Source organism: Pituophis catenifer, unplaced genomic scaffold (assembly GCF_029215685.1).
Source record: "Pituophis catenifer annectens isolate HBS135680 unplaced genomic scaffold, rPitCat1.0.hap2 SCAF_9, whole genome shotgun sequence".
Taxonomy (NCBI): Eukaryota; Metazoa; Chordata; class Lepidosauria; order Squamata; family Colubridae; genus Pituophis; species Pituophis catenifer.
The window spans coordinates 9831535-9903623 of record NW_027256889.1 but is presented as its reverse complement, the minus strand read 5'-3'; the positions used below and the strand labels follow the sequence as shown (position 1 = coordinate 9903623).

At 43.8% G+C, this 72089-nt stretch overlaps 1 protein-coding gene across 1 annotated transcript; it reads right to left on the bottom strand.

Moving 5' to 3' along the window:
* Nucleotides 1-33019: 33019 nt before the first annotated feature.
* On the bottom strand, nucleotides 33020-44789 carry TYROBP (transmembrane immune signaling adaptor TYROBP). The gene is given in 6 exon segments (XM_070949696.1): nucleotides 33020-34878; nucleotides 36337-36365; nucleotides 38012-38149; nucleotides 42224-42244; nucleotides 44616-44697; nucleotides 44700-44789. Coding segments are annotated over 6 exon segments (432 nt in total). The 3' UTR covers nucleotides 33020-34806.
* Nucleotides 44790-72089: the final 27300 nt, after the last annotated feature.

The following is a 72089-nucleotide window of genomic DNA, read 5'->3' as shown; positions in this document are numbered from 1 at the left end:
CTGTGAACCATTTCATGGATAATGTGTGAGCAGCGCTCTAGAGGGTCTGCTGAGATAAATTGGTTCACCCTCTTTTGCACTCTTATTGATCGTGACTCTTTTACAGTTTGAGTTACTGGACTGTTTGAATTTCTGATTTGTTTTTTTTTCTCTCTCTCTCTCTAACCAGTGAACTACATGTTGTATCTGGCTCGGGAGTGGCTGCTCTTAATTAAATCAGCTTCAGATCTCATCATAGATACTTTGGAAAAAAGAAATATCCTCAGTTTAGAATCTCTGGACCAAAACTTCAGTTCTGTCCTATAGCGTAAGATGGTGCAGTTATCCAAGACGATCCTGGACTACTAATACATCTTCTTTATTCACAGGCAGGGCTGCCAGTTGACCAGAAATAAAATCCGCTGGCTTTGCTTCTTTGCCTTCTCTAGCAACTTAAATATCCCACAAAGCAAAAGGCAAACTCACTCCACTGCAGCACGGAATAAATACCATAACTTGCTGACATGTGCAAATCTAGCTGCAGTGAAAAACAACAACACAGGTCCTGAGTTGGTGGGGCCCCACTGGCAAGCGCAGCCTTCTTCGCAATGTTTTCTCAGTGTATTGCAGAGTAGACATCGTTCTACGTTCAAATGCATGGAAACTAACAGGAAGTAGGGCTCCAGGGTTTTGGGGAAGTTCAATGGGATGCAGCTTTGGAGGTTAGCCTTCTCAATTTGGTCCAGATGACATATGACTCCAGATACCATCCCACATCCTGCTGAGGGAGTGGGAGTGGAAGGAAGCAAGGTTTTTTTGAAGGTTCTTATATTGGTTTGCTTAGTTGAGAAGCCTGACTAAGGGAAAAAACCATGTGGAGCTTTGCTGTGTCCATATTCTGCCTCTTGACTGGTGAGTGTATTTTTAATGGTTTTCTCAAGAGCCGGTGAGTAAATCTGGGGATTCTAATGTTTTGGATTTAGATTTTTTTAGCTCTATTATTTTTAGAGATAATTCAAGGCAGCAAACAGAGCTAATATTCCTTCCTCCTCCTCCTGTTGTCCCCATGATGGCAACCCCTGTGAGGTGGGTTTGGCTGAGAGAGAGAGAGAGTGACTGGTCCAAAGTCACCCAACTGGCTTTCATGCCTAAAGTGGGACTAGAACTCATGGTTCCTTGGTGATTGGCCCAGACACCCAGTCGACTTCCATGCTTAAGATGGTACTAAAACTCACAAACTCTTGATTTCTAGTCTGGTGTCTTCTCCACGAGACCAAATGGGCTTTCTCTTCAGTCCAGGGTGCCATCCACATGACTAAGGAAGAGCCACTTCAATCTAGGATCTTCTAGATGAGTTGGGCCTATGATCTTTCCAATCTCTCTCCCTCCAAATTGGAGGGAGGGTATTATAGATCTTTCCAGCTGAATCCTCTTTCCACTTACATGGGCTTTGTTTGAGGGGTGTGGAGGAAGGACTGGTTCTCCAGTGTCAGCCTCAACCACATAATGTGAAATAGAGGGACTCATTTAACTGGGGTGCCGTGGCAGCTCTTTGGTTGGCTATATCTTTTTATTCCAAATCTTTCACACTGGATCACAAGCAGCTCTGCATTGGCTCCCCATATTGAGTCTCCAAATGTTGGGCTACAAATCGCATCACTCAAGCCCAGTGGTGGGTTGCTCCTGGTTCGGTCCGGTTCTTGCAAACCGGTAGTAAAAGCGGTGGGAGGCTCAGCCCACCCGCCCGGACGTCATCATGGATGATCTGCGCATGCACAGAAGTGCACGCGCACTCCCGTTGCGAACCGGTAGTAAAGGTAACCCATTCCTGCTCAAGCCTACTACCCAAACCAGTTGATGATTTTAGGGAAAGTAGACTAGCAATTTCTGGGAATCACATCCAATGAATTAGAAAGCTCCGGGGGGGAACAGAATCTGAAAAGATTTTAATTAGTGCTTTAGAGATTGGTCTATCTAGTCTATGGAGGCTAAATTTGACTTGCTGGAGTAATGCCATTTCTTTTGGAGATTCTTTGTTAGTTACAGTCACTGTATTCACCCAAAGTGCTGAATCAGATCAGTTGCAAACACAATGTACCAAGCTTGGCTAGCTCTTATGTGGGGTTGTGTTGAATGTATAAGGGCTATTTGATTAGTTATGGGTTCAATGTATTGTGCAAACCCAAAGCATGGGTTCAGCAGTAACTAGGTGAAGTGTGTAGTTGCGAAACCAACTTTTATGCCAAAGAAGATTCAGCAGAAATCTTATCTGTCTAGAGTGCTCCAGTGAGGTTAGTCCAAGTCATACGTTGATCTCCATACAAAGACCATAGGAAGGTTATCATTAGTTCCCTGGGTAACTATTGTCTTCACTGATGTAGAGTGGCTGTCAGCGTTCCAGCGCTGACATATGAAAGGACAGGAGAAGCTTGAACTTTTGCCTACTTAATTCCTTTGAAGATTCTGTTTCCTCGGAGATGGGAGGAGGGGGGACATTCCTGTGATCTGACGGAGATGGGATGAGGAGAGTGGCTTGGAAGATAGCCAATGAGACGCAGAGAATTGGGGATCGGAAAGGGAGGGCTTGGGGGGCAAAGGTCAGTGCTGACCGCGAAAGAGCCAGGGACAGATCACTATGCTCAATAAAGAGAAAATTTCCTCAAAGATCGGCAGTTTGGAAATTCATTTATTTTGAGATAGCATCGAAACCTGACAGTGGCTACTGCTTCTACCAGATAATGGCTAGGTTCATATCACAGACTACGTACATACAAAATAAGCCAACCATTGTATGTTTCCATGCAGAACATCAGTCCTCTAAAATGATAAATGAATTTGTGTGACCCTTCATAAATAAAACAAGTCCTTTTCTTGGGATTCTGTTCAGGCAAAAGCTAAAGATACTACTTCCTATTAATCATATTTTTTTTTTATCTGTATCAGAAATGTTTCACTATGACAGGTGTCCTCTGGGACTTTGAAAGACAAAGGGAGGAGGCAGTTTTGATAGTGTACTCATTCTGCCTGTGCAAACTGATTCATTCTTCTTTTTTTTAAAAAAATAATAATAAAAAAATTGACTTCCCCCCTCTAATTTGGTCATGACCCTTTCTGAAACTCATAATTTCGGAACACTTGACTTAATAGGATGGCCTGAACACCACAACACTGAGGGACGCCACAACATTTCAATGTATCCATTGTGATGCACGAACCTTAGGATATCTTGGTTTCCTACCTCTGGAAGACAACCCTACTGAACATAAGACTGAAAGCTGAGTTGCTTTAGAGCAGGGGTCGGCAACTTTAAACACTCAAAGAGCCACAAAGGTCCTAACCGGAAGCCCCCCATTCAATTCTGGAGCCGACTGGAAGTCCAGCTCCCCCACCATAGAGTCTCCTCCTAGAGCGGTGTCCTTTTTCCTCTACCTGCCCTAACTGGAAGCCCTGTCAATTGTGGAGCCGACCAGCGACAGGGAGCCGCAGCAGAGGGATGAAAGAGCCACATGTGGCTCCAGAGCCTCAGGTTGCTGACCCCTGCTTTAGAGTTACAATCAAATAAAAAGAGGGGGAACAGAGGGGGAATCTTGGTGGCCACGGTTATAAAAAACTGAGTTTCCAGCAGCCACCCAGAGTTACTGATATGATTTTTGTGTCTTCCTGCTGCTAATCATAGAACAATTTATTTATTTTCAATAGGACCCCTTTGAATAATGAGTACAATCTGGTTCGGTGTAATGTAAGAGAGCTGCTTTTGATGCTAGCGATCCAACCTGTCTTCAGAATGAACATTTTTTGTTATAATCTAGAATGATAGAAGACAGAATAATCTTCAGCCATATGCTCCTTTCAAACATTACAGCAAACGCCTAGCATACGGTCAACCTAATAAACGTATACATGTTTCTATTTATGTACGTTATTAACTTCTCGGTGTAACACCGAGCTGTTAATTCCTGTGCATTCGATGTAAGATGTCAATATTCAGCAAAAGAATTAGCTCTGATGTGGAGAGAAGGGCTGCTTCCCATCTATTTAGGATATTGGTGAGAAGCTGCTTAATTAGATGGGATCTCAATGGTGAGGAAGCTAAAAGCGTAGGAAAATCCACTTGCTCAAATCTCAACCCTATCTTTTATTGCTTGTGATGTGGCACCACCTGGAAAGGGTTTTTAGGCAGAGGATCACAGTTCAGTAAAGGAGAATATCTAAGGGGCTGCCCCAAAGAAGAGGGGGCCAACCTATTCTCCAAAGCACCTGAAGGCAGGACAAGAAGAAATAGAAGGAAACTAATCAAGGAGAGAAGCAACCTAGAACTAAGGATGAATTTCCTGACAGTGAGAACAATTAATCAGTGGAACGACTTGCCTCCAGAAGTTGTAAATGTTCCAACACTGGAAGTTTTGAAGAAGAGATTGGACAACCATTTGTCTGAAATGGCATAGGGTTTCCTCCCTGAGCAGGGGGTTGGACTAGAAGACCTCCAAGGTCCCTTCCAACTCTCCTATGCTATTAAGAGGGGTCATCTACACCTTAGGATTGGCTTCCCCATTTTGAGGTGAGCAAAGTCACGCATCCTAAGATCAAGAGTGGTCGATTTTGTAATCGCCTAAGTCAGCTTTCCGCTCAGTGCTCTACAGATGAGTGGATATCATCTCGCAGAATTCTTAGTAATATTCGCGCTGGCTGGGGAATGCTGGGACTTCAAGTTCACGCATCATCTGGGTCAGCAAGTCCCAGGTGGACCATTATCTTCTGAGCTGACTCCAACCAATTTGCTGTTCTTTCAAGCTTTCTTCGTGTCCCTTTCTCCCCTTTGGCTCTCTGTAATCCGGAAGCATTTTTAATAATTGCATCCTACGTGGTCTTCAGGGACCTCACAATGCTCCCTCATTTATCCGAGCGCCAACCTCGTGTGGGAGGCTCAGCAGAGGGAGCCTGGCCAGATCACGGTGCCCAGATGGGTTTTACACGAGCGAGTAAGTGGGTATTCAAAGCCTGATTGGCTCTTTTCTGAGCATTTCACTTGCTCTTAATTCCTTTACTCCTAATTACCGCTAATTTTCTCCAGCCAGTGCATGCAAACACCCTCTGAACCCTCTAGAATGCTATTCTACGTGGAAGCGATGTTGAGGTGATTGTAGGCACGGCTTGTGCAAACCCCTCATTTAGCTTGAAAGAAGAGGGAGAAGGGAGGAGGGGGGGTATCTTCTGTTATTTCAGAGGACAGAAAGTTTTATGTTTTCTCCAGCGCACGAGAGGGCTTGAATGAAGCTCAGAGGAACCGAAAATGCTGGCAGGCATATTCATGTATCTGGGGGCAGGAAAAGCAGTGAGAGGCGTGCAAGAGGAACTAGTAGTATGAATTTATCTGCAGGGGTGTATACCATAACCACAAACCTCTCTCTCCCCCCCCACCCCTCTCCAGTCTTAGCAAAGTTCAGTAGAGACATAGGCAGCTCCTCCTCTTATTTCAAAGTTTTAGCATGCTTTTGCCAGCCATAAACCCTCATCTCGGTACTTCGCATTAAAGTTTTCCCGTTCATCAAATGGCAATAAAAATGGGCAAGATAAGTTGAACTCGCAGTGACTGCATGGATGCAGCCATGCATTTCTCTGAACCACTGCATGAAATTGGGTTCAGAATGCCTTTTCTGAGATTTTTTTTGTTTTAATTTCCTGATCTAATTTAAGCCTGACTATGTAATGGTAGGTGGGAATGGCCTTGGGAGATAGGAGGGAAGGCTGTAGACTAGGCCACTGTGGTGCAAAATATGTCCAAAGAAGAACAGAGGGCATGGGATTTTTTTTTTCAGAAGGGACCCTCCCTAGTTTTCCAGAGAGTATAAAGGGGGAAAAAAGAGGGTGGGGGTTTGAAATACTTTCAAGTTTCAATCATGCAAGATTCCATTAATGTATCCAGTGGTGGGATTCAGCCGGTTCGAGCTGGTTTGGGTGAACTGGTAGTTAAATTGCTGGCTGGCTCTGCCCCTTCTTGCCCCGTCCCTTCCAGGAGTCCCCATGTGCTCCATTTTGGCTCCCAGGTAAGTGCAGGGAGGCCTCCTAGGCCTAAAACATGGCATTGGGGTTGCGGCGCATTTACCAGCCGGATGCCCTTCCTAATGCCACACAAAGTTTGCAGCAGATATTTTTTTCTTTGCATCCTAGGAGAGAAACATCTGCCTAGGATTGAACTCTCAACCTTCCAAATGGGAGGCGAGCGTTTTCTCCACTGGGCCACCATGCCGCTCAGTTTGTCCTCTAATTGAAAGCATTGATAAAGAAAACTGCGATAGCCACTTACAATATGGCCCACACTTTTTGCAACTCCCAGAATTCTCAGGACAAAAAAAATGCTCATAGTCTGAGAAATCTGCTCAATACATTGGGAGGGTTGTACAATAGTAGTTTTTTTTTTGTTTTGTTTTTTGAGAGGGAGAAAATCCATAATGAGACTTTGGACTCCTAGAGATTATATCACAATTTGTAATAATAAACGTGAATTTCTAAATGATTTTTTTTTTTGTTCTAAAGCCTCGCGTGTGATTCAGAGCATCGCAGAGCAGCTTGGCATGTGTCCATTAGTAATTCTATTTCTTTCAGTTCCCGTATTCACTTTAAAAGAAGCACTTCAATATTTTTGGGGCATCTTTCCAACCAAAATTATCACATTATCACTTTTAAACGAAGTTGCTCTCTAATAATGACGCCTCCTCTAAAATATGCATTCCCGAAAATTATTTTTGCCTTTTAAAAAGTTCGTTTTTTTTGTATTTTCTAATCATCGCCTGTGTCAATGGTGGTATTCAGCTGGTTTTATCCGGTTCGGGTGAAACAGTAGCGGCGGCTGCGGGTACTGTAATCACATCCCATTTAGCCATGCTTTTGACGCTCTGCGCGAGCACACTCACATTTGCAAACCGGTAGCAAAGGTAAATGAATACCACCCCTGGCCTGCGTTATATATTACAAAATGCTGCACAGCGAGAAACCCGAAGCGAACACTCCACAGCAGAAAGCGTGTGCTGATTCAGTCAGTTGACTTCAACCTGCGGGGGTCCCCCCCCACCCATAATCCCACTTCCCCAAATGCCTAACTTACGAACTCAACCATCTAACCTTTGCCCTCCAAACAACGTGGACTACAATTCCCACGCCTGGTAGTTTCTCCAGTCTTGCAGCTGGGAAACATTGCGAGGGAAGCTACCGTACTAGATTGAAGAAAGCTGATTTTTTTATGCAGACAAAAACACTGAGCTGTTTTTTAACTGAGCTGTTATTTCCTTCCTTTGCAGGATTCACTGTTGCTGAGGGACCAGGTGAGGCGTGCAAATGGAACTGATTGGTTTTTTTTTAAAAAAAAATGATTTTTTTTTTTTTTAAAGCAAATGATTCATGAGTATTGAAAGATCTGCCTGTTTAACCATGCATATGAAACAGTCCTATTTATTTCTGGCTTCGCTCTCCAAAACCCATGTATTTCCCCACTCAGTAACACCCAAGGCTTCCCAGCAACGACGCATTCGTGTCTACCACTTCTGAATGGGGAAGAGTCATCATCTCAATTTGCATTTAAGCAAATATTCCAGGGTCGATTGATACCATGTACAACATGAGCAAGAGCCTTTGGATTTTACATACGAGCCAGCTTTCGTTTTTCATTTTCAAATATTTAAATCTGCCGCATGATTCAGAAAATCTTGCGAGCAAAATAATAATAATAATAAAAAAAAAATTAAAATAAATAATTTTTTTTTTTTTAAAATCAGTGAAATGGCTCGCTCCAGCTCTGCTTTGTCTGGATGGGACCAGAGGTGGGTTTCAACAGGTTCTGACCAGTTCTGGAGAACCGGTAGTGGAAATTTTGAGTAGTTCGGAAAACTGGTAGTAAAAATTCTGACTGCCCCGCCCCCATCTATTCTCTGCCTCCCAAGTCCCAGCTGATCGGGAGGAAATGGGGATTTTGCAGTAACCTTCCCTTGGGGTAGGGAGGGAATGGAGATTTTACAGTATCCTTCCCCTGGAGTGGGGTGGGAATGGGGATTTTACAGTATCCTTCCCCTGCCATGCCCACCAAGCCACGCCCACCAAGCCACATCCACAGAACCGGTAGTAAAAAAATTTGAAACCCGCCACTGGATGGGACCCTCTTTCACTTAAAAATTAAATTTGTTTCAGCTGTGTTTTGTTGAATTATCCCTCAGTTGGATGGTTTTGCATGGTGGGCTAAGCCTCATATCTAGGACTTAACAAGCTTTGGGGCCTGATGGCTACATATGGGAAATATTTGCCATGATAGGCCTGGCTATTGACAAGGCCCAGTTATACAAAGCAAGCTGACAAAACTGCTCACCACCACAACTTCTCTAGCCTTCCTGGAAGGAAGTTGTGGCATCCATCCAGTGTTGAGCAGGCGGGCCTGGCTTGCATGCCCAAAGCTTGGCGCCAGAGCACATTCTGGTTGTCCTGGATAAGCTGTTGGTTGCCTGTCCAGGCAGAACAAGACTCTTTTCTCAGGGCAGCCTGATAATTTTGTGTATTTAGAATAACAGAGTTGGATGGCACCTCGGAGGTCTTCTAGTCCAACCCCCTGCTTAGGCAGGAGACCCTACCCCACTTCAGACAAATGGTTGTCCAATCTCTTCTTAAAAACCTCCAGTGTTGGAGCATTCACAACTTCTGGAGACAAGTTGTTCCACCGATTAATTGTTTTCACTGTCAGGAAATTTCTCCTTAGTTCTAAGTTGCTTCTCTCCTTGATTAGTTTCCACCCATTGCTTCTTGTCCTGCCCTCAGGGGCTTTGGAGAATAGCTTGACTCCCTCTTCTTTGTGGCAGCCCCTGAGATATTGGAACACTGCTATCATGTCTCCTCTAGTCCTTCTTTTCATTAAACTAGACATATCCAGTTCAGTGGTGGGTTGCCCCTGGTTCGCACCGGTTCTATAGAACCGGTAGTCAAACTGCCGGGAGGCCCCACCCACTGACCCTGACATCATGTATACGCTTCTGCGCTTGTGCAGAAAAGCGTGCGCTTCACTCGTGCGCGCACGCAACCCCATTGCGAACCGGTAGTAAAGGTAAGTAGAACCCACCCCTGACCCAGTTCCTGCAACTGTTCTTCATATGTTTTAGCCTCCAGTCTCCTAACCATCTTGGTTGCTCTTCTCTGCACTCTTTCTAGAGTCTCAACATTTTTTTTTTACATCCTGGCGACCAAACTGGATGCAATGTTCCAAGTGTGGCTTTACCAAGGCCTTATAAAGTGGTATTAACACTTCATGTGACCTTGATTCTATCCCTCTGTTTATGCAGCCTAGAGCTGTGTTGGCTTTTTTGGCAGTTGCAGCACATTCCTGGCTCAGAACTGGCCACTGTTCCACCACTGTATATGTGCAGCTGTGACTGCAGCCGTTGTAGAAATGTTACTTCTTATTGTGCATTTTTGCACTGGATGCCTAAGCAACAACTGACGTTTCATATCAAATTAGTAGACAACCTCAAGTGAGGTTCCTGCGCAGGCTGCTCGTACTGTCATTGCTGTTTCCCAAAACGTTCTTTTTGTTTGAACTCCGGAAGTCTCAAATTTGTTAATGGTTGGTGAAATTGGGAGCAGGGCCTTTTACTGAATTTTCTTCGGTGGGAGGTGAATTGGACAAAACCGTTTGCGGTGGGGGCTGCACTTCTCTTCTTCTTTGTTGAGGCATTTTGTTGTTTCGTTCTTTGTTGACATGGCCCATGTTTGTGAATACCAATTCAAGGTGCAATGGAAGAGATTCTGAGATGGGAGCCCAGCTCTCTATTTTACAGTTCACACAATGCCTTGGATAAAATAAATTCTCCGCAAGCTTTCTCCTGGTGACATTGACAGGAGGTTGAAATGTTCCTGTGATTTCTCTAATTGTCCTAAATAAATGTCTTGTCCTTTCCACTTTGTTATTTTCTCCTAGTTGTTTACACACCCATTGATGCTTGCCTCCTTAATCTCAATTTTACCATTGGAAGACCACACAAAGCTTTCTAGCTTTAAGATTTCCTCAGCTTTTTCCAATCTTCTTCTCATAATTCTTTCTATTGCTTTGTTGATAGTCAGTATGCCATACATTTCTTTCAGGCCTAGTAGTTATATACATACATACATACATACATACATACATACATACATATTTCTCTCTAGCCAGGTTTCACCTACGTAAACCAAGATATTATGCAGTCTTAGTTCAGTGAAATCACAATTCACTAGTTTCTGGGCTTTTTTTTTTTCTTCCTCTTCTGGCAGCCAGCAGACCCTTTGCTACCCATTGGGAGACTAAGAAAGATCTATTTCAGCCTTACAAGGCTTCATCAGTTAGCCATACCCTCATCTCATGTATCCTCCCTGTAAAGGCAGCAAAGAGAAAAAAAAAAAGCTTGTCGATCAAAAGGTTGGCAGTTCAGCAGTTCGAATCCCTAGTGCCGCATAACGGGGTGAGCTCCCGTACTTGTCTCAGCTTCTACCAACCTAACAGTTTGAAAGCACGTAAAAAATGCAAGTAGGAAAATAGGGACCACCTTTGGTGGGAAGGTAACAGCATTCCGTGCGCCTTTGGCGTTTAGTCATGCCGGCCACATGACCACGGAGACGTCTTTGGATAGCGTTGGCTCTTCGGCTTTGAAACGGAGATGAGCATTGCCCCCTAGAGTTGGGAACGACTAGCACATATGTACCAGAGGAACCTTTACCTAAAAATGTTTATCCAACTCTTCTTAGGTAATATAGCGGGCCAGGGTAAGCAACCTTATTTTCCCCTCATTGCTACTCTTAACAGACCCTAATCTTAAATCAGCATTTATCTATCCAGTTAGTTAGAAATTCTGGAATTGCAATCTAAAGGCCTCTAGAGGGTATCAATTTGGAGAAGGCTGATCTGTTTTGGGTATAAGCACTCGAAGTGTGGGGATACGCATTTAAAAACCCATCTGGGAGAGGCCGTGTAAAGCTTCAGTTTAGAGTTTCAAATGAAATCTGTTTCACTTTCTGAATCCAGCAATCGGATCAGAAGCCTCCAAATTGGAAGCCCTTTTTACAGGGTTGCAAAATGTTGGAAACTGGTTCAGATTGTCAGGTAGGATCCCATCAGTGATTCAGATCAGTTCAGCAATTGAATATGTTCTGAGGGGTGAACCAAGCTGCAACTGGACTAGAACTGAATATGGGATCAGGGTATTTCTTCAGATGCCTTCTACTCTCTGTTCCAAGCAGAGAGAGATGCAGGAAAGGAATAGGGAGGCCTGGACTGATATTCTGCAAAATTGTGTTGTCATTGTGGCAGTTTGTGTGGATTTAATCCTAGGTTGCAGATCCGCTGCTGAAGGCTCCTGTCCAGTGGTGGGATTCAAATAATTTAACTATCGGTTCTCTGCCCTAATGACTGGGTGGGTGGGCATGGCCATGGTGGGCGTGACCAGAGGGTGTAACAGGCAGAATGTCAGGTTTCGGTGTCGTCTCAAATAAATTGCATTTCCAAACAAATAGTCTTTGATGAAATCTTTCATTTATTAAGCACGACAATCTGTTCCCGACTACGTCGTAGCCAACACTGACTTCCTGACCCCAAACCTTCCCTTTCCGTTCCCCAATTCTCTGCGTCTCATTGGCCATCTTCCAAATCACTCTCTCTATATCTACTACTTCATCTCCCAGGAATGTCCCCCCTCCCAACCCATCTCCTAGGGGATATTATCTTCAGGGAAAATAAGTAGGTGAAAAGTCAAGCGTCCTCTTGCCAGCTGCCCCCTCTTCTCCTCCTTATGTCAGCACTGGAATGAATGTAGTTTGGAGTGCTGACACAGCACTTGGCCTCCTGCACCCCCCTGGGAGTGAAAATGGGCTGTGGGGGGAGCATTGCACCCCCCTGTGCCCTGTTTTGGGCCTAGGAGGCCTCCCTGAAGCCTCCTGGGAGCGAAAACAGGCTGCGGGGAGGGGGCACCTCCCCCATGCCCCATTTTGGGCCTAGGAGGCCTCCCCGCACTTACCAGGGAGCCAAAATGGGGCGCATGGGGACTCTTGGAAGGGGCAGGGAGGGGAGGGGCAGAGTCAGCTAGCAATTTAACTACCAGTTTTCCCAAACCGGCCCGAACCAGCTGAATCCCACCACTGCTCCTGTCACTTTGGCAAGAAATGATAAAAAGGTGTCTTCTCTATATTTCATATTACCTCAAACCAAGGAAACCAACTGACTTTATGTCTCTTCTACAGGGAATTATGGAGACTGTTACCATATTAATACAGGCATCATGATTGGGATTGTAGCTGGAGATCTTCTTCTCACCCTCCTCCTCCTCCTCCCTGTTTATTGCTGCATCCATAAAAAAAGTATGAAGAAGAAGAAGAAGAAGAAGAAGGGTAAGTGAACCATGCTTGGCAATGAGTTTATTTTGGGGCCAGCAAAAAGGGAAATGAAGAAGAAGTGATGGGGAGAATGGCCAACTGGACTCATCAAATATGCCACATTATAAATCACAACAACTACAGTGATGATCTGTAGAGATTCTCATCCAGGTCTTGGTTGTCCCAAAGCAGAGGTGGGTTTCAGCAGATTCTGACCAGTTCTGGAGAACTGGTAGCAGAAATTTTGAGTAGTTTGGAGTACGGGTAAATTCCATTTCTGGCCCTTCCCCCATCTATTCTCTGCCTCCCGAGTCCCAGCTGATCGGGAGGAAATGGGGATTTTGTAGTAACCTTCCCCTGAAGTGGGGAGGGAATGGAGTTTTTACAGTATCCTTCCCCTGCCACACCCACAAGCCATGCCACGCCCACCAAGCCACGCCCACAGAACCGGTAGTAAAAAAAATTAAATCCCACCACTGTCCCAAAGATGCTTTTTCAGGAGGCAATTGGACTTCCTTGTTTTTTCTTTTGAAGACGTTCCACTTCTCCTCCAAGAACCTTCTTCAGCTCTGACAGGATAGTGGGGAATGGAAGGATTTATATTCCTTGCAGACAGCTGGTCATTTGCGTCCTTTTAGAGGGTGGTTGAACCAGGAGCACCACTCAGGTGACCCTGAGGACACAGATAAACCTCCAAGTGTTTCAATGACCCTCCAAAAGTCAAGTTGCCTCCTGAAAAAGCACCTTTGGAATCTCCAGCAATGCTTTCTTCTTTTAAGTGATCTTAAAGAACACCCATTATTTGATAATTCACATAGATGAGAGGTCCATGGTGCTCTTTCCAGCTTCGTAGTTTTCTGGCAGGCCGTTCGTTAACCAAACTAGGTAACATCATCAGTGCTAGTAAGGAGTGGGGTTTGCTCTCAGTTTATATTCTAGTGGCACATAAATTCTTAGGTTCCCCTCAAACATACGTGCTAGTCATTCATGACTCTAGGGGGCGGTGCTCATCTCTGTTTCAAAGCCAAAGAGCCAGCGCTGTCCGAAGACGTCTCCGTGGTCATGTGACCGGCATGGCTAAATGCCAAAGGCGCACGGAACGCACTTCCCTTCCCACCAAAGGTGGTCCCTATTTTTCTACTTGCATTTTTTACCTGCTTTCGAACTGCTAGGTTGGCAGAAGCTGGGACAAGTAACAACAGCTCACCCCGTTATGCAGCCCTAGGGAGTCAAACCGCTGAACTGCCAACCTTTCGATCGACAAGCTCAGACTCTTAGCCACTGAGCCACCGCATCCCTTTTAAATTCTTAATCCTAACTTAATTCACATAAAGTGTGATAAGGCAAGTCATATCCTAATTATCCCAGTTACTAATAACAGGTCAGGTGTCAGGGTTCCAAGTAGTAATCCCATATCAAGCAAAACTCTGAGGCAGGTGAAATCCTCAAAGAATAGCTTTATTGGAAATAGCGTATTGGCATAGATCGGGTGAAAACCGACTCTAAAAAGTTCCCGCAGTTTTCACTTCATTAAAAGTCAAAGTTCGTCACTTTCCCCCCAAACCCTCAGCCACATGGTCCAATCAGCATACAGTCCAGCTGCTAGATGACCTCAGTCTGCTCCTTCTGAACACCTGCAGGAATGTCCTTGGTTCCCAAGAGAAAGCGTTTCGTTTTGGCTACAGCACCCCAGCTATCTCTATTCCCCGCTTCCCTATCCCTCAGCTCTGGTATGTGTCAGCACTGAAGCGGAAAAATAAAAATGGCCTCCGTTCAGCCAACTTCAGGGTTGACATCAGGAGTGTGTAAGGCAGGGGTGGGATTCAAATTTTTTTACTACCGGTTCTGTGGGTGTGGTTTGGTGGGCGTGGCATGGCATGGCATGGCTTGGTGGGCGTGGCAGGGGAAGGATACTGTAAAATCTCCATTCCCACCCCACTCCAGGGGAAGGATACTATAAAATCTCCATTCCCACTCCACTCCAGGGGAAGGATACTATAAAATCTCCATTCCCTCCCGACTCCAGGGGAAGGATACTATAAAATCTCCATTCCCTCCCGACTCCAGGGGAAGGATACTATAAAATCTCCATTCCCTCCTGACTCCAGGGGAAGGATACTATAAAATCTCCATTCCCACCCCACTCCAGGGGAAGGATACTATATAATCGCCATTCCCTCCTGACTCCAGGGGAACGATACTGCAAAATCCCCATTTCCTCCCAATTGGCTGGGACTCGGGAGGCCGAGAATAGATGGGGGCAGGGCTGGTCAGGGCTGGTATTTACCGCTTCTCCGAACTACTCAAAATTTCTGCTACCGGTTCTCCAGAACTGGTCAGAACCTGCTGAAACCCGTCTCTGGTGTAAGGGAGATCAGAATATTGTCTGCGGCCACCAGATCGAAGCCCCCACTTCTTTTTAGGCGCATGGGAAAAAGGGCGGCCCTTCAATTGCATTGTAGCCGCTATTTGAACATTACTTCATCCCATTGAGAGTGTCCTCTCTTTCATTGCATATTCAGTGAGCATATGTGGGCCTTTCCAGAGCCTCTGACCTTAACTCTCTATCTGTGAAATTGGCCTAGCAGCTATTGCTTTTACCACAAATATGAACAGGCTGGCAAGTTTTTATTATAATTCCTCTCCTAAACTCTAACCCCTGCCTATCATACAGTTACGTGTTCTTAGGCGAGAAAATGCCAACCCTTGTTGTTTCGTTTTAAAATTATTTTCAATTCATTTAAGTGCAGGCCATTACGACGCTGTCCTTTGCATAGAGGTGTTTTTTTTCCCTCTAATTAAAGCCAGAATATTAAAAATAAAAAAAAAAACCTATCAAAACTAATTGAAACACCCCTCCCCCCCTTCATTCTTTCTACAGACGAACCAAGGAATTACGTGAACATGATTGGAATAGAGAAACAATAAGCCCTTCCGGTTGGAACTGCATTTGTGCCATCTGCATCAGATATAATCAGACCTGTGCTTCTGCAGAATTAAATATCGGGAGGCAGAAACTGGTCCCGAGGATCGAGGATCGAAGCCTGGAATTGCCTCTGCAATGAACTCCCTGAGTCTTCCTAAGTCTCTTGATCGCCTTGCCCGTCAGAAATAGTTTGCAATCTGTCTAGTGTAATATTTTCTTCCTTTCTGCCTTTCTTTCCCATTGGCAGAACCAGGGGTGGGCTTCAAAAATTTTAGCAAGGGGTTCTCTGCCTGGTTGTTTGGTGGACGTGGCCAAATCGGCCTCCTGCACCACAGTGGGGGGGGGGAGGTGTTTTTGCCCTCCCCAGGCTCCAGAGGCTTTCCTCAATCCTCTGGGAGCGTGAAAACGGCCTCCCCAGGCTCCGGAGGCCCTCTGGAGTTCTTCTCTGGAGGTTCTTCCCAAACATCCGGTAGGCCTGTTTTTCGCCTTCCCCGAGCCTCCACGCGTGCCCTGCACTTACTTTCATCCAAAACAGGCCACGTAGGGACTCTTGGGAGGGGTGGGGTGGGTAGAGCCAGCCAGGAGTGGGATTTGGGTTTTTTTCAAACTCCACACAATCTCCACAGGTTCTCGCTTTGTTTTTTTTTTTAAATTTATTTCTATTGCTTTTAAAATAATAATGGAAAAAGAGAAACAAAGAAACAAAACACAAAGATAATTATAATGCAAATACATACGTACTTACAAAGAAACATAAAAGTGTTTTAAAAATGAAACAAAATTTAGAAAAGGAAACAAAAGGAAACAAAGCATAATATATTGTTACGACCATGAACTGATAAAATTCTATATATATGTATCTAATGTAAATATTATTCAAATGCTTATGTGTTAATTTTTTTTTAGATAACTTCATTCTTTTTAACCTACTGTTCTTTGTATAAATGAGTTCTACATTTCATTATACTTGTCCGTACAAAATCTATGTCAATGAACCACTTTTGGAAAATTTGGAATTGGCCTGTTTTGACATCTGAACATTCCACAATGGGACATTTTCAGCTCTGTTTCCGAACTGTGGGACGATTGAAGGATTTAGATGGTTAGAAAGTATGGTTTCTATTTTAAAAGGGGGTCCCTGGGTGTTGCTTGAGAGAGAAACAGAATAACTGGGGGGGGGGAAGAAATTGTCCCCCTCAGAACGGGTTCACAATTTGGGTGTCCTCCTAGACTCACAGCTAAGATTAGAGCAACATCTGACTGCTGTAGCTAGGGGGACCTTTGCACAGGTTCGCCTGGTGCACCAATTGCGACCCTACTTGGATCGGGAGGCTCTCCTCACAGTCACTCATGCCCTTGTCACCTCATGGTTAGATTATTGCAATGCGCTCTACATGGGGCTACCCTTGAAAAGTGTTTGAAGACTACAGTTGGTCCAGAATGCAGCCGCGCGAGCTGTCGTGGGTGCACCTAGGTACACCCACATTACACCAATTCTCCGCGAGCTGCACTGGCTTCCTATTGGTCTCCGATCACAATTCAAGGTGTTGGTTATCACCTTTAAGGCCCTACATGGCTCAGGGCCAGGTTATCTTCGAGACCGCCTTCTGCCACATAGCTCCCAGCGACCGGTAAGATCCCACAGAGTTGGTCTCCTCAGGGTCCCATCAGCTAAACAATGCCGGCTGGCGGGCCTGTGGAGGAGGGACTTCTCTGTGGCTGCCCCAGCTCTCTGGAACCAATTACCTCCTGAGGTCCAGACCATCCCCACCCTATTGGCCTTCCGAAAAGTGGTGAAGACCTGGCTCTTCCGGCAGACCTGGGGCCGTTGATCTCGCTCTTGTGATCTGGCAAGATCTGGCCATGAATGGTGTGAATGAGTTTTTAATGTTTTTAATGTGTTTAATTTTTCAATGTATTTTTATAATGATTTTTTAAATGTATTGTGAGCCACCTTGAATCTTCGGAGAGGGGCGGCATATAAATTTAATTAATTAAATTAAATTAATTAAATTAAATAACAGAGTTGGAAGGGACCTTGGAGGTCTTAAAAACCTCCATTGTTGGAGCATTCAAAACTTCTGGAGGCAAATCATTCCACTGATTGATTGTTCTGACTGTCAGGAAATTTCTCCTTAGTTCTAGGTTAGGGAGAATAGATCTAAGGGAGAACTCTGGGAAAATGGGCTGTTGGTATTCTTATGGGTGAAGCGTGTGCACGAAGAGAACCGGTAGTAAAGCCAGTTAGAACCCACCACTGGCAGTGGTGGGATTCAGCCAGTTCGCACCCCTCCGGGAGAACCGGTTGTTAACTTTCTGAGCAGTTTGGCAAACTGGTTGTTGGAAGAAATCATTAGGGCAGAGAACCGGTTGTTAAATTACTTGAATCCCACCACTGACCACTGGTGTGCCCAACTGAGTGGGCATGGCCAGCTTGACACCACTCCCCAAACTGCTGGCATGTTTCCTCTTAGCATTGGGTAGACATGGGCCGGCCCCTTACATTTTTCAAGATGGCCTGTGGGCCAGATCCGACTACATTGCAGGCTGATCCAGCCTGTGGGCCTTGTGCTTGGCACTCCTGCCATAGCACATTGTCTCACTGATGTCTCACTGACTTTTATTTGAAGCACCTTGCCCTTGTCAATAAGTATTAACTCTTCTCCGATCTGTTTTCACAATCAAGAAAAAGGTTATCTCTCTGGAAAAGCTCTGGCTTTTTGGGAAGCATTAAAATTTGATTTCTATCCCCGTTGATCAGTGCCATTATATATTATTAGGATCCTGCTTTTAATATTCTGCTGTGCTTTTTTTTTTCTGCATACACTGCTCTGAAAATTGAGAATAGAGGGCCAGGGAAATGTTAATTATCTGTAATAAAGTAAATGCTACTTTCAGGGTGAAGCATGAGTAGCCCTTACAAAGGGCAGATTGTTGTAAGTTATGTGTGAATAGAGACACTCTTGTTTTGCAGTGAAAGCAGAACTCCGGATACAGAAAGTCCCAGGGCAGTCAACTCCACAACCCCACATCCCATTAAAGTATCTAAAGCATCACTCTGGATGCAGGGTGATAACACTTTCAAAATTTGGTAGCATAATGGCCCTCCCTTATTGTTCTTCTTAGAAGCCTAAAATGTAAAAGGGAGATGAAAAAAGAATGGTTCTCTTCTGAAAGTCTGCCCAGCCAAGAGATTGGAAGGTTGAATCATAACCAGAGTAACGATGATGGAAGGGACCGTAGAGATCTTCTATCCCAACCCCCTTCTCAAGCAGGAGATCTTATATCATCTCAGACAAATAGCTGTCTAATCTCTTCTTAAAAATCTCCAGTGATGGAGCACCCACAATTTCTGGAGAAAAGCTGTTCACTACCGTGTTTCCCTGAAAATAAGTCTTATTTTCTTTTGGGCTCCAAAATAAGCACTAGGGCTTATTTTTGGGGAATGTCTTGTTTTTTCCCCATGTACTTTAAGAGTACATGGGAAGCCCACTTCTTCTGCTTCCTTGTGGCGGGGCAGGAGGTCTCGCAGCCATGATACCACAAGCAACCAGATCAGGGGTGAAATGCTCCCGATTCGGACCAGATCCCCCAATCCGGTAGTGATGGCAGCGGGTGGTTCGGAGAACCGGTAGCAAAAATCCCTGTGCCCCCCCCACCATGCCCAGCTGAGCCGCACAATCATCAGAGGCTTTTTTAAAAAACTTTTATTTGCATTTTTTTCTACAACCTCTTCCGATGAAAAAACGCTTTTAAAAGTTTTTTAAAAAAAGCCTCTGATGATCGCGCGGCTCAGCTGGGATCGTCAGAGGCTTTTCAAAGCATTTTTTTCTGCAACCTCTTGGCCGAAGAGGTGATAAAAAAAATGCTTTGAAAAGTCTCTGACGATCCCAGCTGAGTTGCCTGATCAGCAGAGAGGCATTTTTTAAAAAGCCTCTGACGATCCCAGCTGAGTTGCCTGATCGCCAGAGGCTTTTCAAAGCATTAGAAAAAATGCTTTGAAAAGTTAAAAACAAAAAAGTTGGCCACACCTACCCAGTCACATTACCCCTTCCCACCAAGCCACGCCCACAGAACTGGTAGTAACAAATTTTACATTTCACCCCTGAACCAGATGGAATGGACAGCTGGGCAGCTGCGCAGGCGTTTAAGAAGACCTTATTTTGGGGATAGGGCTTACATTGGACATACACGCAAAAAACATGGTAGGGCTTATTTTGGGGATAGGTGTTATTTTTGGGGAAAACACAGCAAATAAATCTTCTACTGTCAGGAAATTTCGTGGTCTTAGTTTGGTTCTATCCTTGATTAGTTTCCATCCATTGCTCCTTATCCTGCCCTTGATGCTTTGTGGGAACTCTCTTAGATATTGGCAGATTGCCATTATGCCATTATAGAGTCTTTCTATTCATAAGACTGGACATATTCAATTTCTGCAGCCGTTCTTCATATGTTTTACCTACAGTCCCCCTTTGTTGCCCTTATCATTTAATAATATAATTTTTAACAATATAAATTATTGTCTATGCCCCTTCAAGGCTATCTAGGTAGGTAAAGGTTCCCCTCGCACATATGTGCTAGTCTTTCCCGACTCTAGAAGGTGGCACTCATCTCCATTTCAAAGCCGAAGAGCCAGCGCTGTCCGAAGACGTCTCCATGGTCATGTGGCAGGCATGACTAAATGCCAAAGACGCACGAAATGCTGTTACCTTCCCACCAAAGGTGGTCCCTATTTTTCTATTTGCATTTTTTACATGCTTTCGAACTGCTAGGTTGGCAGAAGCTGGGACAAGTAATGGGAGCTCACACCGTCATGTGGCACTAGGGATTCGAACCGCTGAACTGCCGACCTTTCGATCAACAAGCTCAGTGTCTTAGCCACTGAGCGTCCCCTCTCAAGGCTATCTACCCCTGCTCTAATTCTGAAAAATGTTGCATTACAAATGGTCACATTTTTGCCAATACAGCCTGTTTAAACAAAAGGCTCTCTTTTAGTTTGGATCTATGACATCACTTTTTTTTTTTTTTTGCCAAAGGAAGAATAGTGTAGAAATATTCAAGAAATATTCAAGAGGAAATAAACAACAGCACCTGCACTTCTCTTTAACTCCAGCAGGGGGAGAATTGAGTTAGAAAAACCACTCTGCCTGGAGATGTGTGCCATTGCCATATTTGTCTCCTTTCTTGAGTTGTGGTTTCAGGTAGCCATTCTAGTTGCTCATGCAACCACGAATGATCTGTGCTCAAGAAGGAGCCTCCCCTTTTTTCTCCTGTCCTTCCTCCTTTCCTTTTTCTTGTCGCATCCCAACTATTCAGCTCTAAAGACTTTTTTGTACTGGTTTTTTGCACAGATGACACCCGGCAAATTACAATCCACCATTTTTTAAAAGTGAAAAGAAGATTTAGGTGTGTGTGTGTGTGACATGATAACAGTATTCTGATATCTCAGGGGCTGCCACAAAGAAGAGGGAGTCAAGCTATTCCCCAAAGCACCTGAGGGCAGGACAAGAAGCAATGGGTGGAAACTAATCAAGGAGAGAAGCAACTTAGAACTAAGGAGAAATTGCCTGACTGTTCGAACAATTAACCAGTGGAACAACTTGCCACCAGAAGTTGTGAATGCTCCAACACTGGAAGTTTTTAAGAAGAGATTGGATAACCATTTGTCTGAAATGGTCTAGGGTTTGGATTAGAAGACCTCCAAGGTCCTTTTCAACTCTGTTGTTCTGTTATTCAACTGCTCGCTTTGGCTCACCCCCTTCAGTCAAACCTTCCAATGCTTCAAGTTCAAATTTATGGCAGAAGCTATCCGTCCTCCAATTCTGTAAAGGGAAACTTCTAGAAGATCTCCAAGGTTCCTTCCAACTCAGTTATTCTGTTACCCCTGGTGGATATAGATCCACCGACCCACCGAATCTCTCCCCACCTGAGATCCGGGGGTGAAATCCAGCAGGTTCTAACAGGTTCTGGAGAACCGGTAGCGGAAATTTTGAATAGTTCTGGAGAACCGGCAAATACCACCTCTGGCTGGCCCCAGAGTGGGGTGGGAATGGAGATTTTGCAATATCCTTCCCCCAGGAGTAGGGAGGGAATGGGGATTTTGCAGTATCCTTCCCCTGCCACGTCCACCAAGCCACACCCACCAAGCCACGCCCACAGAACTGGTAGGGAAAAAAATTGGATTTCACCCCTGCCGAGATCCTATCGTTTTCTTTCTTCTTTATCCATATATCAGATTTCCGGAGAAAATGTATTGCTCTTGCTAGAGTTGCGTGTATTGACCGTTCACAGTGAATTTTTGAAATGAGATTAAGGCCTCATTAAGGCTGCACATGGGATCTAAGGTTGCACATTGCTTACCCCTACCTTAGAGACTTACTGAATTCCCCCTCCCCACCACCAGGGGGTGGGGTTGGCTTTTCGGTCTTTAGCTTTATCTCTTATCTTCCTGTTTCTTTTCTCATACAATCCTCATTTTCTGAGACCGCGTAATGCCGCAAATCACAAAGAGGTTCTAATTCATAACCCATGCTAGCGCTTGCACACATGTTCATTGATTAACCAATTCATAATCAAATTTAGGCTAAATCTTTTGCAGCGAGGCAACTAAATTGCAGATTATATCGTCCTAATACTGATAGACTCTATTAGTGTGGTTCCAGAGAAATAACGAGAGAGCTAGTTTGATCTAGCCGCCATGCTAGAAAACAGGAGACCATGAGTTCTAGTCCTGCTTTTAGGCATGAAAACCAGCTGGATGACTTTGAGCCAGTCCTTATCTCTCTTAGCCCAACTCACCTCACAGGATTGTTGTTGTTAAAGGGATAACAGTAGGCAGAAGATGTGTTGGATATGTTTGGATGTTAATTGCCTATGGAGATTCTCAATCATCTGGGTCATGGTTGTCCCAAAGGTGCTTTTTTTCAAAAGGCATCTGGACTTTGTTTTTCCTGGAAGACATTTCACTTCTCATCCAAGGAGCTTCTCCAGTTGACTGAAGAAGCTTCTTGGATGAGATCGGAAATGTTTTCCAGGGAAAACAAAGTCCAGGTGCCTTTTGGGGAAAAAAAGCACCTTTGGATATTAATTGTGCCTTCAATTACCTGTAAGATCATAAAGGCAGGATACAAATTATAAATGAGTAAACAAATGTTCAGTGAAAGTTTTTTGCAGTTGGCTGTGCTGATTTGTGAATACAGTTGTTAGATTTATAACTTACAGGTCATGCAACTCTCTTTTCTACGACACTCAAACCGCAGAGGTAAACGATGTTGCTTCTTCATAGGAGTAATAGATGCCTCTACCTAATGGGGGGAGTTTGGATGGAGAAAAGTCCTGATTTTATGAGCCACCGACATGCTGCTTTCATAACAAAAATTGTGGTGTGCTCACGGATTCTCAAGAAAACAGAACCAACTGCTCTGACCCATTTTATCTAACTCCGTCCAGCCTCCCCTTCAGCTTTCAGTCGGAAAAAAATACAGCAAATTTTGAATCAAACATGATCTTAAAGCCGACTGAATATTAAGTAATGGAATTCGTTTAACTGACTGCTTGCTGATTTCAGCAGAAAAATAAAAGGAACATTAGCTATAGAACGTAGCCAACAGACATTTACATCTCTCTTCTCTTCTCTTTCTTTGAACATCTGAACTGGATAACTGCCTTTCTTTTTTCTCCTTGTTTGATGGTGGTGGTGGTGTTGTGTGTGTGAGAGAGAATGGAAACTTTAGAAGAAGAAGAAAATTGAAAATCAGATGGCCTTCCTGACTCATCTCGTCTCATGTGCCTATCGCAGGCCGAGTTTTTTTGCAAGAAGGGCAGAACCAATGACACTGCGTTTCAAGATGACACCGGAAATGTGGCAATATTGTAGCTGCAGGACACGATAAAGTTTTCTATAGCTCTGCTTATAGACCTGCCAATTTAACCACAGCTTACACAATCAAAGCAGTTTTCTGCAGGTGCATGGAATATTGAAGCCTGACCTAGCAAACCACAGAAGTCTAATCTAATACCTTTTTCACACAGTCACTGGCTTTGGTGCAGCTCCACACAACCCCTCAGAGTTTTTATAAGTCAGTGTGATTGTCCTCACCAATGTGATTTAGCACATGCAATATGTTTTCTTTTGATCTGTCCCATTCTCCTCTGAGCTGGGCAGAGTGTTGTGGCCCATCGGCAGCTCACATAGCTGGCAGCAGAGTCGGGCAGTGAGAAGGTTGAGGAGGAACATGGGCCAGTCCTGGGGGCTGGGGAAAGCTCAGACGAGGGCTCTTTGTCGAAGGCAGAGAGGGAGCTAAACAGCAGCAAGGCAGAGGAACAGCTGGAGCCCATTCCCAGTGTGTGCATGGCACACCTTGGAGATGATTGCCCCCTCCCAGAGGAAACAAAAGAGGAGCAAACGGGGAGGGGGCTTTTGCAGGAAGCAATTCATTCGTTCGGTCGTTTCAAGAGTGGAAAGTTCTGTTTGTGACTCTAAGAGACTCTGTGCCAAGTTTTGCCTTACTCCACGTTTGGAAACAAGTTACGTGGCAACTTAAACAATTAAACTGATCCATTTGGGGGTACACTGGTATAATTTTAAATTGTTTTTTAATTGGGTTACTGATTTTAATTTTGTATTGTATTGTGATTTGTATTGAAGTTGTCATTTTGTAAGCCGCCTTGTGTCCCTAGGGAGAAAGGCGGCATATAAATCGCAATAAAAGAGCCTTGGTAGGACAGGGGTTTAAGGCACCCTGTTATTAAGCTTATTAAGACCAGCTGCCTGCAATTACTGCAGGGTTCGAATCTCGCCAAGGCTCAAGGTTGACTCAGCCTTCCATCCTTTCTAAGGTAGGTGAAATGAGGACCCAGTTTGTGGGGGCAATAAGCTGACTTTGTATAAATATATAAAAGGATGAAGGCTATTGCTGAGCACATTGTAAGCCGCCCTGAGTCTCCGGAGAAGGGCAGCATATAAATCAAATTAAAAATAAATAAATAAATAAATAAATAAATAAATAAATAAATAAACTTGCCAAGCGAGATAAGATGTGTTGATAAATATTCCTTTGAAAAACTGTTTGGACAAGCCTTGCTGGCTGTGAATGAAAGGAATTCTCAGTCGTGTAAATAAAAGAGGTTTTGTCAGGACCAATTCCTGCTTCCTGCTTTTTAAGAGAGCCTGGGTCAGAACACAGTGGCGGAAGAAGAGAAAGATGGCGCTCCTCACGGTTTCTTTGTCATGTGTGACAAGGATGCAGAGAATAAAAGAAATAGCCACCAGATTGGCAAAAAGCATTTCTCAAACCTGCCCAAAATTGCAAAAAAAAAAAAAAAAAAAGTTGCAAGACCCATGGTATCTGATTTCAAGAGGAAGGAAGGAAGGAAGGAAGGAGCCCCTAGTAATAGGATGAGGCAAGTGTTCTCACAAAGGAGAAACTTCTTACCACCAAGTTCCAGGTGAAACCTTACACAATTGCCCTCCTGTTTCTTTTGTGCAGCCGCTGAACTAATCCAGTTTGTGAAAACCATCAGTCTAATGGCACATGGAACTCTTTTGTGCATATTCAACTGCAGGATGAAACCCGGTCAGCCAAGGAACAGCTGATGTTAGGGAGCCTCTGGAAGGTTCCATCTCAATGGCTTCACCTTCTTTTTGAAATGCACTCTCGTTTTGAAGCAATTTGCAGCCTTATTCAGACCATGCAAAGGTTGCTTAAAAAAAATGGATCAAAGCATTCAGTATTCCATTGCTTAAAATATGCAAAACACAATAAGCAGCAAAATACATAAAAAAGAACCCTGTGAAAACAAAACAAAAAATAAATAAATTAAAAAAAAATCAGAGGAATGAGCCCATTGTGAGAAGTAATTTTTTTTACAGTTGTCATGCCTTAAAGTTCCAGAGTTGAGAAACCCTGATTTAAATGTATTACTCACCCAACTCCAATGCCTGTCTTTATTTGGCACAGGGAAGACAATAAAGGATGTCGGTTGCACATCAGTTGGGATATAATTTCTGAATCACTGAAAAAGCCAACTTCTTAGTAGGTGCTTTCCAAAAAGCAACTGGACTTCCTTGCTTATTTTTTTTTTCTTTGAAAATGTTTCGCTTCTCATCCAAGAAGCTTCTTCAGTTCTAATTGATTAGCGGGGAATCCTTCTTGGCTGAGAAGCGAGTTTTCAAAGGAAAAAAAATATATCAAGAAAATCAAATTGCCATTTCAAAAAAACACCTTTGGGACAACCATGACCTGGAGGATTGAGAATCTCCATAGACATCTACGTACGTTTGAATCATCACTTGCTGCATGGAATTTTAGACGTTTGTGCTGAACCTTTCATCCGACTTTACAACACAATAGTTTGGATTTTAAGGAATTTATTTTTAGGCCCTCCCCAGCCTCAGATTCGGACAATTCCACTTGTAATGTGGGAACCACACTAATAGGGGTCTACCAGTATTAGGACAATATGATCCACGTAATATGGGGACAATATAATCTGCATAATATGGAGACGCGGTGGCTCAGTGGCTAAGGCTCTGAGCTTGTCGATCGAAAGGTCGGCAGTTCAGCAGTTCGAATCCCTAGTGCCGCGTAATGGGGTGAGCTCCCGTCTCTCGTTCCTTGTCCCAGCTTCTGCCAACCTAGCAGTTCAAAAACAGGTAAAAAATGCAAGTAGAAAAATAGGGACCATCCTTGGTGGGAAGGTAACAGCGTTCCGTGCACTTTTGGCATTTATTCATGCCGGCCACATGACCACGGAGATGACTTTGGATAGCGCTGGCTCTTCGGCTTTGAAATGGAGATGAGCACTGCCCCCTAGAGTTGGGAACAACTAGCACGTATGTGCGAGGGGAACCTTTACCTTTACCTAATCTGCATAAAGGTTGATCTTGTGTTTGATATTGTTAATTAAAAAGCCTCTAATAAGCAGACTGTGGCTAACAGTTTCAGCTAAAGGTTCAATGGCAAATGCTATCTATCTATCTATCTATCTATCTATCTATCTATCTATCTATCTATCTATTTATCCATCCATCCATCCATCCATCCATCCATCCATCCATCCATCCATCCATCCATCCATCCATCCATCCATCCATCCATCCATCCATCCATCCATCCATCCATCCATCCATCCATCCATCCATCTATCTATCTATCTATCTATCTATCTATCTATCTATCTATCTATCTAGTTTGTTAATTTCTATCCCACCCAGCTCACTATCCAGAGCAACTCTGGATGAATAAAAGAAGAACTCATAGGCCTTCCTACCTTAGGCCTCTAGTGTGGGAAATGATTCAGTATTCCAAACATTTGCCACATGCTAAACAAATAAATAAAAATTCCAAAAAATCTAGTTTCCTTGCTGCAAAAGATTTACTATACATTTGCAGATGAAATTGTTAATAAAATGAATTAATAATTAGGCCCAGATTCCATTTGAAGATGATTTGCCAGTATAATCAAATAAGGCCATATTTGCAGCTGATCTAAAGCCTTAAAAATATCTAAGGGAGCTTTAGTGTTTCTGCTGTAAGGCAGGCCATTCAGAATGTGACGAATTGGGATCTGCTATCTTTAAGAAAACCTGCTTGGTCAGGATTTATATAATCCTTCATGAAAGAGTTTTGAGCCTTCTTACCAAACAAGCTGTAAAAAAATCTTTTAACTCTTGATAAAGCTGGGCGAACAGACAATACGAATCTACTAGTCCTGAGTTTAAGAAGCATGGTTGATCTCAAGGTGAGATCCACGATTCTTAAACCTTTAAGACAGAGTTTAAAAGAACCACTAATTTAGAGAAGTAGGAAGTCTCCGAATTTCTTGGTTGTGCAGCCTCCTGGGTGGAGTGGTTTGTGCGTGTGTGTGTGTGTGTGAGTGTGATTTATGGCTTTTTAAATCTGAGATAATGTCTTACACTATACCTCATCTTTCATAAAGTTTAATTAATCTGGATGCTGCTGTCTCCAATCATTTCATCCACCAGAGTGAGTTTGCTCTAGTTTCCCTCCATTAAATGTTGTCATCTTATGAGATCAAAGAAGCATGACTTCTTTGTTGAATATAGAATAACAGAGTTGGAAGGGACCTTGGAGGTCTTCTAGTCCAACCCCCTGCTTAGGCAGGAAACCCTACACCACTTCAGACAAATGGTTATCCAACATCTTCTTAAAAACTTCCAGTGTTTGGAGCATCTACAACTTCTGGAGGCAAGTTGTTCCACTGATTAATTGTTCTCACTGACAGGAAATTTCTCCTTAGTTCTAAGTTGCTTCTCTCCTTAATTAGTTTTTGCTTCTTGTCCTACTCTCAGGTGTTTTGTTGTAGCCTCTGCCCTCTGGAACAGTGGTCCCCGAGGAATAAGGATGGCATCTTCTCTTTAGGGTCCCAGAATTCCTTAAGATCTGGCTGGGGTCCTCGGTCTGCATCTAAATTTATTAATTGTCTAAGGCACCAGTTTTGTTTTGTTGACTTTATTGTTTATTAGCTCATTTTAGTTTGGATTGTCCATCTGATTTTATGTTTTTTTTTTTTTGTTTATTTCTGGAGTCCGTTGGAGTCGGGTGGGCAAGCCATTTAAATCAGGGTATCTCAATCTCAGCAGGTTTCAGACATGTGGACTTCAGTTCCCAGAATTCTTCAGCCAGTTGCCGGCTGGGGAATTCTGGGTGCTGAAGTCCACATGTCTTAAAGCTGCAGAGGTTGAAAAATCCTGATTTAACCTAATGAATGAATAATAAATTGATATCAATTTATAATAAGTAATTATCTTCTCTATGGTGGAGAAAGTATAAAGATTGTAAAGATGAAATATCAGAACACTATAAATGATTTCTAATTTCTTAAATATGTATGAGTATGAGATATATATATATATATAAGGCAAAAGAAAACCAAAGAAAAGTGTTACAGAGTTCTTATCTCCAAATTATTTTAATGCCATTAGGATCTTTACCTGCATATATGGCTCTGTGTTGACTGCCCCCACCCCCCCAAATCCATTTGCTTTTGTCTTGAGCTTTTTATTCCCATGTTCGTAAAAGTGTCTGCATTGTATAAATTAAATTGGTGACTGTCTTCAAGATTTTTCTTTTCTTTTGCGTGCACTTTTATACTTTGCCCTTGATCCAGATTCTTTATGAATTGATTCTAATACTTTTCTTTTTTAAAGAGTTCTTTAATAAATACTCTCTTCAAAGTGGCTTTTACAGCATCCGATAATGGGATGATGTTAAGAAGCCTCCGAAATGCTCGGTTTTAGTTACTCGTCGTTTTCATGTGTGCTCCCTGCGTTTCTGTGTGCACATGACACGTTGCACCATCGACTGGCCAGTTGCACGTGAGCCTGGCGTGGCATATGCTCCTCTGCTCCATCGATGGTACAGCGATTTACCGAATTTAAAACCTTTGCTTAAGTTTGCATACCTGTTTCCTGCAACACAAAGGTTCCTTCTTCAGATACGTATCTCTGCAGCGAGCCGGGAGGAAGTAACTTGTTCCTTTAACTGTGTGTGGCTATGTTGCAAGGCCACTAATTTTTTTTTTTTTTTAAAAAAGTGAGGGTGTGCCCAATGATTGCCCAAGGCAGAGGTACAGATTGGACCATTTTGTAATTAACCAGTTGGCTAAGATCATGCAGTTGGCACATAGGTTTCATGATGCTTTGCATTGCCGTGTCCAGTTTTTGGCCCGGTTTAGTTGATGAATGACTGGATGACTGGACAATGGGGAGGTTAGAGCTGCCATCCTTTGCTCACACTTATGCTTCGCTAAATGCCAGCCTGCCATAAGCCACGGGGGGTGGGGGGGGGTGGGGGAGGGAGCTGTGGGAAGATGAGGGGGAAATCAAAAGTGATGTTCTCCAGAGACATCCCAAGGCCACAGATTAATTGATTAACAGAGTTGGAAGGGACCTTGTAGGTCAGTGATGGCTAACCTTTTTGCCCTCGCGTGCCAAAAGTGGGGGGGAGTGTGGGGGGTCGCGGGTGCGGGTGCCCACATCCATAATTCAATGCGCCCCGCCCTCTCACACATGCGCACGTGACCCCCCCTGCTTTTGGCACGCAATGGCATGGTGGCCTCGGTAGGCCCGTTTTTCCCCCTCCCTAGGCTCCAGAGGTTTCTAGGAGCCTGGGGAGGGCAAAAACAGCCTTCCCCATTTCCCCGGAGGCCTTCCGGAGTCCGAAAACAGCCAGTTTCCCAACTTCCGGAGGGACCGGAAGGCCTGAAAATCAGTTGGCCGGCGTGCACATGCGCGCTGGAGCTGAGCTAGGGCAACACTCGCGTGCCCACCAATATAGCTCCGCGTGCCACCTGTGGCACCCGTGCCATAGGTTCGCCATCACGGTTGTAGGTCATCTAATCCAACCCCCCACCCAAGCAGGAGACCCTACAGTGCTGTCAAACTCCCAGCCCGTGGGCTGGATGTATCACGTGCTGGCCACATCCACACCCGGTTTAGCGAAGGGGAAAATAGTCCCAAAACGTCATGTGACGCCACCATGACTATGTGAGTTTGACACCCAAGGCTGCCCTACACCATTTCTTACCAATGGCAGTCCAATCTCTTCTTGAAAGCCTCCAGTGATGAAGCTCCCACAACTTCTGAAGGCAACTTCTGTTCCATGGGTTGCTAGTTCTCACTATCTCTCCTTATTTCCAGGTTGAATCTCTCCTTGATCATTTTCCATCCATTATTCCTTGCCTGGACTTCGGGTGCCTTGGAAAATAGTTTGACCCCTTCCTCTCTGGTAGCCCCTCAAATATTGGAACACTATCAAAACATCTTCTTGGAATGTGACTGGACAATGGGGAGATAACGGTGTGTGTCAAACAGAGAAGGGGAAGTTAATGAGGATTCCTAGATTCTTTGTGCGCAAACCTTTAGATCCTGCTTTACTGCTTTAACCACTTGGCTTTTAGTAAAAGTAACTTTTTCGCTACCAATAGCGTCCAGAGTGTTTCTTTCCTAAGAGACCAGGCAGGGCCAGGCCTGACAGGAGAACCAATCTCTGGGGAAGGGCAAAGTTAATGCCAATAACCCTAAGAGATCTTGATTAATATATCAGCATTCCAGAAACCCCCCCCCCCTTCCATACAAGTATCTCATGGTTTATATTTGTCTGGCCAGTTGATGGTTCCGTGTGTAGTGCAAACCCTAAATGTTCATTTCGGTATGGGTATCTGTGTGCTGCAGCAGCTTCCATGGGAAGGAACAGAGAACGAAAGTCCTCCATTGTCAGCTGCACAACTCTGCAATGATCCAGCAGGAAATAGCCTGTGGCTTTACATTTATGCATGGCTATGTTGAAAAGCAGCTAATTAGAAAGAAAGGAAGCACACAGCAAATAACTGCCCAACTCCTGAATGCAAATTGGCGCATTTTGTAATTAACTAGATGGCTAAGATCAAGCAGACGGCAGATGAATTTCACTGCAGTTTGCATGCCCTGCCCATTTTTTTTTTTGGTCCCTGCACAGTTGATGAATCTGATCTTTGCAGGGGAGGGGCAAAATAAAAAGCCAATACCTCTCTAAGTGATCTTGATTAATAATTTCCCCACTGCTGCAGCGGTCTTGATTGAGCGCACTAAGCCTAAAAGGAATTTCAAGCTTGTACCCAAACTGAACTGGGGTTCCAATACAGGAGAATATTTATAGCTCAAGTTTGCACTGAGGGATCCTTGGTGCTCTCTGAGCTTGGTTGTTTCCTTGCAGATGTTTCATGACCCAAACTAGGTAACACAATCAGTGCTAGATTAGATTAACAGAGTTGGAAGGGATCTCGCAGGTCGTCTAATGCAGGGGTGGGCAACTGTGGCTCTTTTACAACCTGTGGACTTCAACTCCCAGAATTCCTGAGACAGCTTGGCTGTCTCAGGAATTCTGGGAGTTGAAGTCCACAGGTGGCTCTTTTACAACCTGTGGACTTCAACTCCCAGAATTCCTGAGACAGCTTGGCTGTCTCAGGAATTCTGGGAGTTGAAGTCCACAGCTTGTAAAAGAGTCACATTTGCCCACCCCTGATCTAGTGCAACCCCCCGCCCAAGCAGGAGTCCCTACACCAGGGGTCGGCAACCTTAAACACTCAAAGAGCCATTTGGACCAGTTTCCCACAGAAAAGAAAACACCCGTGAGCCACAAAACCCTTTTGACATCTAAAATGAAGATAACACTGCATATATCATTTTTTTACCTTTATGCTATGTATAAAAAAACCTTATTTATCCATGGTGGGCCTACTAGGTGTCGAAAAGCTCAATAAATTGTGTGCCAGAGGGTGTCGCACATTGGCGGTTGCGACATATATTTTGAGTGACAGGGAGCCACAGCAGAGGGATGAAGGAGCCACATGGGGCTCTGGAGCTGCGGGTTGCTGACCCTTGCCCTACACCAGTGGTTCTCAACCTTCCTAACGCCACGACCCTTTAATACAGTTCCTCATGTTGTGGTGAACCCCAACCATAAAATTATTCCTAAAATCATTGAAAATATGTGTTTTCCAATGGTCTTAGGCGACCCCTGTGAAAGGATCGTTCGACCCCCAAAGGGGTCGCGACCCACAGGTTGAGAACCACTGCCCTACACCATTTCTGACATGGAATGACAGTCCAATCTCTTCTTGAAAGCTTCCAGGGATGAAGCTCCCATAAGTTCTGAAGGCAAGCAGTTCCATTGTTTGATTGTTTTCACTGTCAGAACATTTCTCCTTATTTCCAGGTTGAATCTCTCCTTGATCAGTTTCCATCCATTATTCCTTGTCTGGCTTTTGGTTGCTTTGGAAAATAGCTTGACCCCCCTCCTCTCTGTGGCAGCCTCTTAAATATTGGAACACTGCTGTCATGTTTCCCCTGGTCCTTCTCTTTACTAGACTAGCCATGCCCAGTTCCTGTAACCGTACTTCATAAGTTTGGTCTCCAGTCCCCTAATCATCCTGGTTGCTCTTCTCTGCACTTTTTCTAGAGTCTCAATATCTTTTTTATAGAGTGGTGACCAAAACTGGATGCAGTATTCTAGGTGTGGTCTTACTGATGTTTTATAGAGTGGTATTAGTACCTCCCTTGATCTTGATTATATCCCTCTATTAATGCAATTTAGGATTGCGTTGGTTTTTTTGGCTGCTACCGCACACTGTCAGTTCATATTTAATTGGTTGTCCGCTAAGACTTCAAGATGCCTCTCACAGTTATGCTGTTAAAACCTTGTTTCATGTATTGAGATTAATTCCAGAAATGATGGAGAAATCTGTTCTGCAGACCTAGTCCTAGCACAAATAGAACTTGATCACCAGTAAACCTTAGAACCCTAAGAAGCTTAGAGCTTCTTAACTTTTTAATGATTTTTCCACATTGCCAGAAACCTGGCAATTAAAGGTCATTGAATACAGCCATGAGGCAAATTCTCTCCATAATTGTTGAAGGATATCACAAGATCAGAGAGCTTGTGAAATTTCAGCTGTTGTTTTACTTTTATTTTAAATTTTGTATTTGAGAAATCAAGCTAGGAGACTCCCACAGGTGGGATCTGTCCTGTGTGGTAATCTTTAATTTAGTTTGAGATGAGAATCCAGCCATTTTCTTGCAGGCCTGTCAAACTGGCGGCCCGTGGGCCGGATACATCCTGTGCAAGCCACGCCCACCCTGGTTCCGCAAAAGCAAAAAAAAAGTCACGTGACGTCACGTAACACAATCATGTTTGACACCCCTGCTTTACAGCAATCAGAGGCACGGGATTTTCTCCGTATTATAGCAAAGCAAATTTTATTGAATGAAAAAAAAAAAACCTCCGTGAAAAAAATATACACAAATTATATGCAAAAAAGGTAATAAAAGTATAGCAAATCCATAAAACAATATGCCTAACGTCTCAGCCCTGCAAAGGAAACAAGAATCTCTTATATGAGGGATATCCAACTTTGGCAACATTAAGACTTGTGGACTTCAACTCCCAGAATTCCTTAGCCAGCTATGATGGCTGGGGCAATTCTGGGAGTTGAAAGTCCACAAGTCTTAAAATTGCCAAGGTTGAACATCCTTGTTTTAAACGCTCTCTTTCCTTAGTTGATAGAACATCTGCTTGCATGCTGGAGGTCCAAGGTTGACTTTCTGATTAGAAGCAAGTTATGGGAAATGCTTCTCCCTGGAACTCAGTGTATACTAGAAGAAGTTAATAAACAAATGGCACTAGTAAAAGCAATTTACACATCTTCCATAACAACCATCTATTTGGGCTTTCCAGAAGACTGCACCTTTAAAAAATGGGTGTAAATGATTGGATTGGAAGTGAAATTAATGAACTTCATTGAAATCAAATTCATCAGGTTTTAAGACCCTATTAATTTCAATTAATATAAATTTCCTCAAAATCTAAAGGCAGCTGTGTCTGAACTCAACCCTTTTGGTTTTGAACCAAAAAAAAAAAAAAAAGGAACTGAGAGGCCTCCACGAAAAACAACCACCACCTAATAAATAAATTTCCCAAATCTTCCAGGCAGCCTTTTTTGGATACATGGTTATGGGGGCAACTCAGATTCAGTTAGATCTGTGAGCCTGGATGGCTATGCCAGAATCTGTCTACTTTGAATTTTTTTGTTATTTATTGTTTAAATTTTTATGCCGTTCATCTCCTCATATCTGGCAGAAATAATGGCTCTGTTCAGAGAACAGTAAGTTCACACTTCCTGAATAACTTTTTCAATGATACGACCACCAATGGGGTGGAACAGATGGTGATTCAGGTAAATAACACTAAAAGAATTGGAAGGTGCCTTGGAGGTCATCTAGTCCAACCCCCCCGGCTAATACAGGAGACCTATACTAAGGATTTGAACCGCCAAATTGCCGACCTTTCTGATTGACAAGCTCAGGGGTGAAATCCTCTGAAGTCTGCTACCGGTTCTGTGAGTCTGCTACCGAGTGCGTGCTTCACGCACATGCGCACTTGAAGCGCACCCGCGCAGTGCTAAAAAAAGGAACATTTTGAAGCCTTCCGAGTCTGCAAAGGTAAGTAGAACAGCAAGGCGGGGGGGGGGGGGAATCCGCTGTGCCAAGCGATTTACATTAGCTAGAAAGCAGGAAATCTGACGATTCTAGCTAATATAAATCGTGTGTCACAGCTGATAGTCGGAAATACTAGTTCGCCCGAACTGGTAGCATTTTTCACTACCGGTTTGCCCGAACCGGTCTAAACCAGTAGCATTTCACCCCTGGACAAGTTCAGTGTCTTAGCCACTGCGTCCTAAATGTGTCTAATTTTATTTACTTGTTTGTTCAATTTATAAGCCGCCTCCATTGCCCAAGAGACCCTTGGTGATACACTTATTAAAAGAGTAGCAAGTATGGGTAGTGGGAGACACAGACAGTTTTGAAAATAGACTAAATGTTGACTGAAGTGCAAGATGTTATATAGGGGAAGCCGTCAGGTAGAACTTCACAGTGGAAAGCTTGCACACAACAGTGGAGCTGATCTTCTGAAAATGACTCCAATCTCAGAATTTCTCACTTAATGTTGGAAGGTCAAGGAAGTGGAGGAAGATTATCTGTAAGGAATTCGGGAACCTGGATTTTTCAAGTCGCTGTATATATCCATTCGCTGCCCTTGAAGTTCCTGCAGGGTCAGAAAGAGGGTGTATGTACATTATCATTTTCCTTTTCCAGGAGTGGGATTCACATAATTTACTAGTGGTTCACCCAGCACTGAAAATGTGACCTCCACGCATGCATATGGCCTTCCATGCATGCACTTTGCTCCCACGTGTGGCTTCCATGCTTGAAAACATGGCTAAATAGGACTGCATAGCGCTGGGGCGGGGTGGGTGTGTGGTGAGCCCACCTGCAGGTCGCTACTTCCGGTTCACCTGAATCGTTCCAAACCGGCTGAATACCACCTCTGTCCTTTTCCCAAAAGCTCTGATAAATTAGCAACTAGTCCTCTGCTCTGGGGGGTAATGTGACTGGATGGGCGTGGCCAATTTTTTTTTTTTTAACCTTTAAAACCATTTTTTCTACAACCTCTTCGGCGAAGAGGTTGTAAAAAAATGCTTTCAAAAGGTTCTGACGATCCAATCTGAGTTGCCTGATCGTCAGAGATTTTTTAAAAAGCCTCTGCAGATCAGGCAACTCAGCTTGGATTGTCAGAGGCATTTAAAAGAAAAAAAGAGTTTTTTTCTTTTAAAAGCCTTTGATGATCCCAGCTGAGCCGCACGATCATCAGAGGCTTTTTTTTTTTTTTTTACTTTTAAAAGCATTTTTTGGCCGAAGAGGTTGTAGAAAAAATGCTTTTAAAAGTAAAAAAAAAAAAAGCCTCTGATGATTATGCAGCTCAGCTGGGCATGTGCGGGGAGGGGGGGGGGAGGCAGGGATTTTTGCTACCGGTTCTCCGAACCATCCGCCTCCATCGCTACCGGATCAAGCAATCCGGTCCAAACTGGGAGCATTTCACCCCTGCTCCAGAGTATATACAGATTATTTGAGAATGTATAAACATTCTATTTAGCCAAGAAATGACAAAAATTATGAATTAGCTGCATTTAGTGCTCCCTTTCTTAGTAACATTTACAGGTATTGGAACTAAACTCTCAGACTTTACGGCAAATCTGTGATAAAATTCTTCGTTATTGGGAATGCCTGGTGGGCACCAACTTGACAGCACAGAATCGATAACTCACATTTAAAACAAACACATCATGATTGGATTCATGTTAAGTCAAAACCCAACAAATCACATAGTAGCCTACATTCTCTCTGACTCGGTCCCTACAATATTCTGAATTCTAAACCTGGCTTAACAAAAGACAATCGTTGTGTTCAAAACAACCTGTCCGAATCAGGGATGGTGCATCATCACGACAAGCTGGCCCACAAACAAATCCAGCTTTACTATCGCATGCAAGCTGGCTTCTTGTAGTAGGGCCAACATTGGGTGCGTGTGTGCAATGTTAAATGTCAACAAGTCCTTGTTTATTTCCCCTTCCAGGCTAGTAGAGAAGCTGCAGCTGTCACTCCACAGCCCACAGTAGAGACCTTAGGAAGAAAAGTAAATATAGTGTTTATACGTTATACTTACCTCATAGGGAGATTCATGCTGAGGCTTTTCTGTTAAGAAGAAAGAGAAGGCAATGAGTGCATGAAACATATTTTTGAGATTCCCATCTGAAGAGAACCAAGAGGCGGGAGTGGAGGTTGTGTTATCTCACTTGCTGAAAGATGTGACACGGAAACTGTGGTTAACGGTTTACTGAAAGGCTGCGGCTACAAGCTAGGATTGGCCAACTTGAATCTTCAAACAAAACCACCTGAACTTCTTTGGGCTTAAAAATAAAAAGAGGCCCTTATGACCACGTGTTTCACTGAACACTGACTTCCTGAAGAACTCTACCTTGTTTCTCTGCCGCCTTCCTCCATTTTAACGCCTCTTTTGTAACACTTCAGATGACAGATAGATAGATATAGATATGATAGAAATATAGATGATAGATCAGGGGTGAGCTTCAAAAATTTTAGCAAGGAGTTCTCTGCCCGGTTGCTGGGTGGGCGTGGCCATGGTGGGCGTGGCCATGTCAGCCTCCTGCACCATGGTGGTGGTGGGGGGGCGGTGTTTTTGCCCTCCCTGGGCTCCAGAGGCTTTCCTCAAGCATCCGGGAGGGCAAAAATGGCCTCCCCAGGCTCCAGAGGCCCTCTGTAGGCCAGAAACGGGGCTGTTTCTGGCCTTACCGAACTTCCGGTAGGCCCGTTTTTCACCCTATTCGAGCCTCCATGCATGCCCTGCACTTACCTGCATCCAAAATGGGCCGCGTGGGGACTCCTGGGAGGGGCGGGGTTGGGTGGGCGGGGCCAGCCAGGAGTGGGATTTGGCGGTTCCCCGAAGTGCACAGAATCTTAGCTAGAGGTTCTCCCGAACCCCTGCGAACCCCCAGCAGCCTACCCCTGCTATAGATATAGATCTATAGATATAAATAGATTGAGGGAAGCTCTTCCTTTTTGTCTGCTAAAAATCAGAAAAAGAAAGCATAGGCCCTTCTTCTTTTTTTTTTTTCCAAATGCACCAGGTGTCAGCGTTTCAACGCTGGCATGGAGAGCAGAGGAGAGCGAGAGATAAACTCTGGAACTTTTGCCTGCTAAATCCCTTTGAAGCCGGGTTGTCGTGGAAATGAGGGGAGGGGGCACATTCCTGGGGAATGAAGTCTGAAGAATGACTTGGAAGATAGCCAATGAGAAGCAGAGATTTGGGGATCGGAAAGAGAGGGATTGGGGGGCAAAAGGTCAGTCTTGTCCGCGCGGAGTCATGATTGGCTGTGCTCAATTAAAGAAAGATTTCCTTAAAGATTGGCAGTTTGGAAATTCATTTAATTTTGAGATAGCATCGCAGTCTGACACCAGGGTTGTGTTACTATCTAGAACAGTGTTTTTTCAAACATGGCAACTTTAAGATGGGTGGATTTCAACTCCTAGAATTCTAGGAGTTGAAGTCCACCCATCTTAAAGTTGCCAAGTTTGAAAAAACTCTGCTTCTGCGACCTTGTCTTATGGAGGCTGTGCAGATTGTACTTGGCACGGATGGTATGCTAAAACAGTGAGGGTCAAGGCCATCAAACGCCGTCTACTCTGCCAAGTGCCAATTCAGCACGCAGCCATTTGCTGTGGGCACACGGTCCTTTCACTTAGATCCACGCACCATCAAGCACTGACATTTCTTCAAGGGGAAAGTGTGCACTGGGGACGTGGGAATCTCTCCTCCTTACCACTGCTGGTTGCTTTCTGCTTATAGATGCAGCTGACCACGTAGTAGACTCCGAGAGCAATGAGCAAAGTCAGGAACAAATCTCCCAGCACGATTCCTGCAATGGTGCCGGGATCGATCCGAAAGCAATGGCCACAATCTGAGGGTTCAAAAGGATACAACTGTGAGAAGCATAGAGATGTGCTGTCTAGGGCTTCACGTATCCTTTCCAGAAGTGGGATTAATATAATTTATCTACCGGTTCACCCAGCACCAAAAATGTGAGCCCGCGGCCTTCCGTGCATGCACTTTTCTCGTACGTGCAACTTGCACCCATGCATGCGGCTTGAAAACATGGATAAATGGCATAGCATAGTGCTGGGGCGGGTGGGCGGTCCCATCCACAGGTTGCTACTACTGATTCACCCGAACCGGTCCGAACCGGCTGATTACCACCTCTGATCCTTTCAGCCCTAATTTCTTGGCAATGAGAAGCTGGCCCTACCATGAGGTCGTACGTGCTCTCTGAGCTTGGTTGTTTGCTTTGCAAAACAGATGCTTTATAACCTGGTCAGGTAACATCATCAGTGCTCTGATGATGTTACCTGGTCAGGTAGTGAGACGTCTGCAGCCAAACAACCAAGTTCGGAGAGCACCAAGAATTCCATAATTCAGCCCTGAGCTACAGTTATTCTCTGGGACCAATGGTGAAATCCAAACATTTTTACTACTGGTTTTGTGGGCATGGCTTGGTTGGGTGTGGTGTGGCTTGGTGTGTGTGGCAGGGGAAGGATACTGTAAAATCTCCATTCCCACCCCACTCCAGGGGAAGGATACTGCAAAATCCCCATTCCCTTCTCACTCCTGGGGGAAGGATATTGCAAAATCTCCATTCCCACCCCACTCTGGGGCCAGCCGGAGGTGGTATTTGCCAGTACTCCAAACTACTCAAAATTTCCACTACCGGTTCTCCAGAACCTGTCAGAACCTGCTGGATTTCACCCCTGGTTGGTACTACCATTAAGCCAAAGTAACCTTTTCTGCAGAATCACCCCCAGTTTAGGGCAGACGCAAAGTTAGGGAGTCTCCTTGCATCTTTAATGCAGCTCCAGGAATGTCAGAAGAGTTAGCAGCAATAAGCACAGTGTCTATTTTCTATCAGACCTTTTTTTTTTTTTACTAACTCCGTTTCCTGCCTGCCTTTGGAGCCTAGAATTAGTTGGAGCAGGTTCGGGGAAAGGGGCAGACAATTGGATTAGGGTAGAAACAGTTTTCAGTGTTAATTTATTATAATCAAAGATCAGCAGAAGAAAACAGGAAAAGCGAGTCGCGGCTGCTTTGCCTGTTGCTAAATTGGCGTTTTAAAAGTTCAGTTTACAATTTTTATTTATAACTCCAGAGATTGAATGCAGGGACGAGCATTCTTTCACTTTTATAGAATTATAAAGCATCAGTAAAGTATAGTACCGGCTACGTGTTAAAAGGCACCTTTGCTCCACGTCTTGCTACCTTTTTCAGGTGGTGACCATTTCTGCAAGCTATTTTTCTCCCCTACACATAATGCCTTTCCCTCTATGTGAGTTTCACCATTAGGGGCGCTTCCCCATTTACAGTAGAGCAGCATGGCAAAAATTCAAAACGAGTGAAATTTCATTGTACACATAAATTTCAAATAGGCCTATCGGCTTAAGAGCAAGGAGTGAGGAAATGGCAAATGGCATTTTCTTCCTTTAATAAGGGCCAGACTGAATCTATAAATAAGTACAATAGAATGCAGAACTTGGAGACTAGAATGAAAACACCAGATGCTACGACTTTGCTGACAGCAAGCTGGTGTTGGGTTTGTTCAACAATCTGGAGAAGTCAATTGAGCAGCGATGGCGAAGCTACGAGACAGTGGTGGTATTCAGCCGGTTCTATCCGGTTCGGCCAAATCGGTAGCGGCGGTTGAGGGAGGCTCCACTCACCTGCCTGGATGTCATCACGTCCCATTTTTGACACTCTGCACATGCGTGGAAGGCTCTGCAAAAGTGGTGGGTTTCAAAATTTTTTACTACCAGTTCTGTGGGTGTGGTTTGGTGGGTGTGGCATGGATTGGTGGGCATGGCAGGGGAAAGGATACTGTAAAATCTCCATTCCCTCCCCAATCCAGGGGAAGGTTACCGCAAAAAAAAAGAGCCTTGGTAGTACAGTGGTTTAAGGCACCCTGTTATTAAGCTGGTTATTAAGACCAGCTGCCTGCAATTACTGCAGGTTCGAATCTCGCCAAGGCTCAAGGTTGACTCAGCCTTCCATCCTTTCTAAGGTAGGTAAATTGAGGACCTAGTTGTGGGGGCAATAAGCTGACTTTGTATAAATATACAAAAGTATGAAGGCTATTGCTTAGCACATTGTAAGCCACCCTGAGTCTCCGGAGAAGGGTGGCATATAAATCAAATTAAAAAAATAAATAAATCCCCATTTCCTCCTGATCAGTTGGGACTCGGGAGGCAGAGAATGGATGGGGGCGGGGCCAGTCAGAATTTTTACTACCGGTTCTCCGAACTACTTAAAATTTCCGCTACCGGTTCTCCAGAACTGGTCAGAACCTGCTGAAACCCACCTCTGCTCTGTGCATGCGCGGAGATGGCGTGTGTGCTCACATTTGCGAACCGGTAGTGAGGATAAGTGAGTACCACCCCTGCTAGGATATGCATGTCAAAGGTGTCACACCACAATGTTTTGTGGGGGACACATCAGAATTCATGAACACTTGACAACAACTTTTCTCGAAAGCACAAGCCTCTTTCTCACACAATTTTCACAGGCCGTATGACAATGAAGTGCGTTCTTGTGCAGCTTCTGAGGCCTCCAGAAGTGGAGCTTATGAAACTCTCATGAGAATGGAGTCTGCTTTTGTACAGTTTTTGGAGGCTGCAGAGGCTGCAAAAAAGAGCATTCTTTGAAGCTGCCTCAAGAAGATTAGGGTGGCACCATTCCCCTAAAGCTCACACGCCTTGAAGAATGGCATGAGGTGGCCTTTTTCAGTGACAGTGGTGGCACTAGAGTTGAAGCTGTCTATCTGTCCATCTGTCCCAGTGGTGAAATCCAAATTTTTTTTACTACCGGTTCTGTGGATGTGGCTTGGTGGGCGTGGTGTGGTGTGGCTTGGATGTGGCTTGGTGGATGTGGCAGGGGAAGGATACTGCAAAATCCCCATTCCCTCTCCACTCCTGGGGAAGGATATTGCAAATATCCTTATTGTGGAACTTGCCGGTTCCCTGAACTAATCAAAATTTCCGCTACCGGTTCTCCAGAACCTGTCAGAACCTGCTGGATTTCACCCCTGATCTGTCCTTGTCCATCTGTCTGTCCATCTATCTGTCCATCCGTCCGTCCTTTTATTCATCTATCCGTCCATCTGTTTATCCCCTCTCTCTCCCCCCTCCATTCCCTGTGTATGTGTGTGCATGCATATGAGATGACAGCAGAATCACATTGAGCATTTTCCAAATTTTTGACATGCTAAGCCTACAAGTTTCCCCATTCCTGCTATAGAGAAATCTACACAAGAAGGGAACGTACACTTAAGAAATACATACCAATGGAGCATATTAATTACAAATGTTAGCAGTTCTCCTGCAGAGAAGCAATGCGGAGAAACAATTGGCGAGGCACTAAAATTTTAAACAGCAATGGTTTGCCTATTTGTATACCAGAGGACAAGCTGCTTTGTTTAAATCATCTTTCTCCAATATAGTGCCTTACGGATATGACTGGATTTTAATTCCAGATCTAGCGTGGCATAGCTGTGAAAAATGCTAGACAAGGATTTGCAGCCAGTCACTCTCTCTCTCTCTCCCCCAACCCACTTCACACAATTTGCTGTTGGGGGTCAAACAGGGGAGCAGCCAGTGCCATCTTCAGCGGGTGAAACAACAGTATGATATAAATCTGATTGATTTATTATGTGCCATCAAGTCATGTTTGACTTCTAGTGACCACATTGATTTTTCTCCATTAAAATATATATATATATATATCTGATAAACAAACTCCCATAATCTTTCAGGCAGCATAAATACTCCAACAAAGAGTTGGAGGGGACTCGGAGTTCAAAACCTTTCCACAGCAACCAGACTGGCAAAGGCTGTTCCCAAGACACATTTATTTTTGTGGCACTTCCCTGTTTTCTCTCTGCGTTATTTACAGGCTAGGCAATTATTTATGAACAGGGAAGTGAAATGGCTCTTACCGTTTGCACCTTGGGCAGCTCCTGTGAAAAAGAGAGAGAGAGAGAGAGAAAGGAGGCCGGGTCTGTTATCTAGTTTGCGGCACCATTTAAACAAGCCCCCCCTACCCAATTCATTTCTTCCAGAGAATGATAGAATGAGTAGCTCGAACACTGAGTTAGACCAATGAAGGATTTCAATGGTTAAGGTGGGAGAAAGGAAAGGGAGACAGGCTGGATATGCAGACCCAAGTTACCCATGAGACAGTTACAAGCAAATAATCAATGAACAGATGCAATGTGCTAAAAAAAACCTCATTGGGTTGGAGGCCTTCTGAGATTGCCTGATGTGTGTGCGTTAGAGCAATGGCTCCCACTTCACCCCATCTGAATCCTACATCAACCTAGCTACTTGGATGATGTGAGCTATAGCAAGGGGTGGGCTTCAAAATTTTTAGCAAGGGGTTCTCTGCCCGGTTACTTGGAGGGCGTGGCCATGGTGGGCATGGCCTAGTCAGCCTCCTGCACCATGGTGGGGTGGTGGTGTTTTTGCCCTCCCCAGGCTCTGGAGGCTTTTTTCGAGCCTCCGGGAGGGCGAAAACAGCCTCCCCAAGCTCCGGAGGCCCTCTGGAGGCCGGAAATGGGCTCTTCCCAAACTTCCAGGAGGCCCATTTTTCACCGTCCCCGAGTCCTGCATTTACCTGCATCCAAAACGGGCCACGTGGGGACTCCTGGGAGGGGTAGGGCGTGGTGGGTGAGCCAGCCAGGAATGGGATTTGGGGGTTCTCTGAACTGCATAGAATCTTAGCTAGAGGTTCTCCCGAACCCGTGCAAACCCCCAGCAGCCCACTCCTGGCTATAGTTCATGAAAGCAATCTTTCACCCAGCACCCCCCAATAGAGGGTTTATATCTATGGGGTGAATTTTAGGTTTGTAAAGCCATCAGGGAGGCAATAAACAATTGGTTCCCTTTTGCTTCCTTTGATTGCTTTAATCTACAGAAATCAACAGAGTAAAGATTCAACATTTGTGAAAATAATCCAGACCGCAGTGTTTAATTTTTCCAACCTTTTTCAAGAAGGGGAAAAAGAAAGCTCCGTCTGGCAGTGTTGAGAGGCGACTGTGTTGTGTTGAAACGGAGCTGGAGCTGGTTGCTCTTGTTAGTATAAACCTTCCGTTTCACTCGGCATAATTAACTGTGTTACTAAATCAATAAATTTTTTGAGATTGCGCAACTGGGGTTGAGTTATATATTAGCCTAGGGAGTTGACAGTGCACTAGGCCACAATAACATAACCGAGATTAAAATTATGCCACCTTTATGCCAGTTGTACGAATAGAGCTATTGCTTAATCTGATATTTTGTGAGTGTAAACTCAGCCATCAGTGATCTTTTCAAGCCCAAAGATGCTGGGTAGAATGTCTTGGAAGTTGGGGGGGGGGAATCCATCTCCCAATTTATGTCTCTTCCCCCCAGTTCTCTCATGATTTAGAAGAGAAGGAGTAGGAGAAAAACACGGTATTTTAAACGTTTAAAATAAAAGATGTACGGGAGGAGGATTTATACTTGCTGTGCAGATTGTAGCTGTACTGTTGTACACAATAAGCCATAACATATTTTCTCTGAGGAATGTATCACAGGGCTATTATATCATGCAGAGGGCTCAACGTTTTTGGCCGGCCCTGTCTTTCTTTCCCCTAGATCGGATTCTTTGCAATTGATGTGAAGGCTTGTACATTTTCGACATAATGGAACAGGAATTACAAAGCCCATAACTGATAGCTCAACAGAGAACCAGAAGACCCAAGGAATCATTTTGTACTCATATTCTCATATTGCATTTCCGTGGTCGTGAACACCCCAAAATTTTTTCCAGAGATATTTTTTCCTCTGAAACTGTTTGGTAAGGTGTCCTATAAGATTGCAGGCTTTAGAGAAGTCACCAACCCTTCAGAGATTTAGCAAATAATGGTTATTTAAAAAGATGATTTGGGAGGCTGTAGCTAGAAAAGGGACAACAGAAGAAAGAAGAAGAAGAAGGAGGAGGAGGAGGAGGAGGAGGAGAAGGAGAAGGAGAAGGAGAAGGAGAAGGAGAAGGAGAAGGAGAAGGAGAAGGAGAAGGAGAAGGAGAAGGAGAAGAAGAAAAGAATTCTTCTCGTGATTTGGCTTTGGGAGGCCACCCCCAATCCCAGAAGACTAGTGAGAAGGATCTATGTGCTTTATCACGTCTTTTCCTCTTAAAATGCTTCCTGAGAAAATGTCTGGAAATTATATTCATCAAGGGATAGTCAATAAAAGGCAAATCCTTTCTAAGCCTGAAAGCCAAAGGAGATTTAAAAAAAAAAAAAATGGGACCACGAAATCCAAAGGAGGCCAAGATAGAGAAGGAGACTAGAAAGGATTGTTCCAACTTACCCAACTGAGGCCAGTTCAAACCCAGGAGAATGGGGAGGATGGGGAATCCTAACTGTGCCATATTAGAGATTCCCATTCCCAAACTGGGGGATTGCCGTTGACCCTGAAGACTTTCTTGTTGGGAAGGAGCGTCCAAGCGTGAGGGCGTTGGGACTGGAGGGGCAGTGGTGACATCCGTCTGAAGAGTGAGAGAACAGGAAAAGAAATAGCTCTAAGCAGGAAACCTCAAAAAAGGGAAGAGGCTGTCATCGTGATGGGATCAAGTCAGCAAGAACCCTCATGCTCACCCCCCTCCCCTTTCTCCGGAAGTAACTCCAATTTAAAAAGAAGAGGCCGAGAGCTCAGCTTTGCTTCTGACCTGATGCAGCTTCGGTCACGTTGCCTGTATGTTTGTCCTTCCTTTTCCTCTTTTCTTTCTTCTTTGCCTTTTGGGGTTTGCTTAGTTCTAGGTGGTTTTTTCCCCCCCTTCCTTTTAATTCTTCCGATTTCATTTTGGAGTTATTGTATGCCACCCAGAGTCTTGATGGAATTGAGTGGTGTAGAAATAATAAGAAATGTAAAAGTACCTATCTGTCCGTCTGTGCGTCCATCTATCTGTCTATCCAGCTATCCATCTGTCTGTCTCTGTCTGTCCATCCATTCGTCCATCCATCTGTCCATCCATCCATCTACCCACCCATCCATCTGTCCGTCTAACTATCTGCCCCTGTCCATCCATCTATCCATCTATTCATCTATCCATCTATCCGTCCATCTGTTCATCCATCCATCTATCATCTGTCTGTCTGCCTCTGTCCATCTGTCTGTCAGCCAGTCCATCCATCCATCCACCCGTCTATCCGTCTATCCATCTATCTGTTTATCCGTCCATCCGTTCATCCATCCATCCATCTATCATCTGTCTGTCCCTGTCCATCTGTCAGTCAGTCCATCCATCCATCCACCCATCCACCCATCTATCTGTCTATCCGTCTATCCATCTATCCGTCTATCCGTTCATCCATCCATCTATCATCTGTCTGTCTGTCCCTGTCCATCTGTCAGTCCGTCCATCCATCCATCCATCCGCCTGTCCATCCATCCGTCTGTCCGTTTATCTGTCTAACCGTCCATCTGTTCATCCGTCTATCAACTATCTATCTATCTATCTATCTATCTATCTATCTATCTATCTATCCAATTTATATGCTGCCCATTTCCCTGTCAGGCAACTTTGGGTGGTTTTTCACTCCAGAAATGGAAAGAGATGGATATGAAAGGACGGGTATAAGTGTAGCATCCCTTCCCAAAGTTTTGATTTCTGATTTTCTACAATCCTTTGCCAGTGACCACAATGAACATAGAACAGAGAATAATAGAGTTGGAAAGGGTCTTCTAATTGGAGGTCTTCCAGTCCAGCCATTGGATGAAGCTGAAAGAAAAGGATGTCCAATATAGTAGGCAGGAACCAGTTTGCCGACACATAATCTTAATAATGGGAACCCGTCTGTAAGGACTATGCCTGGTGTCCTACCATAAAAGCTTCTGCAAACCAAAGGGACATGGAAAGGAGAGCATAGGAGACTGAGATCCAGTTGATAACCACAGTTGCCAAAGGTAGAATGCAAGAATTAATGATTTGAATTGAGAAGGAAGGAAGGAAGGAAGGAAGGAAGGAAGGAAGGAAGGAAGGAAAGGCTATGGAAGGTATTAAGAAGACAAGTATTTTAAAAGTGGGTTGGAAGGTAGGCAGCAGGAAAACACCTCAAGAAATAACTCATTAAAGCTTCTGCACACTTTTGTTGTTTCCTAGTTTCCTAAATTGAGAACATCAAGAAAACAAGCAAATAAAAGAACCTCCTTAGGCAACAAGGTAAGAGATAATGTTGCAAATGCATATTCCCTTTTTATATAAAAAGGTCTTCTCAGTGGGTCTAAAGAACTTGGGTCCGGAAAAAAAAAAGAATGATTCCCATTGATGAACTTATTTTTCAGTTTTCAATCAATCCCAAACTAAATGTATTTATTCATTATTTGAAACTTGGCGTCTCATAGGCATCTGAACTTTGTAGGGCAGCTTGATGATAATGTTGGCAGGATAATATTGAAAGGATCTGCAGAAAAAGCAACAGACATTTGCAAAAGGGGACTGGAGGCTAAAACATATGAAGAACGGTTGCAGGAACTGGGTATGTCTAGTCTGATGAAAAGAAGGACTGGGGGGGGGGGAAAGACATGATAGCAGTGTTCCAATATCTCAGGGGCTTCCATAGAGAAGAGGGAGTCAAGCTCTTCTCCAAAGCATCTGAGGGTAGGACAAGATGCAATGGGTGGAAATTAATTAAGGAGAGAAGCAACCTAGAACTAAGGAGAAATTTCCTGACAGTTAGAACAATAAATCAGTGGAACAATTTCCCTCCAGAAGTTGCAAATACTCCAACATTGGAAGTTTTAAAGAAGATGTTGGATAACCATTTGTCTGAAGTGGTGTAGGGTTTCCTACCTAAGCAGGGGGTTGGACTAGAAGACCTCCAAGGTCCCTTCCAACTCTGTTATTCTATTCTATTCTAAAAGCTCTGAGCCTTAGACCAAATTCATGCAAAAATTCACCCATGGGACAATATATATGTTGATGTTAAGACAAACATTCTCTGCCTTCATTTATTAGAATGTTTAAATACAATGCAAGTACGAAGAAGCGAAGGAAAAAATAAGAAATATAAATGTAGAATTACGATTTTTGCCCTTCTTTCCATTGAGTAGTTACCGTCTTACTCTTTCCTCTCCCACCCTCTTTTCATTTATTAATTAATCAATTAAATTTATAGTTTGCTCATCCCACTCTGCAAAGTGACTCTGGGCTTTTACTTCTGCCTCCTCTTACTTTATCATTCCCCCCCTCTTTAACTCTTTTTAATCCTCAAGTCGATAAATCATCAATTCAGTCTTTTCTTGTTTCAGCAAAAAAAAGTGCGTATAAGGTTTCCAATCTTAAAAGTGAAATGTAAAATTTGTTACTGCCAGTTCTGTGGTTTTGATGATCGGGTGGCTCAGCTGGGCATGGGGGGGGGGGGGGGATGCAGGGATTTTTGCCACCGATTCACTGAACCACCCGCCATCACTACCGGATCAGGCGATCCCATCCAAACCGGAAGCATTTCACCCCTGCTTCCCCACCCACCCCACTAAATTGGTCAGCTTCACCATTTCTGCAAGTTCTATAAAGTTTATAATCTAATCTTTCAGTGTAGGTATTTTATTATTCTTCCATCTTGCTGCAGTTACTATGTATAATATTAATTTCCCTTATTGCTTTTCTACTTCAATAGTCATAAAACCCAATAGAAACAAGTTAAGGCATTCTCGAAGTTGCAATGACGTACTGACATGTTCGCAGTAATGGGGGAAACAATGAAATAAATTCAAATGGACGAGTTTACTCATTGTTAACCTTCATGGGAGGTATGTAAAATTAAAGTAAAGATAAATCTTATCTTCCAAATATGAAGCAAGAGGGCATTATTTCATATATCCCAATCCCAGCGTGCATTTCTCCTATTTCCAAGACAGCCGTATTCTAGATGTTTGAGCTGTCTTCTCAGTTTGGGGAAGTCCCTGATTTTCTTACTTCCTTGCTCAATCTTCAGGGAAATTCATGAGCTAGGACAACTGGTTTTAGAATGGGGAACCCGTTGCTTTAAAATGCCCCAGATGGCATTTTTCCTCTTTAAGAGCGGTGATAACTTGCAAAAGGACCCTGCAGAAAAAAATTCAAACGCACTCATAAACTTTTATCAAGTCAATATGAGGTGGCAACCTATTTTTTTCCTGCATTATATTGTATGTTTTGGTGTCTTTGAGTCAGTCTTGACTCCTGGGCAGGCTGGAATTTTCTTGGCAAGGATTTTCAGAAGTGGCTTGCCATTGCCTTCTTCTTGGGGCTCAGAGAGAATGACTGGCCCGAAGTCACCCAGCTGGCTTTGTTCCTAAAATGAGATTAGAATTCATGCCTTCCAGGTTTCTAGCCCGATGCCTTAACTGCTGGACCAAATTGTCTCTTTTGGATTTTACAGCCCCTTTGACTAAGTCAATTGAATGAGATGGTGAATTTGAGTCTAAAGGAATAGAATAGAATAGAATAGAATAGAATAGAATAGAATAGAATAGAATAGAATAGAATAGAATAGAATAGAATAACAGAGTTGGAAGGGACCTTGGAGGTCTTCTAGTCCAGGCAGGAAACTCTACACCATTTCAGACAAATGGTTGTCCAATCTCTTCTTAAAAACTTCCAGTATTGGAGCATTCACAGCTTCTGGAGGCAAGTTGTTCCACTGATCAATTGTTCTCACTGTCAAAAAAATTTCTCCTAGGTTGATTCTGTCCTTGTGTAGTTTCCATCCATTGTTTCTTGTCTTGCCCTCAGGTGCTGTGGAGAATAGATGACCCCTCTTCTTTGTGGCAACCCCTGAGATATTGGAAGACTGCTATCATGTCACTCTGAATCCTTCCTTTCATTAAACTAGACATACCCAATTCCTGCAACAGTTCTTTATGTATTTTAGCCTCCAGTCCCATAGCACTTAGACTTATATACCGCTTCATAGTGCTTTACAATCCTCTCTAAGCGGTTTACAGAGTCAGCCTATTGCCTCCAACAATCTGGGTTCTCATTTTACTGAACTCAGAAGGATGGAAGCCTGAGTCAATCTTGAGCCTGGTGAGACTCGAACTGCCAAACTGCTGGCGGTTGGCAGTCAGCAGTATTTGCCTGCAGTACTGCATTCTAAGCGCTGCACCACCACGGAGGCAAAGAAGGCATCAGTGCCACTCCCAAATTAAAATGGGCATCAAGATGATACTACTGTAGGTTTAAACCTCCAGACTGCTGCCAGATGATCAGTTAGCCTTTTCTACATCTCTTTGCAGCCATCTCTTTGCATAAGAGCCTGGTGGCGCAGTGGACTAAGCTGCTGCTGTTAAAGTAGTACTTAGCTGCCAGCTGCCTGCAATTACTGTGAGTTCAATTCTCACCAGGCTCAAGGTTGACTCAGCCTTCCATCCTTTCGAGGTAGGTAAAATGAGGACCCGATTTGTGGGGGCAATAAGCTGACTTTGTATAAAATAGAACACCGCTTAGGGGGGGGCCCCGAAAGCCCTACTAAGCAGGTATACACAAAAGTATGAAGGCTATTGCTTAATGCATTGTAAGCCGCCCTGAGTCTCCGGAGAAGGGCGGCATATATAAATCGAACGAATAAATAAATAAATAAAATAAATAAAATCTAGTGGACCTCCCAAGTATTACAACCCAGATGTGGCAGGGATGTGAAGCCAGCTGGGTGGGTCCTTAGGCAGTGCCCTCAAAGAGTTCTTTTGGGGGAATATGGGTGGCTATATGACTTTGATAAATAAATAGATAGATAGATAAATAGATAGATAGATAGATAGATAGATAGATAGATAGATAATAAATAAATAAATAAATAAATAAATAAATAAACAAATAAATAAATATTCCTTCCCAGTTAAGCCTCTAAAGTTCTTAGACCGGCGTTTCTCAGCCTTGGCGAGAGGTGTGGATGTCAACTCCCAGCATTCCCCAGTTAGTTTAGAAACAATCCAATATGAGTTTAATGTTTCTAATCTCTCACTTTAGAAGAGGATTTTGCTTAGTGTGCCCTCTAGTGGTCAAGGAGAGCCCCACAGAAGCCTAGCAAAGGTATTTGAATAGGTGTTTCCGTTGGAGCTCCTTGGGTATTAGAGACCGAAACGACGGAGGATTGTTTGCACCAACGTCTTTGTCTGTAGTTGCAATGTTGAGTCGCCTCTGACTTGGATGGAATCCTTGGTGCTCTCTTAAACTTGGTTGCCTGCTTTGCAGTCCTTTCGTTACCGGATTTGGTATCGTCTTCAAAGCTGGAAGGAAGTGGGGTTTCCTTTGGCTTACTTTAAATGCTGTTTGGCCAAAGAGCCATTAAAAAGACATCTGAAATCACTTTCAAACAACAGCAGCCAGTACAGCCATACATGGAAAAAAAATAGTTTTCATCAGGAACATGAATGTTTTTTAAAAAAAAAAAAACTGCCTTAGGGAAATTCATACAAAGTGATGCTGGAAAAAGATGCATAGAGAAACGGGCCCCGAGTCATTTACACAAATAGTTATGAACATGGAGAAGATTGCACAAAAGCTCCATGGATAGGATGCGGGCATCAGTAGTTTGGTTATAATCCCCCCTAGGGATTTGTTACAGAACAGAAAATGGATATTGTCTCATTGGGTAAACAAGAAATAGACCAGAATTTTTACTGATCTTCAATTCTTAGTCTCCATGCAAGTTGCCTATCCTAATCACCGCACTATAAAAAAGATGTTGAGACTCTAGAAAGAGTGCAGAGAAGAGCAACCAGGATAATCAGGGGACCGGAGGCTAAAACATACGATGAATGGTTGCAGGAACTGGGCATGGCTAGTCTAGTGAAGAGAAGGACCAGGGGAGACATGAGAGCAGTCTTCCAATATTTGAGGGGCTGCCACAGAGAGGAAGGGGTCAAGCTATTTTCCAAAAATAGATTGTATGCCAGATAAGGAATAATGGATGGAAACTGATCAAGGAGAGATTCAACCTAGAAATAAGGATAAATTTTCTGACAATGAAAACAACCAACCAGCTTGCCTTTGGAAGTTGTGGGACAGTGGTAGGTTTCACTTACCTTTGCTACTGGTTTGCTCGTGTGCACACTTCTGCGCATGCGCAGAGAATATTTGATGACGTCTGGGTAGGTGGGTGGAGCCTCCTGCTGCTGAACTGGGGCGAACCGGTAGCAACCCACCAGTGTCGTGGGAGGTTCATCACTGGAAGCTTTCAAGAAGAGATTGGACTGCCATTTGTCAGAAATGGTGTAGCGTCTCCTGCTTGGGCGGGGGTGTGTCTGTTGAACTAGATGACCTACAAGGTCCCTTCCAATCAAGAGTGAAATGCTCCCGGTTTGGACCGGTTCGCCCAATCCGGTAGCGATGGCAGCAGGTGGTTCAGAGAACCGGGAGCAAAAATTCCTGCCCCCCACCATGTCCAGCTGAGCCACGCGATCATCAAAGTTTTTTTTTTTTACTTTTAAAAGCATTTTTTCTACAAACTCTTCGGCCGAAAAAAATGCTTTTAAAAAGAAAAGAAAAAGCCTCTGATGAGGCTCAGCTGGGATCGTCAGAGCCTTTTAAAAGCACTTTTTAAAAGAGGTTGTAGAGGTTGTAGAAAAAGAAGAGGTTGTAGAAAAGGGTTGTAGAAAAGAAGAGGTTGTAGAAAACCCGGCCGAAGAGGTTGTAGAAAAAATGCTTTTAAAAGTTAAAAAAAAAAAAAAGTTGGCCACACCCACCCAGTCACATTAACACCCCCCACACCAAGCCACGCCCACAGAACCAGTAGTAACAAATTTTACATTTCACCACTGCTTCCAACTCTGTTAATCTGTATCTGGATAACTGGTCTATCAAAGATGGCAGCTTGTTCTCTGAATAAGACCTGGCAAATCTTTTTTGGAGTTTTTTTTAGGGATGCGGGGACAAACTAGGACATTTTCAGAATACCTCTAGGAGACTGGTCCAATACGTGGGACACAGTCATACAGATTTGCTTGCGTGTTCCATTTGCAGACCCAACATTTGGAAAACAATCCGTGCCAGAATTCGTGTAAAAGCTAAATGAGTTTGATGACAAGATAGCCTTAATGCGTATGGATGGGTTGGGGAGTTGGAGGCTACAATAATCTTTTCCAGGTGACTAGTTTTCCATGTTTCTGTGTCTGGAGGAGTTGCCTTCTAGATCAGCCTTTTTGGTGCAACCGTGAGATTGATCCTATCTGAAGGCCACGTCTTTCCCAGAAATTAAAACTGCAGCTCCGTTTAGAGGGAAATTCTGAATGACTAGTTAAATCAGCTTTGATTGTGCTAAGTCTCAAGATAATATAGGTCAATGGATGCTCCAGGATGTCTAACCCCATCAAATCAAAACACCTAGACTTTAGTTGGTTGCTTTGAAGATTCCTCAGGACCTCAGGCTGATCAAAACAACACTGTGCTTCTATGCTTGCTCTAACCGTGTTGATGGTACTTTCTGTCCCATTAATTTTGGATAATAGGACATCAGAATTCCATTGTGGGAAAGCCTGAGAAATGACTAGTACATCTGTAGAATGCAAGAAGCGCACAAATCAATTGCACACGATCTAGCTGGGTGTTGATTAAAAAAAAGAAAAGAAAAGAAAAGGCAGGAATTTTTTTTTTTTAATCTCGTGTATTAAAATAATTTTAATTGAAATCTAAAGGCTAGTAGACTTGAATGTTGTTCATGACATGGCAGGCGACATTCCACCCAAACTCCACTTGGAACACATTAAACTTGACGTTTATATGACAACTGACGCAAGCATTTTTGAAATTAAAGATAGGATAGCAGGTTGAACCTGCTGTTCCCTCCAAGCAGGGGGTGAATGCAAACAATTTCAGATGGAGGATAAGGAGAAGCTACGCGTCACTGCTTAAACTATATAAATGGGTGACATGAACTCAGCAGTGGGATCCACAGACGTTGTCTGCAGGTGAGAGGACAGACGAGTGAAGGTATAATGGAAGAGGGCTTATTCTTGTACTGTTGGGTGGGCTTGCCATCTTTCTAGATGGGTTGAGTAATGCTACTATGCTGGCAACAAGCTGGGAAGTCATGTTTGACTATAATGGAGTAGACCAAAAGCAAACTACTACAAGCTGAAACCAGTTTAGAGTTTTCTTTCTCTCAAATTGTGTAGTCTCAAGAAGGGGGTTTGGAAGCTCCTAGCTTTACTTGCCTAGTTTTGTCATGCCTGGCTAGGGTGGCTCAGTGGCTAAGACGCTGAGCTTGTCGGTCAGAAAGGTTGGCAGTTCGGCGGTTCAAATCCCTAGTATAGGTCTGCATGAGCAGGGTTTTTTTTTTTTTTTAAATTGATTTATATGCCGCCCTTCTCCGGAGACTCATGGCAGCTTACAATGCGTTAAGCAATAGCCTTCATACTTTTTGTATATTTATACAAAGTCAGCTTATTGCCCCCACAAACTGGGTCCTCAATTTACCTACCTTAGAAAGGATGGAAGGCTGAGTCAACCTTGAGCCTGGTGAGATTCGAACTTACAATAATTGCAGACAGCTGGTGTTAATCACAATGCTATTAGTCTGCTGAGCCACCAGGCCCAGGTAGTCTACCAGGTTGGACTAGATGACTTGAAGGTACCTTCCAACTCCGTTACTGCTTATCTGCTTATCGTCATGTTACCTGGCTAACTATGGCCAATGCTAAATTTGATTTCTTGGCATTTACAATGAAACGGGTTACTTCGATTGCACCATTATCGGCTTGAATCAAATCAAGAATGCATATGAAATGCTGAAGAGTGGTGCTAATGTAAGCCAGAGCAAAATTGCTAACTCTTCTTGAAGGTCCCTGGTGGGGAGAGGAGAAAAGAGAGGAGCACTGTGACTCCTGCTCCTCTGTCTAACCCAAAGTGTACAATTTCCATTCGTTCATCAGGAGTTTTATGCTCCCCATGCTAAAGGTTGCATTGCTGTATTAAATTGTGTATGGCCAGGATTCATGATTGGCCCAATAATTATTGGCTGGAGATGGATGCCCTGAACCTTCTGTAAAGGCTCAAACACCTATTTGGTCCCTTCGGCATCCTATGAAAAGGTCTACTGAAAGATGCCAAAGGGGCTCCTTGTGGTTTGTATAAACCACAGGAACTTTGCTCTTGTGCTAAACTATGGTTTGGCACGACCTCTTAATGCGTCTATTAGTCTGATTCGCAATACAAAGCCAGAGTGTAATGAATGTATAAATAGAGGTGAAGATTCAAATCCTTCTTCCGTGGGATGGCGATGAGTGGCCTTTGCGAGTTGCTTATTTAAAGGCTGTATTCTTACAAGGAGTATAAAAATAAGTACAGCTTCTTGTGTTCTTTCAATATACTGCATAGATAAAGTAAGATCCTCAGCTTAAGATAAAGATATCCTTTCCAGGCCCAGTTTAAAAGTAAAGAGCCACAGAAGGAAAAACAGGTGCCTTAAAATTATCCATCCCTTGGATTTTGGATTTTCTCTTTCTTATTTCTCTTTCCTGTTATGGTGAGGACTATGGCATTCCTATGTAACGGATTGTTATTTCAAAACGCGTATGTATGTGTATGCATAAAATATAGAAATCTGTTCCTTTTTTTTTATTATGCATGCCTTCTTCTTTCCCATAAGTTTGTTTTATAACCACTGTGATAATCTAGTTAATTTTTAAGGAGTCACAGGACTGTTTTGTTTCCCTGCGATGATACCAGTAGATTCTCCTAAACCAAGTTTAGAAGGAATGCTTTGGAAAATAGCAACCATGGAACCATGACTGATACTCATATCTGCTTGAAGCTTGTTGGCGTTTCAGGTTTCTCATCCAAGAACCGTTGATCTGAAGGCTTTCTCTTTCTTTTTTCTTTTTAACAGCTATGGGGAGGATAAAAGGCTTCCTCCTCTGCTTCTGGCTCTGCAGCTCAGCCTTCTGGGGTGAGTAACACCAAGGTTTTTTAAAAAAATACCTTTGTTTTAAAGAAACGGTTTCTTTAAAAGGCTGGATCTCTTTGCCTTTCATAAAATGGAAGTATGTGATAGTTAAAATTGGTCCCACTCTCTGGAGCATTGAGGCTACACCTCCTATCTGTCCTAACCATCGACCAGGAGGGAAAGAAAACTTGGAAGGACCTAGAACAGAGAAACTTGCTTTAAAAAGGTAGATCCCATGTGGCAACTCTGTACTTCCCTGAGATGCCTGCAGAAAAATATTGCATTACGAGGTTCTTCTGTGGTGTCTTCCCATAGGCCCTCAGGAAGAATGCCTGAGAATCATGACTGAGGCTTCCAAAAGGCGTAAAGACTATCCACAATAATTTTAAGAAAGCCAAGATTGCTGGCTTCTTCAACTAAAATTTCCCCATCTTTATCTTAATTCCTGGGTTTTATTTCTATTCTTCTTTCGGCCTCTGAGTCCAGGAATAGCCATAATTCAGATCACGACCTGGGAACACGTAATGAAATGACACCAATTCCTTTGAATTCTAGACGAGCGGGATTAATAACGGGGGATGAGGGAGCAGTTCCTAATTCTTACTTTTGCCCATGGAGAATTCTCAGTCATCCAGATCATGGCTGTCCCAAAGGTGCTTTTTGAAGAGACAACTGGACTTTCTTTGTTTTTCCTCGAAGACGTTTTGCTTCTCATCCAAGAAGCTTCTTCAGTTCTGACTGAATGGTCAGCCATCCTTCAGTCAGAACTGAAGAAGCTTCTTGGATGAAAAGTGAAACATCTTCAAAGGAAACACAAAAGGAAGTCCCTTGAAAAAAAGCTCCTTTGGGACAATTCTTCCTTTGGAACAGAAGCTAAAATGGTGTTGAAGCTACAACTACAACAGAAGTTGGACCTTGAGTAGATCCAATGTAACCAGGGGTGAAATCCAGCAGGTTCTGACAGGTTCTGGAGAACCGGTAGTGGAAATTTTGAGTAGTTTGGAGAACCGGCAAATACCACCTCTGGCTGGCCCCAGAGTGGGGTGGGAATGGAGATTTTGCAATATCCTTCCCCCAGGAGTGGGGTGGGAATGGAGATTTTGCAGTATCCTTCTCCTGGAGTGGGCTGGGAGTGGAGATTTTGCAGTATCCTTTCCCCAGGAGTGGGCCGGGAGTGGAGATTTTGCAGTATCCTTTCCCCAGGAGTGGGCTGGGAGTGGAGATTTTGCAATATCCTTCCCCCAGGTTGGGGTGGGAGTGGAGATTTCACAATATCCTTCCCCCAGGAGTGGAGTAGGAATGGAGATTTTGCAGTATCCTTCCCCTGCCATGCCCACCAAGCCACGCCCACCAAGCCCACCCCCCACAGAACTGGTAGTAAAAAAAATTTGGATTTCACCACTGAATGTAACCATCTCCATCCCGCCCCCACCCCCAATCTCTTCTTTTCATCTTTCCCTCACAGCGACCTGCCTGAGCCAAAGCATAGGAAGAGACTTTATCACCTCTTTCATGGAAAATTATGGGACACAGGCCCCCCGTTTAGAGGTTCAAATTACGGGCATCCATGACCAGACGACCGTCACTGTTTCTGTGCCGTGCAGCGTTTGTGGGACCGAATTCACGAAGACCGTTACTGTGTATAAAGGAAAGCTGGAGTCTATTGTCCTCCCGCCGTCTATCGAAATTAAAGGTAGCAAAGTGTTCCCCAACGTGGTTCGCATCTCTGCAGACAAAGACATCTCGGTGGTCTCTTTCAACTCCAAGCCTCTGACTACTGAAATTTCGCAACTCTTTCCTAGGAGCGCTTCAGGAACTGAGTATTATGTGGTCACCCCAACTGGCGGTCCTAGCGGGGCTTTCCCAGAGTTTGCGGTCTTGTCTTACGAAGGGTCTAATGTGGTCGTCATCCATTTGACAGCCCAGGTGGTCCTCAACGGACAAACATACACTGCTGGAAGTAAACTTACAGTAACACTGCAAGCTTTTCAGGGAATCCAGTTGCAAGCAGCAGGGGATCTTTCCGGCACCAGAATTGTCTCCCAGACACCCGTGGTAGTCCTAGCGGGTCATGTCTGTTCATGGAAATACACCAAATGTAACCATGTCTTTGAGCAGCTCCAATCAGTGAAGGAATGGAGGAAGAATTACATAGTCCCACCAATGCCTTGGCAGACGAAGAGTGACATCGTGTTCATTTCAGCCTCCCAAACCACAGCGGTAGAATACCAAATGGGTGCACAAAAGCAGGCCGTCAGGCTGAACGACGGGCAAGTTCTGCCGATTAGTCTGTTGCCCAAAACAGCATTACACGTACAAGCCGATGTTCCCTTTCAGGTATTTTTCTACAGCACAGGTGCTACATACCAAACCTTTTTGTACGACACTTTTTTGATAGGGATTCCAGATACCAGCACCTACAGCCAGACATACAGTGTGGTTGGGCAGGCTAATTTTCAGAACTTTGCCATTCTGGTGGTGGAGACTCTTCAGATCAATGGGCTCCTAGTGGGAGGCCAGCCCCTACCTAAATTGGAATGGAATCCAATTCCCGGCACAGTTTTCTCTTGGGCCTTGTATCAGTTGCAGATGGCACTTCTCCCCTATAAAGTGGAACATCCAAATTCGGCATTTGGCCTCCTCATTGTGGGCGTGGCAAACCAGAACAGCTACGGGACTATTGGCTCTAGTTGGCAAGGTGAGTAGAATCTCCTCTAACTTTTTTTTTTTTTATATAATTTTATTTCTATACCGCCCTTCTCCTGCGGGACTCAGGGCGGTGTACAGCCAAGATAAAACCTTGCGTATAAAATTTAAAAACAATTTTAAAAACAATTAAATAATTCCAGCCCAAGATATTAAAAACAACCCAATTAAAACCAAATTCAATTAAAACTGAGAGGATGGAATCAAGCCATCCCAGCTAGATGGAATAGGTGTGTTTTCAGGGCCCGATGAAAAGTCCGGAGGTCTGATATCGTGCGTATCTCAGGGGGTAGGTCATTCCAGAGGGCGGGTGCTGCCACAGAGAAGGCTCTCCCCCTGGGGGTCGCCAGCTGGCACTGTCTGGCCGACGGCACCCTGAGGAGGCCCTCTCTGTGCGAGCGAACCGGTCGGTGGGAGGCTATTGGCGGCAGAAGGCGGTCTCGCAGATAACCCGGCCCTAAGCCATGGAGTGCTTTAAAGGTGGTCACCAACACCTTGTACTCAAGTTTGTGGAGGGGTGGAATGGGAAGATATTTGGAATATTTAAGAGCCGTGGTGGCGCAGTGGTTAGAATGCAGTATTGCAGGCTCACTCTGCTCACATTGCCAGGAGTTCGATGCCTTTGATCCTGGCCTGCTCAAGGTTGACTCAGCCTCCCATCCTTCCAAGGTGGATAAAATGAGGAGCCAGATTATCGGGGGCCATGTGCTGACTCTGTAAACCACTTAGACAGGGTTGTAAAGCACTGTGAAGCGGCATATAAGTCTAACCACTAGTGCTAAGTGCTATAGGAAGGGAGCATTGTGTCTTCCGAGTTTTTTTTAATGAAACAGCAAAGGACATTGTGGTAGTATCGGTGCTGATCTCAGTCATTTGGGTATGGGCTTGGATAAGGGGAGCCTGGGATCTTTCTGAATAGCATCACAACGGCCAATTCAGTTGCGCTTTCCTTCTGGACCCAATCTGCGACATCATTGGGGGTGGTGGTGGGTTGCTACTGGTTCGCCCTGGTTCTGGTGAACTGGTAGTGGCGGCAGCGGGAGGCTCTGCCCACCCACTCGGACATCATCAAATACGACCTGCGCATGCACAGATGGGGTTCGCGCGCAAGTGAGCGAACCAGTAGCAAAGATAAATGAAACCCACCCCTGATTGAGGGTAGGGAAACCAAGGGAGTGGGGGGGGGGCACTGCTTTGCAATATCCTTAGTTTTGAATTGTCTTCCCAGAATGTCTAACAACATGCCGAAATCTCAAAACAGTCATCTCCCTTCAAACGGCATTGAGTGGCATTTAAGATTAAGTGCATGCCATGTACTGCCACAATGAGTAACGGTCATTGAAACTCTTGTCTCCTTCTTGGCGTAATCCTCTTTTAAAGCCTTCTAAGTATGGCTATCACTGAGCTTAGTGACTGCACTTTCTACTCTGTAAACATCAGGGGTGGGTTCTACTTACCTTTACTACCGGTTCGCAATGGGGACGCGCGTGAGCTCTTCTGCACATGCGCAGAAGATTCTGCACATGCGCAGAGGCATTCTGATGATGTCGGGGTTGATGGGGGGAGCCTCCTGCCAGTTTTACTACTGGTTCTATAGAACTAGTGCGAATGGGGGGGAAACCCACCACTGGTAAACATGCATTGTGTCTCCAGAAGTTGTGAGTGTTTTAACCCTGGAGGTTTTAAAGAAGAGATTGGACAACCATTTGTCTGAAAAAGTATAAGGTTTCTATTCTGTTCTGTTCTGTTCTATTCTATTCTATTCTATTCTATTCTATTCTATTCTATTCTATTCCATTCCATTCCATTCCATTCCATTCCATTCCTTTCCATTCCTTTCCATTCCATTCCATTCCATTCCATTCCATTCCTTTCCTTTCCTTTCCTTTCCTTTCCTTTCCTTTCCTTTCCTTTCCTTTCCTTTGCTTTCCTTCTATTCTATTCTATTCTATTCTATTCTATTCTATTCTATTCTATTCTATTCTATTCTATTCTATTCTATTCTATTCCATTCCATTCCTTTTCTTTCCATTCCATTCCTTTCCATTCCATTCCTTTCCATTCCATTCCATTCCTTTCCTTTCCTTTCCTTTCCTTTCCTTTCCTTTCCTTTTCCTTTCCTTTCCTTTCCTTTCCTTTCCTTTCCTTTCCTTTCCTTTCCTTCTATTCTATTCTATTCTATTCTATTCTATTCTATTCTATTCTATTCTATTCTATTCTATTCTATTCTATTCTATTCTATTCTGATGCCTTAAAATAGCACCAAAAGCAGCATGTCTTTAACTTAGGTGCTATGGCTATTATAGCCAGGTGAACTTTCTAGAGGACATGTGTGGGCTGAAGGAAGGAGGAAGCTCATCAAGATGAGTGTTCCGTGATTCTCTGAAACTTTCAAAACCTGAAGTCAGGTCCGAACACTGCTGAAAAGAGCATGGCATTTTGCATTGAATCCGATTCCTCCATCAACATAAGACTAATGATTAAAATTGCATATCCGGTCCTTAGGTCCTCTCGGTTGCAGCAACGTCCTGTGTCAAAAAGGCCTTGAATGCAAGATGATCAACGGTGAACCACACTGTGTGCCAACTTCGAACGGTACCTGCTGGATATGGGGCGACCCTCACTACAATACATTTGATAAGCATAAGTTTGATTTCCAAGGGACCTGCACCTATACAATCGCCAAGACATGCGGCATTAAGTTCGGACTCCCGTCTTTCCACGTCTATGCTAAGAATGAAAACAGAGGAAGTAAACGGGTCTCCTATATCGGGATGGTGACCGTTGAGGTTTATGAATACACTATCACGATAACCAGATCGGAATATGGTTTTGTGAAGGTGAGAGATGATTCAGAATGGATCTCAACTGCATTAAGAATTGGTTCCTAACACCATTGAGATCTGTGTTTCACCATAAACATTTTAAGATGGGTGAACTCCCAGAATATCCCATCTTAAGCAAGAAAAACCAAATGCACAAGCATAGAGTAGGTGACTCAACAGCAGTAACTGGGAGAGGGATCTGGGAGTCCTAGTAGACAACCACTTAAATATGAGCCAGCAGTGTGCTGCAGCGGCCAAAAAAAAACCTAATGCAGTTCTAGGTTGCATCAACAGAGGGATAGCATCAAGGTCATTTGAAGTGTTAATAATGTTTTACACTACTTTGGTAACACCACACTTAGCATACAGTGTTCAGTTTTGGTCACCAGGATACAAAAAAAGATGTTGAGACTCTAGAAAGGGTGCAGAGCAGTGGTGGGTTTCAAATTTTTTTACTACCGGTTCTGTGGGTGTGGCTTGGTGGGCGTGGCATGGCTTGGTCGGCAAGGCTTGGTGGGCAGGGGAAGGATACTGTAAAATCTCCATTCCCTCCCCACTCCAGAGGAAGCTTATTGCAAAATCCCCATTTGAGTCCTGAGGGAGAAGGGCGGTATACAAATTTAAAAATAAATAAATAAATAAGTAAATTTCCTCCCGATCAGCTGCGATTCGGGAGGCAGAGAATAGATGGGGGTGGGGCCAGTCAGAGATGGCATTTACCGGTTCTCCAAACTACTCAAAACTTCCGCTACCGGTTCTCCAGAACTGGTCAGAACCTGCTGAAACCCACCTCTGGTGCAGAGAAGAGCTAGGAAGATGATTAGGCAGCTGGAGACTAAAACATATAGTACATGGTTAAGGGAACTGGGTATATCTAAGTCTAACGAAGAGAAGGACTAAAGTGGTATGATAGCAGTCTTCCAATATTTGAGGGGCTGCCACAGAGAAGAGTTGGGTCAACCTACTTTCCGAAGCACTTGAGGGCAGAACAAGAAGTGATGGATGGAAACCTATCAAGGAGAGATTCAACTTAGAACTAAGGAAAAATTTCCTGATGGAGAGAACAATTAACCAGTGAAACAGCTTTCCTCTAGAAGTTATGGGTGGAAAACTTTCCATCACTGGAGGTTTATAAGAAGGGATTGGACAGCCATTTGTCTGGATTGGTATAGCGTCTCCTGCTTCAGCCGGGGGTAGATTGGAAGATCTCTAAGCTCCCTTCCAATTCTGTTATTCTGTATTCTGTAAGTCCACGTATCTCTAAAATGGATAAGATTGGGAAACACTGATTTAGATGATCTTCCTCCACCCATTCAAATTTGTAAAATGATTGTAGTGATAATTCTGGGGGAAATGCTGTATTTATTTGTACTGTTCCTAAAAAATCAGAGCATAAACATTTTGTCAGCTAACATAAAATCTAGAGATGGCATTAAAGGCAGCTGCAGAGTTAAGGTAGCCCTGGGAAAAAAAAACTACCTGATAACATTTCCAAGACTTATTTCAGGCTCACAGGAAACCTGGTGAAGGTGAATTCAAAGATAGTTTTTATTACTTGCCCTAAGCCCTTGTTAGAACAATGACAACTGGCCTATTTTTGTAGATTTAACTTAACGGCTACAGATGTTGGTTTAATTTTTGGAGTAGTAGTTAAGAAAAGAAGCTAAAAAAAGGAAAACATAGCATCTCATTAAACATAGCAATTAAATACATACATGGAATTAACTTTAAAGGAAAAGCAGAATGAGCAAAGCAAGCAGAACAAGAATCAAAGCTCAGATTTATTTGTTTAAAATAATGCTAGGCTGATTTTCAAGGCAAAACCTTCCCCGCTATAAAAAGAAAAAAAACGTTTTTCATTGTTGGTGGAATGCTTTTTTGCATATAATGTGTCATAAAATATTCATTTAAATGTACAGCATGGATTTAAATTAGTCATAACGAAGCCCTTTTTAAGTTGATTTTGCACAATATGCTGCTTTAACAAAATGCAACGGCTGCATTCACAAAAATACTGATACAGAAAAAATAAATCAGAACATGATGCAATAGAGTGTCTATTTCACACAATACCGTGTTTCTCCTAAAATAAGACCCTGTCTTATATTTTTTTGAACCCCGAAATAAGCGCTTGGCCTTATTTTCGAGGAGGTCTTATTATTTTTGGGGCGTGTGGAGCAAGATGGGGCTCCTCTTCCCGTCTTACCTGATTTCCAGCTGTGTCTCCCTAACCCTAACCAGAGGAAATGGCGAGGACCGGCTGTACAAGCATTTAAATATTTTTTGGGAGGGCTTATTTTCAAGGGGGAGCTTATTTTAGCCATGCGCTCAAAAGCCCGATTGGGCTTATTATCAGGGGATGTCTTATTTTCAGGGAAACAGGATAGTTGGGTACTTTCAGTGTGCTAAAATATCAACTACCGAACCCCATTTTAATTTAGAGTAGGATGTTATGCAAGCTCAACCTATGTTTTCCTAGCAGGATGAATTTCTCACATCCGAGCGCCCAGTATACTTCAGGTTTCCCTGAAAAATAATTCCTTCCTCTCTTAGAGAGTAATATTCAATTGAAATGAGAACTTTTCTTGCTGGGATTATTTGACAACCAATTGGAAAAGAACCACGGAAGCTTTTTTTTTTTTATCTATGATTACTGCTATGAGATATGTTATGTGCAGAAAAATAGAAAGGTTTTGAAATATCTATAATGGAGGAATAGGTGGTGAAGATGAAAGAATTAGCAGAGATAACAAAATTGACTTGTCCGATTAGGGAAAGGAGATTACATTTATTCGTGACTGGAAACCCTTTATGGACTTTTTACCGAAAAAAGGGAAAAAAATGACTTTGTGATTTAAGGGGTTTGATAATTAGAAAAGGTAAACTATAGAAAGAAGGAAATTATGCTGTGACCTTAAAATAGGGTAAAATATAAATGAATGTGTAACTGCTGTGAAGCTCAAAAGCTGCTTCTTTGTATCTTTTTTCTTTTCTATTTATTACTTTTCTTTTACTTGTCTTTACTTCTTTTTTCTTTAAATTTTGATATTTTAAAAATTAGTTAGTAAAAATTAAATATAAATATAAAGCACAGATTCTTTATTAGTTTGATAGGTAAAGGTTCCCCTCGCACATACGTACTAATCATTCATGACTCTAGGGGGCGGTGCTCATCTCCGTTTCAAAGCCAAAGAGCCAGCCCTGTCCAAAGACGTCTCCGTGGTCATGTGGCTGGCATGACTAAATGCCAAAGGCGCACGGAACGCTATTACCTTCCCACCACAGTACTTGCACAAATGCAAGTATTTTTCTACTTGCATTTTTTACGCGCTTTTGAACTGCTAGGTTGGCAGAAGCTGGGACAAGTAACGGGAGCTCACCCCGTTATGCGGCACTAGGGATTCGAACTGCAAAACTACCAACTTTTTGATTGACAAGCTCAGTGTCTTAGCCACTGAGCCACTACGTCCCTTTTATTAGTTTGATAGTCCTTTGTTTTTCTTTTTCTTGTCTCCAGCCCTGGGCCAGGATATCAAAATATTTTAGCAATCATTTCCTTTCCAGATGGGAGTTCAGATTACAGCTGCTTCTGTTTGTTGTTGCAATGCTGCAACCTTTGTAATTGTCCTTTCTTCCAATGCAGATAAATGGCATTCGGGCACAACTCCCCATCTCCCTAAATGATGGTTCTCTCCAGATCTTCCAAAGTGGAGGTTCTGCCATAGTGGTCACTAAATTTCATCTCCGAGTGTCTTATGACTGGAATCAACAACTCCGTCTCACCATCAGCAGTGATTTTCAGGGAAGTCTTTGTGGCCTTTGCGGAAACTATAATGAAGATCCTGGAGATGACTTCCAAACACCAGGAGGAACAAAGGCCCCAGATGCCAATGCCTTTGGCAAGAGTTGGAAGGTGGATGTTGGCGACCAAGACACATGTTGGGATGATTGCCATGGGCCTTGTGTGCCTTGCCAAGCTGACCAGGCCCAGATATACCAGTCTGAGCAATATTGCGGTCTAATAATCAAGGCTTCTGGTGGTCCTTTCTCTCCTTGCCATTCTAAAGTGGACCCCAAGTTCTACTTTGAAGGTTGTGTTTACGATGTTTGCGCCAATCAAGGACACAAACAATCTGTATGTGATGCCCTGGAGTCCTATGCAGATGCCTGCCAGAAACATGGGGTCGAGATTGGTGAATGGAGAAAATTGGCTGGATGCTGTAAGTATGCAAGGAATTCAATATTGGAAGAAATATTCATCTGGTTCAGTTCCAAGCTGAGAGAAAGGCACTGGAGACAAAATGGAGGCTGGAGGCTGATTGCAAAGATGGTTTAATGATAAAGCAGAACCACATGGTTTTGTGATTCTGGGCAGCTGACCACATGGAGTTGAGAATGCGGTTTTTAAATACCTTCTCTGAGCTTTGCACTTGAGTGTCCTGTTCCTGTGCAAGAACATGTATTCTATTAGCTGTTGTAGGGGTTATGTAGGGGTCATAGCTTGCTTTATAGGTTGTCTGAGCTACGTTTGGTTGAAGTTTGGTCTGCTCTGAGATGATGCAATGAAGGAGCTTATGTTCTGAAAGGGTGTTGGGCAATTCCTATTATGGCTTAATGGCTTTGTCCTGGTTTGGATCTTGAGTGAGGGCTAATCCTACCTTTGTTCAGACCTTGCTTCAGGGAATTTTTGCCTATGAATAGAGCTACCTAGATACTTGGCTTCTTTCAGTAAGTTCTTTATCTCTTAAATGCTGACATCTGCTGAGGGTAATTAAGAAAGGTGGGGGCTGCTTTCTGCCTCTAAAAAAACACGTTTCTCCATTTCTCATCCAGGGAAATGTAATCTTCTGTCCTTTTTAATATTTCTCAAAATATTTCATTCTTCTAGGAGAGGGGTGGATGCTAACTTTCTACAGCGGGAGCCCCACCCCATTTAAAATGAGTGTGAACCGGATGTGAAGTGTGCGATTCAGAGGCACAATGTCAAATATTACCTCAGGGCTATTTGTAGTGCACAATCGCAGACACAGGATGATTCAGGAGCTAATTTTGTAAACTAGCCCCAAGCTCCTTCGTTATCAGTAAAAAGAACTTTGCTCCAAAAACTGTTAGAGAGATAGTGAGAAAGTCTCCACCCATATATACAGGTAGTTCTCGACTTATAACAGTTCGTTTAGTGACCATTCAAAATTACAACACGGACATAGGACCATTTTTCACACTTATGACTGTTGCAACCATTTCTGTTGCTAAACGAGACATGTGTTAAGTGAATTTTTGCCCTGTGGCCAAGTGACCAAAATTCAGAGGCTTGGCAACTGACTCATATTTATGACGGTTGCAATGTCCCGGGGTCACGTGATCCCTTTTTGCAACCTTCTGACAAGGAAAGTCAATGGGGAAGCCAGATCCACTTAACGACCGTGTTATTAACGGAACAGATGCATGGATTTCCCTGAACAAACGTTGCAAGAAAGATTGTAAAATGGGGCAAGAATTCACTTAACACATGTCTCATTTAGCAACAGAAATGGTTGTGGCCGTAAGTTGAGGACTACCCGTATCATGAGTAAAAATGGTCATAAATAGGAACTAGTTGAGGAGCTGAAATTCTTATAACACCCCCACCTCCACCCCGCCTTTGCTTTCACCTCAATAAATCTTGTTAAAGAAGTTTGCTTGACAATCTTGAATGGAAAGAATTACTTTCAATTTGAAGTAGCTTCCAAAGACACTGTGCATGTCTTAATTCTCCACTGGATTCCAAGCTATTCTTAAAAGCCGATCAGTCAGCACTTCATGTTTATGATCATGCTCAGCTCTCACAAGCTCTCTTCTTTTTATTTCCTCCTTTTGTTCTTTTCTCTAAGGAATACGTGTACTTCCGCAAATTTGAGGGCATCCTTAAGACAGGGGACTCTCTTTCAGGGGTGCTATTCAGCAGGTTCTGACAGGTTCTAGAGAACCGATAGTGGAAATTTTGAGTAGTTCAGAGAACCGGCAAATACCACCTCTGACTGACCCCAGAGTGAGGTGGGAGTGGAGATTTTGCAATATCCTTCCCCTGGAGTGGGGTGGGAATGGAGATTTTGCAGTATCCTTCCCCTGGAGTGGGGTGGGAATGGAGATTTTGCAGTATCCTTCCCCTGGAGTGGGGTGGGAATGGGGATTTTGCAGTATCCTTCCCCTGGAGTGGGGTGGGAATGGAGATTTTGCAGTATCCTTCCCCTGCCATGCTCACCAAGCCACGCCCACAAAACCGGTAGTAAAAAAATCTGAATTCCACTACTGCCCTTTTTGTATATAAATACTGATATCTGTAGGATTAGAATTCTACGAGTATTAACAGCCAAAGCCTAAAGTTAGTGTATTCCGAATAAATCATATTTCTTAAAATCCAGCTATTCCTTTTTTCATATTAATTCGTTCTATCTTCACCTCTCCTACTTTACCCGGTTTTAAGTACACCTTTAACTTACTAAAATTTAATCAATAGCTAAAAACAGATTTAAGGAACAACTATAAAAACCATAGTGAGGATTTTATGCAGCTCCCTACAAGGTATGCTTCAAGATATAAAACTACAAAGTTTTATCAGGAAAACTCAATGTTTTTCATGCAGGGTGAGGATCACCTTTAATCTTTGAGTTGGGTTTGAATCTTTATTCCACGGAAGGCAAATTCTAAACTGGAGTGACAACCAATTGATTCAGAATAAATTAATGATCATTTCCCCGTCATTTCCACATCAAAAACTTTCAAAGGAGTCCTGGAAAAGGAATTAAGTCTTCAGATATGGCCAGGGGCCACCCTGGTGGCCTCAAACGATGGCATCTTTTCTAGGGACGATGCTCGTTTTTGCATGGTGACCTTGTGATCACCATCGAATTTTCGGTAAACTTGTGAAACCAACGCTCTTGCTAATGGACCAGGAGATGAATTTGCATGAAGCAGATTGGCATCTAGGGTGGCAAAAACATGGAACCCCCCCCAATCAATACGAATGGATTGAGTGACATATGATTGATATATTTAGACACATCCCAAGGCATAAAGTGCGCTGCGTTTTCAAAGAGCCGAAGTCAGAGTGAACACGCTGTGGTTATCCCAAATTTACCAGTCCTTTTGCAGCTGGCCGTTTTGGGAGCGTGTGTTCTGTCTAATTACGGGGAATGAGGATTAATTTGATTTTTAAATGGTTTCAACAGGTGAGGATCTTATTACGGTTAATGTGCTCTCTAGGCATCAGCCACTTATCAATCTGGGATAAATATAGACTTGTCGCTGCATATTAGCACGTCTCTAAAGAGACGCCATCTCGCCATCACCGTTCTTGCCCTTTCAGTGGTGTAGGAAGGAAGAAAATATTGATAGCTTTCTTTTCTTTTCTTCACGCAGTACCCGAGTGCCCTCCCAACAGTCAGTACCAGCAGTGTGGAACAGCCTGCCCAGCCACCTGCCTGGATGACCAAACTCAACAGCAACTCCTCTGCCCAGCGGTGTGCGTAGAAGGTTGTCATTGCCTCCCAGGTTTCGTGCTGAGCCAGGGCAAGTGCATCCCTAAGAGCAGTTGTGGATGTCGGCATGAAGGCTACCTCTATGCCCCCAATGAGGCTTTCTGGGCCGACGATAAGTGCACAAAGAGATGCGTATGCAACCCAGCCACGAATCAGATTGAGTGCACCCAACAAGCTTGCAAATCCTCAGAAAAATGCCTGGTTATAAAAGGGGTGAGGGACTGCTACCCGATCGACTTCGTTAGCTGCAAAATTCACGGCGATCCCCACTATATTTCCTTCGACAAGTATAAATTTGATTTCCAAGGACCCTGCGCCTATGTCCTCACTGAAGTGTGTGAAAAACCTATGGATCTGAACTGGTTTGGTGTCTACGTCCAAAATGAGTATCGGGGAAACCGTGCTGTCTCCTGGACCCGGAGCGTACAAATCAACGTCTACGGTACTGAGATCATAATCAGTAGGCAATATCCTGGGAAAGTCTTGGTAAGTTTGGGTAGTGTCTGGTTATTACAACCTTCATCTCTCTTTGATGCTCATTTTATAAACAGAGTCGTACAAAGGATTGATGAGGCCTCTAAAATCAACCCAACCTACCATTTCTATCTTTCAATCAAACCAAAAAGGATAACTAGTGGATACCATAGTGATAGCACTTAGACTTATATCCTGCTTCATAGTGGTACCATTTTTATAGCCCTCTCTAAGTGGTTTACATAGTCAGCCTACTGCCCTCAACAATCTGGGTCCTCATTTTATTGATCTTCAGGAGGATGGAAGGCTGAGTCAGCCTTGAGACGGTCAGAAGTGAACTCCTGGCAGTGAGCAGAGTCAGCCTGCAATACTTAATTCTAACCACTGTACTAGCTGGCTGCTAATAAACTACTGGATTTTATTGAACTCAAATAATCCAGATCTGCTGGAGGCAGGCAGTAGTTTGGCTTTGAGGACCATATAAATGGCCACATTGGGGGACCTATAGAAAGTGATGCACATTTATATGTACCTCTATAAATGTGCACTTCTATACAAGCATTTTATGCTTACACATACACTCACATCTACACATCCCATCCTTCTTCTGGAGAGTAACTCATTTCTGATTTCTTGTCACAATATTTCACCTGTAACACAACTGAACAGCTTCAGATAGGCATCCAGCTGGTTGCTGTTCTCCTATTAATAATATTAGAATGCCATCATTATTTTATCTGCAGGCCATCTGGTTGTATCTGTCCATTAGGAGCCCTGGTGGCGCAGTGGTTAGAATGCAGTAATGCAGGCTGGCTCTGTCCACAGCCAAGAGTTCAATCCTGACCGGCTCAGGGTTAACTTAGCCTTCCGTCCTTCCGAAGTCAATAAAATTTGGACTCAGATTGTTGGGGGCAATAGGTTGACATTGTAAACCACCTAGAAAGTGCTGTAAAGCACTATGGGGTAGTATATAAATCTAAGTGCTATTGCTATGTATCATTTGAGTATTTAGAGAATGGAGAAGGGCATTTTGTAGGACCCCAAGATGGATATTTGGCTTCTAAGCTATACCTGAGTCCTTCTGTTGGTGCAGAAGGTGTCAGGGTTCCAAGTAATAGTTCCATATGGAGCAAAACACCAAGGCAGGTTAGATTCCTCAAAAAATAGCTTGATTGGAAATATCATATTAGAGGTGGGCCATGTGGGAGAAGGAAGCCTATGCGGTTTGGTGGGCCCTTTTGAACTGGAGACACTTCCTTGAGGGCAGTCAGATCCCATTCGAGCTGTGGACAGACCACAAAAACCTAGAAGCACTCAAGAACCCACAAAGTTCCATTGGTCTAGTGGTTAGGGTTCCTGGTTTTCACCCAAGCGGCCCCGGGTTTGACTTCCCGGTATGGGAACACTGACAGCAGGGAGATTCCATGTCCTTTTTTTGGAAGGCTCCATTACAATGGTGGGTTTCAAAATTTTTTACTACCGGTTCTGTGGGTGTGGCTTGGTGGGCATGGCATGGCTTGGTGGGTGTGGCTTGGTGGGCATGGCAGGGGAAGGATACTGTAAAATCTCCATTCCCATCCCACTCCAGGGGAAGGTGACTGCAACATCCCCATTTCCTCCCGATCAGCTGGGACTTGGGAGGCAGAGAATCGATGGGGGCGGGGCCAGTCAGAATTTTTACTACCGGTTCTCCGAACCACTCAAAATTTCCACTACCGGTTCTCCAGAACTGGTCAGAATCTGCTGAAACTTACCTCTGCTCCATTACCAGGCATCAGAGGCAACCTATGCACATGAATGTGCGTAGATGCACATAAAGAAATACCCCCAAAATGTCCAATCCCATGATCTCACCACGTCTCTGCTCCAACCATTGTTGCCTTCAGCCATTATGGGAAAAAAAACCATCAAAAACACTATGGTCTGTGGTTAAAAAATATATTCCCTATTTCTGCTGTTCTACAGACCCTGAGAAGGACAGAAGAGGTGAGAGATCATCTTTGGCCTGATTGTTGTTGTTTTTTCCTCATCATTGCTCCTATTCATTTGCTTAATGTAGACCATCCTATTTCTCCTTCATAGGTTGGTGGTATATTGACCTGCCTGCCTTATAATGCTGTTGGAAACAGAGTCAAGATATATCGGAAAGGCCCGAGCGCTGTGTTCGAAACTGACTTTGGCCTCACAGTCAGCTTTAACTGGGACCACCAACTTACGGTCACCGTACCCGGCACATATAGAAATACGCTCTGTGGCCTGTGTGGGAATTTCAACAACAAACCTGCGGATGACGCTCTTATTCCCGGGGGCATCCTTGTTCCCAAAATCCCCGTGTTTGGTGCTAAGGGCACCAAAGCGTATGACCCAAGCTGCAAACAGGTCGTAGATCCCGCCTGCCCAGGGGTTGACGTCTTAGCAAACCAGCAGCGGGCTTCAGGACGGGACTGTGGTCTCATCGTCGCCGTCAACGGGCCTTTCAGAGAATGCCACGGCCATGTGGATCAAGAAGCCGCCTTCCAGGACTGCATCTACGACTCCTGCTTCCTCAAGGGACGCTACGCCTTTGTCTGTGCAGCCGTCGCTAATTACGCATCAGCCTGCCAAGCTGCTGGCATCACCATCTACCCCTGGAGAACTCCAATTTTTTGCCGTGAGTCTCTGGGATGTCAACAAGTGTGTGTGTGTGTGTGTGTGTGTGTGTGTTTGACTTGGGGAAGACAAGTCCGTTCCTAGTAGGATCGGGAAAAACCGGACATAGAGAAAGGAGTCGGTGTAGATAAGAGAAGAATTTTTCTCTCTCTATTTTTATCGGTCTCGTTTGGAATAAAAAAAAAGTAATTTCGGTAGTATATTCATTTCTATTCTCCCTACCAAAGATAGTTGTAAATTCTTCCATTTCTCCAGGTCAAACTTAATTTGTTGCATTCGTTTCATATAGTTATCGTCTTTAATTGCTGCACATCTTGCTGTTAAATAGACGCCTAAATATTTAACTTTCTTTACTATCGGCAGATCTATTTTCTCTGTCACTTCTTCATGCTTAGCTTTCCAGATCAACTCATCAAGCAGTTTAGTCATCTGAAGGTTGCAATTTTACTGCCGTACAAGTAGTAAAGATAATCCCAAAGGTGCTTTTTTAATTTGATTTATATGCCGCCCTTCTCCGGAGACTCAGGGCGGCTTACAATGCTTTAAGCAATAGCCTTCATTCTTTTGTATATTTTATACAAAGTCAGCTTATTGCCCCCACAAACTGGGTCCTCATTTCACCTACCTTAGAAAGGATGGAAGGCTGAGTCAACCTTGAGCCTTGGAGAGATTCGAACCAGCAGAAATTGCAGGCAGCTGTGTTAATAACAGGGTGCACTAAACCCCTGTACTATCAAGGCTCTTACTATC